This window comes from Larus michahellis, chromosome 14, assembly GCF_964199755.1.
Source record: "Larus michahellis chromosome 14, bLarMic1.1, whole genome shotgun sequence".
Classification (NCBI taxonomy): domain Eukaryota; kingdom Metazoa; phylum Chordata; class Aves; order Charadriiformes; family Laridae; genus Larus; species Larus michahellis.
Window position 1 is genome coordinate 6,108,234 of NC_133909.1, and position 60,524 is coordinate 6,168,757.

The 60,524-nt window shown below is 45.2% G+C and overlaps 4 protein-coding genes across 17 annotated transcripts; 2 read left to right on the plus strand and 2 right to left on the minus strand.

Annotated features, from left to right (window-relative positions):
• Positions 1-11,412: 11,412 nt before the first annotated feature.
• MFSD11 (major facilitator superfamily domain containing 11) lies at positions 11,413-36,588 on the minus strand. Of its 4 annotated transcripts, XM_074607849.1 has the most exons (16): positions 36,406-36,567; positions 34,439-36,132; positions 33,922-34,081; positions 33,519-33,689; positions 31,968-32,023; positions 30,872-30,979; positions 30,364-30,443; positions 30,169-30,265; positions 28,229-28,287; positions 26,085-26,226; positions 24,990-25,030; positions 23,752-23,817; positions 20,169-20,294; positions 18,973-19,147; positions 17,829-17,964; positions 11,413-16,460 (listed from the first exon to the last, which is right to left on the minus strand). In XM_074607849.1, the coding sequence occupies exons 4-16, from the start codon at positions 33,612-33,614 to the stop codon at positions 16,293-16,295; spliced, it is 1,350 nt and encodes a 449-aa protein (XP_074463950.1). In that variant the 5' UTR covers positions 33,615-33,689; positions 33,922-34,081; positions 34,439-36,132; positions 36,406-36,567; the 3' UTR covers positions 11,413-16,292. The 4 variants fall into 4 exon arrangements, with proteins under 4 accessions (XP_074463950.1, XP_074463952.1, XP_074463954.1 ...); XM_074607851.1 differs by lacking the exon at positions 34,439-36,132 and having other exon boundaries at positions 36,406-36,588; XM_074607853.1 differs by having other exon boundaries at positions 33,519-34,081.
• A 64-nt stretch (positions 36,589-36,652) lies between these two features.
• SRSF2 (serine and arginine rich splicing factor 2) lies at positions 36,653-40,240 on the plus strand. 7 transcript variants are annotated; one of them, XR_012589951.1, is made up of 6 exons: positions 36,655-36,802; positions 36,982-37,390; positions 37,773-38,083; positions 38,431-38,534; positions 39,189-39,300; positions 39,806-40,240. XR_012589951.1 is itself a non-coding variant. In XM_074607857.1 (4 exons), exons 2-3 carry the CDS (start codon positions 37,029-37,031, stop codon positions 38,074-38,076), a joined length of 666 nt encoding a protein of 221 aa, XP_074463958.1. In that variant the 5' UTR covers positions 36,654-36,802; positions 36,982-37,028; the 3' UTR covers positions 38,077-38,083; positions 39,189-40,240. The 7 variants fall into 7 exon arrangements, 2 of the variants coding, with proteins under 2 accessions (XP_074463958.1, XP_074463957.1); XR_012589949.1 differs by having other exon boundaries at positions 36,653-36,802; positions 37,773-38,538; positions 38,731-39,300; XR_012589950.1 differs by lacking the exon at positions 38,431-38,534 and having other exon boundaries at positions 36,654-36,802.
• Positions 40,241-41,064: 824 nt separating this feature from the next.
• On the minus strand, positions 41,065-43,202 carry METTL23 (methyltransferase 23, arginine). Its single transcript, XM_074607855.1, has 5 exons — positions 42,797-43,202; positions 42,518-42,622; positions 42,184-42,421; positions 41,757-41,841; positions 41,065-41,409 (listed from the first exon to the last, which is right to left on the minus strand). Exons 1-5 carry the CDS (start codon positions 42,881-42,883, stop codon positions 41,241-41,243), a joined length of 684 nt encoding a protein of 227 aa, XP_074463956.1. The 5' UTR covers positions 42,884-43,202; the 3' UTR covers positions 41,065-41,240.
• Positions 43,203-43,323: 121 nt separating this feature from the next.
• JMJD6 (jumonji domain containing 6, arginine demethylase and lysine hydroxylase) lies at positions 43,324-59,040 on the plus strand. Of its 5 annotated transcripts, none has more exons than XR_012589944.1 (8): positions 43,359-43,632; positions 44,471-44,859; positions 48,528-48,814; positions 50,140-50,275; positions 50,398-50,536; positions 51,209-51,336; positions 53,045-54,341; positions 58,475-59,040. XR_012589944.1 is itself a non-coding variant. In XM_074607854.1 (7 exons), exons 1-7 carry the CDS (start codon positions 43,504-43,506, stop codon positions 53,079-53,081), a joined length of 1,245 nt encoding a protein of 414 aa, XP_074463955.1. In that variant the 5' UTR covers positions 43,324-43,503; the 3' UTR covers positions 53,082-56,976. The 5 variants fall into 5 exon arrangements, 1 of the variants encoding a protein (XP_074463955.1); XR_012589943.1 differs by lacking the exon at positions 58,475-59,040 and adding an exon at positions 57,568-57,586; XR_012589945.1 differs by lacking the exon at positions 58,475-59,040 and having other exon boundaries at positions 53,045-53,668; positions 54,196-56,976.
• Positions 59,041-60,524: the final 1,484 nt, after the last annotated feature.

Genomic DNA, 60,524 nt, shown 5'->3' on the forward strand with positions numbered 1-60,524 from the left:
GAAAAAAGTAATTGTGATACTTCTAGCAAATCCCAGGTTTTTAAAGAAATAATTACTTTATAGAAAATCTGTTACTAAATTAAACCATTCTTTACCCACTGTTATTTTCGCTCTTTTGCTCATTTTGTGCAGCAAGCTGAATGCTGAAATTACCTGGGACAGATTTTTATTCTAAATAATGAATATTTCAAAGGAAATAAGAATAGAGAAAGAAGAAAAGTAGGAACCGTTAGTGGGTCCCCAAACCTTAATATGTGGCCGGTGGGAAAAGCGTGATGTGGTTGGAAGAGAGCGAAACGTGGCCGTGTGGCTGTAAGACTTGGTGCACTGGTGACAGATCTCCAGCAAACCGTCCCACTACTGCTCCATCACTATCACCGAGACAAACGAGGGCCACCAAGGGAGGCAAAGCCTCCGCAGCTTGGGCACAAAGGCTGGGACAGCCCTCCGAGCAAGACTGCCATGCTGTTCACAGAGTCAGCCGTAGACTACGCTGATCACCTGAGGATGAGAGGTGGTGGAGGCTCCATCCTCGGAGATATCCGAAAGCCAACTGGCCATAGTCCTGGGCAAGCTGCTGTGGGTGGCCCTGCTTGGGCAGGGGGTTGGACCAGGTCAACCTCTGGTTGACCTCCAGAGGTCCCTGCCGGCCTCAGGCAGTCTGGGATTCTGTGATGACCAACCCGAGGAGGATGAGGGCAGGAAGACAGTCTCATAGGAAAGGCGCTGCTGCACACTACGGCCCTGTCTGCAAATCTCAGCTCTGCGCTCAGACGCCATCGAGGTGTCATGTAATATCCTTGTGCCCTGCCTGAAAAACAGGGTCCTCAGCTTAGACCACGAATTCCTCCGAGGCAGGACCGTCCCCTTGGTGAGCATCCACAGAGACCCCACCTGCTGCAGCCGCACACCCCAGGGCCGCCCAGGCATTGCAGCCCAGCGGTGCTCCCCCCGAACGGGTCTGAGCTCAAACAGGGCAGGAGGGGGAAAGGAAACCAAGCACTCCCTCCCTTGTAATTAATAAATACCCATAATAAGAGTTTCTCTCCATCTCCTCCTTCTGCACGCTCTCAAAAGTGATCCTGGCCAAGGGAGGGCTCTTGTTTCTATACCCGAGCACACAGCACTAAATTGAACATGGCTCTATAAACCACCCGGCGCTTGTTTTTCCAGCCAAGGTGCGTGTGCTTGCTTCAGCCCGGCAGCTCTCCCTGGCTCTTTCTGAGAGGAGGCACAGGCTTTGAAGACAAGCCCACTAATCTAAGGTGACACCAGGCTGAATCCAGGGACGGCGCGGCGGTGACCAAGCATCTGTGCAGGCAGGCGGAGGATGGCGGGCTCCCAGTTGTCGGGTTGCAGGGGCCTTTGATGGCAGATGGAGAGTCTGATTGCATTTGCTGATAACGGATTAGGAGGCTTATCTTTGATCTCGACTTTCTCCTGGTTAGCCAGCTTCTTGAGGGGCTCTGCGGGGAGGTGTTACAAGAGATTTATTAACAAGATGAACTGCAATGCCAGGAAAAGCTACTTCTGCAAAAATGCACTTTCCCTCTCGCACATGCACAGGCTTAAACCCACCCCGTTTGAACGGACTCAGCATCTTCCATCCCCAGCGGACTCGGGCAGGTCTGCACCTTCCCTCGCGGTGGGCTGGCAGAGGTTCATCCATGCCACGGGAAGCTGCTGCAGTCCTTGCTTACCCACCCAACAGCCTCCAAAATATCCTTACTCGCCAACAACAGCAAATGTAAGCACCTTAAAAATTAGGCACCCAGGGCAGAAGAAACTGTAGGTAGAGGCGGCTCATCCCCAATGTCCCCAGCACCACCACAGCCTTTCCCCAGGGACGAAATCATCTCAGTTGCTCTTGAAATGGGGTGCGGGAACCCAGATCTTCCCCAGGGCCAGGGAATAGGCAGCAACTCCAGAGATGTCCCAATAAGGTAAAGGACTGGTTTTAATGCCCGCAGGTTTTCGGGAGCTGGGTCTGACTGGCAGGCCAGCCTCGTGGCTCAGCTTCTGCAGGGAAGGTGGATGCTCCCCGATTACCCTATGCAGCCCCCCAAAATAACCGAGCACTTCCAGCAGCATCACCTGCTCCTGGCGGCCCCTCGAGCTGCAGGGAAAATAGCAGACACAGAGTCCCATCCTGGGTGCAAGGCAGCTTATTTGGGCTGCCTGAAGGTGGGCATCATATCTGGAAGCCCTGCCAGCCCCCCCAGAAGCCCTGCCAGCCCCCAGTGTGTCCAACTGCAGTCACGAAGCAGGGCTACTCCTGCCGGGATTGCTCCCAGCCCAGGGAAGAGCTAGCTACTGAAGCTGCACTTTGCTGGCCAGCAAGTCTGAATAACTCATTTTCAAATGTTTTTCCTCAAACCTGGTCTACCAAGCCTGCCTCACGCTGCCCTAGAAGTGGGCTATTTTAGCAACGGTCCCATGCTGCAGGTGAGGAAGCCAAGACCTGCTCCAAGGCACCTGTCTAAGGCCAGCAAAGGAGCCAGGATTAGAAATTCAGAGCTCAAAGCTCATCTTGCTAGACTGCTTCATCTGTACCGTACATGGACATGGCCCAAGGTGACACTGCTGAACCTTTGAGACAGATGTGACCACAGCTACCTACAACGCAGTAGCTACAGGGGAAGGAAAGAGCAAGGAAAAAAAGAGATAAAGTGATGGGGGAGGCAGGTGAGAAGCAGGGAGAATAAAGGAGAGGGAGGAAAGCAGGGAGGTAACCCATACAGTCATCACCCCCAGTCTCCCACGGGAGTTTTTCCTTGTTTTCTCTAGAGACACAAGTCTTTACTGTGGCTTTCTGCTGCCGGGGAACAGGGCTGCCCTGTCGTACTGGTGCTGTGCTCAAACAGAGCGACGCAGCCACGCACGACCCGTGCTGCCAGCCGGGCTGGAGTCTGACCTCGGCATGGACCGTGCACAGCATTTCAGAGGGTATTTGGCTTTAGGGAGGGGGGAAAAAAAAAAAAAAAAAAAAAAAAAGCAGCAGACCAAAATCAGCCCTACCCTTTCTCTCAGACTTGGGGACCTCGCAGAGCATCTCCTGGAGCAGTGAGGAAAGGGGGAGGTAGCACTGGTCACGCATCTGCTCCACCACCTCCTGAGCTGCCTGCTCCCGCCCAGGGTGTCCCATTCTGGATGGCATGGTTTACCCCTGCTCCCTTCCAAAGCAAACACAAGGGGTGAAAACACAGCAGACATCCCACCTGGCTGGATTCAGGATTTTCCTTGCCAGCAATTCTCATCAGCTGCGGTTTCTCCCTGCTTTTGGACCTTGCTGCTGATCTACAAACCCTTGGCTCGTGAGAGCGCAGAACTCCCCCTTCCACTAAAGGGCACATTCATTTCCCCCCAAAAAACCCACCCACTGATCCACAGCACAGCTCCGCACAACAGGACACGCCACTGCACATTAACGTAATTATTTGTATTGCAGCAGTGTTTGGAGAGCCTGGGCCCAGGTTGTACAGACACCGCTCCGAATAACCGGCAATTTGACTGAACAGTCATTTATTCTGCTCTCTCTGGTGCTCAGGCGATACATCTGCGCCGCACAGCAGCCGCCAGCCCGAGAGGAGGTTTTCACCCCAATCGCAGTGGAAAAGATTCGGCCAGAACCCATATTCCTACAGAAGGATGCAATAAGCACCTGTTCCCAGCACAGGGGAACCGGAGTCTCCCTTAAACAACAAGCAGCCTGATGCGTGTTTAATCTTACGCTTCACTAAATAAATTGGTTCTTCCTCTGAAACAATTGCCACGGCGCACGCTGTCACTGTGCCTGGGAGCCCGACAGCATCTCAGAGCCCACGTCCAGGGTGAGCTGTTGAGATTAACCAAACTCCAGGTCAGACCAGAGCCGTTGTGCTGCCCTTTAGCAGCCCGCTTGCTCTCCAAGAATTAACCCCTTATCTTGTAACCTCACCTGCCCGGGGAGAGGCGTTGGACTGTCTCATCCCCGAATGCCATTGCAAAAGCCAAGCACCCCCCAGGGATGCAGACCAACACCCCTTATTCTTTCTTTTCTTATCCACGTCGCACATAGGATATTTTGCAATAGATGAGGCCCCAGGCAGAGGAGGAGCGCAGTAAATGCGTAGCTCCGATTGCACAGGAGCCATTCCCCTGTCTGCCTTCAGAGCCAAGGATGAAAAATGAATTCAGCAACCGAGCCACAATTTATCTCGGCTGGCAAGGGTTTGCCTTTGCAGCCCGGATCCGAGCACAGACACCACTTAGCCCGGCCAATTTCCTGTGCTGATGCTTCACCCAAGACCCTGGCAGGAGAGACTCATTAATTAGAGAGGCTGGAATTGCCTCTCCACTAGATGAGGGGGAAGCCAAATGCAGGTCAGCAGCTGTATGTGCCCCACAGAGCAATAAACTCTGCCAGCGAGTGCTGCTACAACCCAGCCCTCGCAGGGGATGACACGAGTGCTGGTGCTCAGCTAACCCTGGCCACGGGCTGCCCCGGCTACGGGTCTGGCTCAATGGGTGGAAAAATGATGCCTTGGGGAGGAGAGATGCTGCCACGTTCCAGCTGTAGCCAGCTGGAAAAGGCTTCCTCCACCACCCTCAGGCGCTTCACACCCGCTTGTTTCCACCCACTCGTCTGCAGGTGCTTCGCAGAGGAGGTCAGGAGGTCTGCGCAGGCACCATGCCCTGAGGTCAGCCAGCAGCCACAGGGACATGGCTGGTGTCACAGCTGTGCCACATCCCCACTCCAAAGCAGGGCAAGTAGGTGGGACGTCACCTCCCACATCCGCAGCCCAGCACGGACCCTGCACCTTCATTGCTCCGAGCCTGGCTGCCTGCGCGGTCACACTGGGAGGGGGAAGGTTGCCCAGAGAAGCTGCGGCTGCCCCATCCCTGGAGGGGTTCAAGGCCAGGCTGGACGGGGCTTGGAGCAACCTGGGCTGGTGGGAGGTGTCCCTGCCCAGGGCAGGGGGTGGCACTGGGTGGGCTTTAGGGTCCCTTCCAACCCGAACCATTCCGTGATTTTATGATCGAGGTCACACACAAACCGCCTACCCCAGCCAGGCTCCTGCTGAATCACACTAAATGCAAAAATATCGCAAAGTGCCTCCCCTTCCACACAATATCCTCAGAAGATAATGCTTGGAGGCTCTTAATCACCTTCCTGAACAAACAGGATGAAGCTGCCACCCTGCAAAGAGCAGGGGAAGTTCCTGGGATCAACCTCATTGCCAAATGCACATCCAGACCGGCACCCTGTCTACCAGTCCCTTACCAGCTGGACATGAATTTCACACCAATACCCCACCACCACCCTATCCCTTCCTGTGTCCCTCTTGCCTCTCCAAACCTCGCTCCTCCTCAGCGAGGAGGATTTGCTCCAAAATCCAGTCCTTCCCAGTGAGGAGGAGGAGGTCAGCCCCACATCTCTCCCAGTTCCTCCTTCAGTTTCCCACCTGAGCTGAACCCAAGCCCAGGACCTGCAGCCACTCGAGCAGGAACAGCAGCTCCTGCTGACTCTTAGCTGGAGTTACCCTTACAACCGGCTGCTGTTGGAACTGAACTTGCCAGTTTGCTTGTCACAGGGGGCCCAGCTCCTCTCCCACCCCACCAGTGGTTCCTGGTTTATGCCCTGTGACAACAGGGGAACGGGGCTGCTCGTGTTTAGTGCCTCAAAGCAAACAACATCACTTGATATCCTTCCTTTTGCTCCATACAACATACGCTACAGAGGCCTCCATTATAAAAATAATTAAAAAAACCCAAACATCTTTTCTCTCTACTGTATAGCACCGAGCACCTTATTAACAGAGAGCAATTATGATTAGTAACTCAGAGGTGAAGGCAGAAACACAACCAGAAGGGCTCATATTTGGGAGCAGATGCATCCCACATCCTGAACCGCAGAGCACCATGTTCTGGCTGCTTCTGGAGGATGCAAGAAACCCTTTGCAAACACATGGGACGCCCTGCCCTCAACTCAAGCCTGTTCCTGAATTATAGGACTTAGAAATTGGCTTCCATCTCCCAGCACAAGGTCTACGAGCCCTTCTGCTATTTCTGTGGTCATTAATTATGACAACTGGGTGGTCGTACCTGTGCTGCAGGTACAACAGCTAAGTAGCGTTGCGCACACCCTCTCACCTCTCAGCACCCACAGCCTCCCATCCGAGCCACAGCCCTGCAGAAAACGTTGCTACAGAGAAGGACGGAGGAGGAAGAAAAATGAAAAAAAAAATTATCTTGGCTCCCAGCCCAAGCCTTTCTCTCTTTAAGATGCATTTTAACAATCTGCTGGCTGGTAACCTCCGCCAGTTACAAGGGAGGCTGCTTGTCAAGAGCTGACCTGAGCTGGGTTTAATTGAAAGCCAGTTGCTGGCGGTGGGAGAGAGATGGGAAAGGGCACCTTGGGGAGGCTCGGCACAGGGCAGCGAGGGTGAAGAGCAGCCGGGAGCCGGGCGAGCAGAGAGCACCCTCTGCAGCTACGCCGAGGAGAACCAGAGCCTGGGTTTGGAGAGCTGCTTCCCTTGGCTCCTGCCAGTTAAACGGGATCCAGCCCATTTGCTTTGCTCTCTGCATGCACCGAGCCTTCGGCAGGGTTCGTCCCAGGGCAACACACCGCTCGCACACAGACCCGGCACCGAGAACACCCGTGTCAAGGCAGCAAGACTTGAAGGTCTGTCTCACAGCGTCTGGACACAGAAGCCCATTTCAAGGTGTTTCTCTGCAGAGGTTTTCCCGCAGCACTGCCAAGCGCAGAGCAGATACAGCGCGTTTCTCTCCGCTCTCCCGAGCCGCACAGCTCCCTCCGCTCAGGCCGAATGCTCACCCTTCCCATGGGCCAGCAAACCTGCGGATGAAAACCAGTCAGGGACAGGCCAGTGTCTCCCTGAAGCTCTGCTGCTGCCGGTGCTCCAACAGCTTCACACACCACCGAGTCCCTCGGGCACTCGCAACCTGCCTCTGATTAGCATCCCATAAAGGTGTAACGCACAACCCTCGGGCAGGAAGGCTGGTGTTAAGTTTTTGGAAAGTATTTTACATCCCAGAGGAGGACGAGCTGTTGACAGGTACAGGCAGCTCCCAGGACGGCAGCGCTGCCCGGGGATTTGCAAACTGGATTAGCTGGGAGCAACCAACTGCTAATCCCAGCCCCACTGCTGAGGGTGCCTGTCTCCTTGGGCACGGCACTTCACTTTCCATTGCAAATTCCTCCTGTTTTGCAATATTTATCTCCTGCATGGAGTTTTTTTTTTTGGAGAGGAGTTTATTAGCAGAGGAAAAACAAATGAAGAATTTCATAGCAGTATTTTGCAGTAGAAAATATCGAGCAGTCTCCACATCTCTTATCGATATCCTAAGCCTTTAATTCCACCAGAGGCAAAACAAGTTCATTTGAGGGTTTCAGTGAGTGACCCAGCAACATTATCATTCCTGCTAAATATAGCCTCTCATGAAAGTATTGACCATCAAACTGTGTCTTCAGCTGCTTAGAATTTACCAGGATATTCCCACTCCTTTTCCCTGCAGCCTAAGCCCCCCTATCTTAACGCTTCATTACCATCTGCAACAAAGTTTAATTTTTAATGGTGAAACATGACCCTTCATTCCTGTCAAAATAAAACAACACACGTAGGTACCACACAGAGTGAAAGCAGACCACAGCACGGCACACTGCCAGTTGAAGAGCCGGGGAAGAGAGATGCGGAGAGCTTGTTCTGTGCTTTGGACAAGCCCGGCTCACGGGTTCATCTTCACGGACAACCAGACAATCAGCTTTGCTGATCCCTTGTTATTGCTATCTATCAACACATCATCATCCCATAACTCTCGGTTGCCTAAATATGAAAAATAATCCCCTTGTTTTCCTTCTACCTATTTAAGCACTTACCTCTGCGTCTCAGCTGGCTTGTTACTGACCTCGCTGGGCCACAGGTAGCCACAGCCTTTGGGTTTCACAGACCGAAGCCTGCTTTGATCCTGCAGTGAATTCAGACCCACAGTGAGGGTGAGATGGTGTTGGGAAGCAGAATGAGACCTGTATTTTTTTTCCCAGAGTTCAGATTAGGGTGTATAAAACTGCCCAAGAATCACCAGTTTATGCCCTGGAAACCCTTTCCCCAGCTCAGTCATGAATGCCAAGCAATACTTCACTTGCCTGATGAAAAACACACCACCACTCCTGGTGGGTAAGAAACAAGGTTTGATTGTCCCTAGTCTTGTGACAGCCCCAGGAATACATCCATCAAGTCAGAGCTCCGTCCCCAAGAGACCCACAGGGTTACCCAGGGAATGATCAAGGTTGAGCTGCCCAACACCCGGGAGCAGCAGAAGGTACGGCTCTGCAAGGCAAACCAAGAGCGTGCCACCACCAGCCAGGGCACAGCCCCACAGCACCTGAACGAGGACCAGTGGTGGTAGCTGGGGCTAGCCACAGCCAGCCAGCGCTAGACAAGGCAGGGCCAAGGTTAAGTGAGCAGGTCACATCAGCAAGACATGGTCAGGATCAACGTGGTAAAAGGCCATGCATGGACACACACCTCCTTTGTGGCTCAACCAAGGACCAACAGCAAGGACCTGAGCTCAAACAGGGCCTCCAGAGGGGAGCAGGGGGTTAGAGCAGGGGGCCAGGCAGGCCATGAAGTTTTATGGTCAATATTTTCATGAGGGGCTATATTTAGCAAGAACGATAACGATCCTGGGTCAAACTGAAACTCCCAAATGAACTTGTTTTGTCCCTGGTGGAATGAAAGGCTCAGGATATCAATAACAGACGTGGAGATTGCTGGAGTGAGGGAAATGGCCATGTGCAAACGTGCTCACAGCCAGCCCGCAGGGGAAAAGTCCCTGTGAACATCTCGGGGCTGTCTACAGCCACCAGCCCTTCCCCGTTGGAGTCCGACCGGCACTTTCCTTAGCTAAGAGCATTACAAAACATGCCTGGATCTCCCTCAGGACAGAAGTGCCTTGTCCGGGAAGTGTCTCTCGAACATGAAGCTTCCACTGTTGCAGCATTTCCAGTCATCCTCCCCTCCCACTTCCCTGGGACCGGTGGTTTATTTGTTTGCTGCAGAACATCCTAAATATTTTGACCAGCTAGCAAACTTAAATCCCATTCCTTTCTGCATGAAATGAGACCCAGTGTGCATAATACCTTTCCTTCCCCTACGGTCATTTTTTATGTGTACATCAAATCACGGCAGCGCCGGCAGGAAAGCAGGAAGCGTAGGCAAGAGCCGTTCCAGGCTGATCCCGATGAGCACCCGCAGGGGCAGCGAGCACTGTCCCCTGCCATCAGCTGCGAAAGGGCAGCACTTTGTGTCTTACCCACACATCTGAGAATTTGCAGAATTAAGCTCTCACGAAGTATAATTATTATAATTATTCATAGATGTCATTGCGATCTGCCTGTGATTGCTGCTCTATCTCACTCTGCAACGAGGTAAGGATGGCATATGAATGGGAACGCTGGAACACTCATTTTCCAGACTCACTGGTAGCGCATTTTCTCCAAAACTTCCAATTACAGCCCAAGTGCTCGTTGTACTGGGGAGTTTAGCACTGCCCAGTGTCTACCCTCACACACCAAGGGAGAGCATCGGCCTCACACCCCCACCATTCGCCTGCTGCCTCGGGAGGCAGAGGAGGAATCCCATGCCCCGTGGGGAGGAAGAGCAGCCGCTTCCATCGAGCTGCGAGGCTGGGCCAGAAAAGACACCAACAGGGAAGCACCAGCTGAGGAACATGTTGGTTTCACCCTGTGTCAGGCTGAGCACAGGAATACACAACCGGTCATTTATCTCCTATATAGATATTTTATAGAAATACGTATAATGGGAAGAAAGTTTAGAAATTTAGTTTGTAAGTTTTAGACAGAGAAATTCCAGCAAGGGAAAAAGCCAAGCACTCACCGCTATCCTCCAGCTGCGCTTTCCTCCATCAATCACACCGTCCGATGAGGACGGAGGCACTCTGGCAGCTTGTGATTCTTTCCACTGCTCCTGCTTTTGGCACCACGCACTCGGTCCCACGGCGGAGAAGCGCAGCCCTGAGCATCCTCCGCTGTTTTACTGCTACAGAGAAAATACTTTACTCCCTTAGCACAATCACTCAGCACCCGAGCTCCTAAACAACTGCTCACACAGTTATACTTTTGTGAGCACAAAACAAATAATGATGTATGGTGGTGAGGCTCTTTTAAACAGGTTATTATCCATGTAATTGGTTTGGTGTTTTGTTTTTGGTTTTTTTTTTTTTTTTTTTTACAACGATTAATCATCGTAACAAACTCTGCAGGTCAGGTATTACCACAAGACGAGTGACTCTGCCAATAAGTAGTCACCAATGCATTCAGTAAGGATGCTTAATTGAAGCTAATTTCACTAAGTGACCTTAAAAAAAATAGTAATTTCTCTTTAACATGACAGAATTAATTTTTTTTTTTCATTTAAGACACAAACCTTCTATTCTCCCTGCCCCCCCACCCCCCGCCCTTTATGACCTAACTTTGAAGTGCAAACTCCTAAATGTCCTTGTATCCGAAGATCCAAAGGGCTGTGCAAGGCAAAGGCCAACTCGCATAAAGCATGTTACAGTCAGCCATTGAATACAGATTCTTTCTCTCAGAAATCAGAATACCAAGGCCATCCAAAGATCACACTAGTGGAACCACAGTGAATTTTGAAGAATCCACAAATTACTGAATCTCAAGGGAAAAACACCGCAGGGGAAGTTTCTCGCTACTGGCCTCCTTGCATGAGGCACTTGTTACCTTCCCTCAGCATCCTCATCTCTGCAATCACATCCTTTCCCGCACAATCCCACCAAACAACGGCCAAAACTTCCCCGCTGCTCCCTCTGTGCCCTTTAACCACCGCTTGAAGCCAGGACCGAATCTGCCCGTTAGCCACAGAGTTTCCGACTGGACAAAAGCCTTCCACATCTACATTTAATTTTAGATAAACAGGACCCCAAAACCTCTACAATTGTGATGAATTTTGTGGAGTCTTTCAGACGTACAACACTTGAGTTCAGAGAAAAATATCTAAAGTTGTGGGAAAGGATACTGGAAGAGGAAGCCATAAAAGACCACTTTAGAAACACTGTCCTTTCAACAACGGGGTCAGTTTTCAGAGGATGGATTCTCAAACAGGACAGGGAAAGCAAACGGGCTAGGACTGAAGCAGTCCCCCAGATTTCCCTCAGACGTTACCACGAGTGGAATTAAGTGGTTCAAAAGGGCTGCTTAGCAGAAACCAAATGTTTTCATTCTCCTGCGCGGGCTCTTACAGATGCCACCAAGCACTTCTGAGATCCGTCAGTTCAGACTGTGCCTGCCTTTTCCAAAGCCCCTGGCATGGCTGTTTAAAACAGTGACAAAAGCAATTCCGACAACTTAAAAAAGCATACTACGAAGAAAAAACATTGTCTGTGATTCACTTTTATTTGCATGGCTGCGACCATGAAAAGAAATATGGTAAACAGTCGGTACACTCACTTGAAATCAGCATTTTCATTAGAACAATCATTATGTCAGCCTGTTCTAAATTATCTCTATTTCTAACCCAAAGACACCTTTTATTAAAGTAAAACCAGTTTCAATCACTTAAAGTAGACTTCTGCACATTGTCAAAATATAAACAAAAGCGAAAGGATAGCTTGCAGGACATGTCAACAGCTGAAATAACCAACATAGAAAATACGAAACAAACAGAAACTTGAGTTAATGCCAGCAGCAGCCAAATGCCCAAACTCAACTGAACACAGCAGCCCCTTCAGGTGCCTGCTGAGAATTATTCTCAGGTCCAGATTTACCCTCTATTGCACTTTTAAGGATGTTTTTTTCCAGTCTCTCATCAGTGCTTCTCTGCGGTACTAACACAACCTCTGAAGATAAACTTAGCAAAGCATCATTCTGAATTTATTCCTGAAAAATAACACAGAGTCTCAACCTTGCTTCTGAACCAGCAGGGTCATAGCCCAATGGCGAGTATCTTGTTAAAGCAGGTAACTTCAACTTCATCTCCATCTTTAAATTCTCCCATTTTTTAATATTTCTGCCAGCATATTAGAAGACCCACCTGGGAACAAGGACAACATCGTACGAACTACTGCTTCCATTCAATTTGCATAAGTGGGGCTACAAGACTTCCAAGGAAAATAGTGGTGTGGATAAAGCTTTGAAAACACATTTCCCTAGGAAAAAATCAATGGTCATGATTGTAAAATTCTATCTTAACTAAGATACTTGCACAATTCCAGTCAAGGTTGAGTATTGTATCTACTGGCACAGTGTTAAACGTAGCAGTTCCTATTTGTACTGACAGCAAACAATTAATCATTGCTCTCAAAAACAATCTTTGAGGTTCTTTTCATACACGCCTACTCTGCAAGCAGCGGCACACTGCTAGGCAACCTCTGTGCCATTAATTACTGGCGCTTAGACAGGTTGGTGTCCAGGGAACTGCGTTCTCCAGACGATGTAAACTTGCCGAATTCAAAGAAAGTCAAGTCTGGCTAACTGACGCACAGTCCTGAATTTATGTTTTTCTACACTTAAACTATTTTTCCATAAAGTTACACCAGAAAACTCCACCAGGAAGTTCTCTTTCGCATACAGTTTAAAATGGCCACAAAAATTGAAATAATACCCCTGCAGAAGACTTCTTGTTTTTAACAACTGTACCACAGGAGGGGTTCTGCTAAGACAGGGACCTCAGTAAAGGTTATGGGGGTTTCGGGTTGGGTTGGTTTTGGTTGTGGGTTTTTTTTGTTTGTTTGTTTGAATATATCTTTTTGAGTTTAGCTGTATCTGCAGAAGTGTATATATTAGAATTACTTATAAAGAACACTTCATACATGGTTCTCTTCCGTATTTCAGCTTGCTGACATAGATTGTACCTAATGAAATTAACACAACAGAAGTAAAAGCACATCCCATAATTATGCACAAGGGCTACAGCTGTAGAAATTTTCTCTTTCCATACATTCATGTATCAAAATGAAAACTGACTGGCAAGACAGAAATATAGATATGCTTATATGATATGCATTAAAGACTAATTTGTAGCAGCTTCTTTGGCACTCAAATGTCAAGAATATCAGTTTTCTTTTCCTCTTTAGTATTTCTTTGAAAAACTTGGGGATGCAGTATATGAAGATATTAAAACTTAGCAACAACACAGAAGGGAAAAAAAAATGAAAGAAAGACTTCTTTTCAATAAACGCAAGCAACTCAATGTGTCATTTCCCTTAGAAAGATAAAATCCCTAATATAAAACAAAGCCACAGTACCGCAAATACAGCAAAAGCCTTTTCAAATCCCACTTAATTTAACACTAAGCACCCAATTCAGATTAATGTGAAATTGTTCAAAGGCCAAGGAGGTGAAATGAATGGGGTGCAGTCTCGGGGCTGGTAAATATTGATAAAGAGATTGAGATGGAATCATGAACGGATGTCAGCATTACTATACTTTATATTGCTATAGTCAAAATTTTGACTGATCTAACAATTGTGTACAGCTGGGTAGATTTTTCACCTGAAAAAAATCAAAGAAATACGAGTAAGTGAAAAGCAATCATGTGTTATCATCAGCGTGAATAACTGAGAACTGTCTCTTCAGATCAAATGTCAAAAGCGATACTTGTATGGTTAACAGTGAAAAAAAAATTGGCTATCCATGATGCAGTTTTGGGAATTTCACGATTTCTTGTAAAGCTTGCCACACCGCAATAATACTTCACTTTAATGACCCAATAAATGGTTCTGAACAGACTTCTAACACTATCTGATATTGAGTCAGACCAAGCAGAACAGAGGAAAAAGAAAAAAAGTAAAGCGGGTACACAGAGGTACTGAAGTCTACAAGTCCTAGTTCATTAGTATCCCTGAAAGTCAGTCTCAAAATGCTTTTCGAAACGACATAAACTTAGCAATTTTCTTTAATTTCTAATAAAATAGTTGATATAAATCTTGTGTGGCAGATGAACACCACAGAAGTTCATCATTAAAAGAGATCAATTTAAACAGCAGCCTCATAAGACCCGTAACCTAGCTACAATTAAATGGCATTGCTTTAAAGGCGTTTATAGTTACTCATCACCACAAGACCCGAGAATCATTTTCTCTCCCCCATGTACCGAAGATAAAATTGTTCCTCGTGAACTTTCAAGTCTTTCTTCTCTCATTGATATGCAGGGGAAAACAGGTCCCAGGAAGGTTTTGGAGAAAAAAGTCTGTAATTCCCTATCTTAAAAAAAAAAAAAAAAAAAAAAAAAGAGCTCTTCATCCCTTTTGGTACTTGGGAGAAAATAAATGTGTAGCAACAAGAGAATTCTAATCACTGGCAGCATCTTATCGTCTATACGTTTTAGGGTGCTCAGTATATAAAAATAATATCTTTCAAATTACAGGATAACAGGAGTGGATAAGAGACAGGCATTAGAGTGCTGCTAGTCACATTAATCATACATATTGATTGAATACTGAATGCTTTTTCAGTTTGTCTGACACATTGGAATGGCTTCGGTAACCCCTCGCTCAAATGCGTGTTCTGTCTCATTCTCTTTTACATCACTCATTAAACCTCCCGGGAATACACAAAGGCTTTCTCTCCTGGCTGTCCTCGCAGATTCCTTTGCTTGCCAAGTCTTCAGGTGCCCTCTCATTCTCCCATTAACACCTTACTGATCTCACAGCAAAAACCTGCAGTGAATTTAAAAATCCTTTTCTATATGCCTGTAAAAATCGCCCCTCTCTGCTGTTTTAGTGTGCTTGAAGAGGGCTGCGCTTCATGGGAGTTGTGTGTTACATGCCCTTTGAGAGCAAAAGTGACAGCAAATGTCACAGGAGACGCCGCACTCCCTCACCAAGTTTAACCTTGGGTACACCTACGTAGTTATGACACGCAGGAGCTACTGACACGGTATGCTCAGTCGACTTTTTTTAACTTGTCTTTAAAGATAAGGCATTAACATTCTGACTGTGCATAAAAAAAAAAGGTTGGTGAACGGTACTTTTCTAAAAATACCTACATGGAGTGTCTAAAAACACTTTCTCAGTGTTCCATACCTGCTCTCGGTTGCATCTTGTTTGCCCGCTAGACAGAAACAACTGCGAGTATTACGGAGTCATGTAGACAGATAAAATCAAGGTGAGTTGCATTCCCTGCCTGTATTATATCATCCGTAACAGTTTTGCATTAAAACTTAGTTACTATGCTAGTAGTATCCTTGTTTTCGCATTTGGCAGAATAATATTACAGTACAATACTTCCCAAAACATGCTGAATGAAACAACTTACATCAAGCGTTTCAGGTATTTTTAGACTATGCAGTAGAATAAACACTGCAAAGTTATTCTTGGAGTTCACATTCTGAGTCTCTTTGTACTTTAAAAAGTTACCTCAGACAACGCTCCCACCACAGATTATGATGAAAATTTTGCTGAACTTAAAAGAACTATTTGAGAGGCTGGAAGGGAAGCCATGTCTTATGGTCCTTCATATAGCATTACCCTGAGAAAGTTTCAGCAGCTCTGCCGACACAGTCCAACTCTGAGATGCTGCACCAAGAGATTGCTTCCAATTATCAATGCTTCACAGATTGCAGGAGCACGTCCTTAAGACAACTAAGGGTAATTTCTTCAAATTCTTGTAAAAATCTTTTGTGTCACACTACTGATTCTCTTTCTTTAAAAAAGCACATTAAATAGATTAATAAGCAAATGGTTGGGGGGGAAAAAGGAACTGGGCAATACAGAATAAGGCAACATTTCCCACAGAAATACTCCCCACATCTAATTGCTGAAAAAGTCAGTGACATAAATTGTTTTCCCAGTTGTGCAGACGCATTCTGCGACACAATGTACCTTAAAAAGCCATCAGTCATTCAACACAAGAATTCAAGTGTCTGCAGAACTGGAATATAGGAAAAATAATTTAGGGGGGAAGAAATGAAACTGTAGTTCTGTAGTGCACGGTAGAGTGAAATTATGCAATTACATTCTGAAAGGTACATCTCAGAACAGAATTGTTCAATACATAGATCTCTACATTTCCTTCCATTTCTAATATCGGATTTTTAAGAACATGCATACCACGCTCAGGTGATTAAAGCGAGAAAAAAGCCTTTCAAGTTTGGCATTTTTTCCTCCCACGTTACACATTCAGTTAGCCGATGGTGATTTAGGAGTAGCTTGCTCCATCTTAACCCCTGCAGCCACTGGATCTTTTCACCTTCTCGCATCACTTCACAATAAATGTGCCTGTTTTCCCTTATGTTGGGCTAGACGTGGTAGCTAGATCAAATGCTGCTGTAGTCCGAGCCACGGGCAGCAAGAGCTGCTGCTGCTTCCCACTCCACGGTAAAGAAGGTAATTGTTCCAAAGAAGCCCACAACCACCATGATCAGGAGTTGCCACTGCAGAAGGAAGTAGTTGCTGTAGAAATATGCAACTGCAGCACAGATGGACTGAGAGGAACAAAAAAAAAAAAACAAAAAACACAAACCACAACGTAAAAAGATTTTCAGTGGAGATATCCAGGCTGGTATTACTATACAAGGATTATCAAATTGACATACACACAGTTTAATACGCAACTCTCAGTGGTATGCGTCTGTAGAAGACATATAATCTTAAAACTTCATTATACCCCAACATATGCCTTGATACTATATACAACAGATTTCGTTTTTACTTGTTATTTAAATAGTGTTCACTGCAAGAAGTGAACACAACTCAAAAGCGTTTGTAGCATTGCAAGCGCAGTTCTCTGGAACTTGAAAACAGTTTGTCTACAAATGATACTGCCAATGCTCTAAGACAAAATGCAGAAAACTATTTCCAGTTTTACAGCATCACAAGCTATTCTGTATCAAAATAGCTCGAGGCTTTGACAAGCAGTGCTGCTTACTTGCAATGTATCCTTCAAGGGTAAAATTTTCCTTCGAGCTCATATAAAGAATCTTTATATTCCACATCTATCTCAAATTCTTACCTATGACAGAGAATGATATAAAAATGCAGCAGTGCACAAAGAAAAAAAAAAATCTTTCTGAAGCAAGCAGCTGTCATCTTTTGAAACTAGACACGCTCTGACCTCTGCTCCCAGCACTAGCTCGCTACCGGTGTGACCATGCGTGAACAGTTTCAACGCTTTGCACTGCTGTTTTTCTGCCGCTACCTCTGATCAACACAGATCTTGACCTGGAAAGTTCAGTATCAAACAAGATAAATGCCTGTGAGTGAAGTGATCTATCCAAAATACAGCAGTTGCGTTCATACTGTACAAAGACTTTTCGAGTCTCCAGCTAGCGGAGATGCATTTATTTTGGCATTCGGACAACTTAAGACCAGATAAACAACGTAACAATTCTTCTTTTGTCTGTGTACCCACCTGATACCCACCAGTGACATGGTACATCATCCACAAACCCTTCAACTACTATTTAAACAACTTGTTTCCTTTTAACCCCCTCTGTCAAAGACTTCTCTGAGTAAATAAATTCAGTAAATGATTATTTAAATAAAAACCAAGTCTGGTTAACTGTACTAGCCTTTTGACTTTAAACTACAATTCCCAACACTTCTAACTTCCCTCAAAACTTGTAAGTAATAGCAGTTTGATTATATACTCAAACCAAGCTATATAACCACCCCAAGCTACACAATCAAGCTACTTCTACCTAAAAAACTTTTTTCTCTCCTGTGGAAGATAAAAAAAAATAGGATGAAATCCTTTGCAGAAACATCATTTTTTCAGCTCATTAAAAAACCCAGCCCAGTATTTCCATAATATTCCAACAGTCGTACTTTCAAAAGGCTGTGCCATGTAATACCTGAACAAACTTAAAGATGGCAAAGGCAGGAGCACTGTCTTCTGAATACAGGAATCCTAAAATACTGAGGAGCTGGGTGTTAAAGCAGCTGTCCCCCAGGCCCAACAGAAAGCTGCAGAATATGGCCACCTCTTTGCTGAAGGAAAAAGTGAAATCAAATTTAAAAACCATTCATTGAAACAGCTTACACGTCTATAAATTATTTTTGGCAGACTTATTTGGAAACTGAGAATGGAAGAAAGTTATCAGACTTTAAATTTCACTGGAAAAGAACTGGGAACGCTTGGCTTGGCAAAAAGAATAGTTTTATCAGATTTTAATTTCTTGAATGCTAAGACTTCTGATACCTGAAGTCAATTCTGCACTGAACTAGAACTGCTAAAAGAACTCATTTTGGTGCCTGGAGCCACAAAGCCCACGAGGCAGCGATTAAAAGCTGAGACACACATGGTGAGTTCATAAAAACTGCAGTAATATTAGAGAAATACTATTTCATTTTGCAGAAAAATACTCCAGTGAAGTAACGAATAGTCACCTGCACAGGCACAAATGCTTGTAATTGCAAGTTAGTAGCTGCATTTGCACAAACTGACAACACTGTTTTCACACAAATTTTCAAAAATACAGCCCAAAAGAAGGTTGCAATGATGAGATAAAAAAACTCCCTATGTTCTTCTCCTAACACTGGGTGGTATAAGAGACAGGCATAGCATGGCTCCAGTTAGACCAAGCAGACTTTGACAATGAGCATTCAAAGACTTAGGAAACCAACAAAACGGTACAAGGTCAGTGCTCCAGGCTGTAGTAAAACCAAGCCCAACACTGTTTTAAAACAAACAATTCCTGACACCTAGTACAATAGACGCTGGTCTCACTATTGTACTACGTGTCAGAAATGTCAGCTCTCAAGTGGCAGAATTGCTACCAAACATCCTCATGCTTTTTATTCTTATGCCATTTAAGTTCCTAAATTGAGTGCACACTGGTAGAATATCTACCTTTAATAAAAACAGAATTCCTGAAAGCTTTCTCTGATGGAGTTAGTCACTACACAGAAAAGCAGCTTCAAGGAATTTTCTATTAGAGAAACATGCCATTTATATACATCTTGAGTCATACCAGCCAAAGGAAAAAGTTTACATACCTTGGAATCATATAAGCAACATCATCTGTTCCTCTCATAGGAGCAATAGGGGCATCATTTGGCATGTTGAAAAAAATTAAGTAAAAGGCAATGAAATGGACAACCATGCCTAGCATCACAACGGGGTTCCTGCCGAAGCGGTTATTCTTGCTCAGTAAACCAAAGAGTCCTCCACCTGTACGAGTGAAAAAAGATTGGATAACTAAATCACAACTGAAGATGTAGAGAACAGAACCAAGCTTAAAATACCGCAAAAAGAAAAAAAAAGCAGTTGAAAACTGAGATTATGAACTTCCCCATATTGGATAACCAGAAGATCGACAGACATGAGAATAGTCCCAAGGAGTCCGCCAGGTCTGCCAGCCCCATTTGCAAGACGGCAGAACCTTCCGGTTCTAGAGTTGTCTGGGAAATGCAGGCAGGAGATTTATCAGGTGATGCTGATGGAGACACTTAGACTTTCTGCAAGTATTTTCCCAGCAGCCACTGTTTCCTCCAGTACTGCAACAGTACTAAGGGAAGACGGATGGCCTTGTGCTTAGCTCTTTTAATTATAAAAACATGCATCTCTATGGATCCAAGGTGCTAGTAAACAGTGTTTGGTCTTTGGTTGCTTGGGTGTTTTGTTTGTTTGTTTTTTAAAAAAAACAAACACTGCAGTACTTAAGTTTATGTAAAAAAAAATTAGGTAGTCAACATTACCTGTATTCAAATATGAGATCTCATTTAACACAAGCTAGCTTTTTTAAAGACAGAAATCTTTAGTGTAGTACTTTTTAATAAATTTAAAATAGTTACAACATCACTTATATAATAAAAATGTCAAGAGAAAACTATTTAAAAACAGAACATCAAAATGCTGAAAATTCCCCACTAACATTGTAGCCTAGTGCTTCCCTCATTCTAAGTCTTACGTATTCCTTTGCACTAACCCAGAAAGAATGCAAAACCTTGGGATTCATAGTCCTCTATTTCACATCCTAGTCTGCATTCACTTCACATCGTGTAATGTATAATTCAGTCTAACAAGGAACGACGCTGACAATTTTATTTCTAATATTTCATTTTTTGTTTACATAATCATTGCTGGAAGCTTGAAAGACACTATTCAGTTAAATAAAAAAAAAACCCATGTTTTGAGTAACTACATCATCTTAATCCTTTTTTTTTCTGGAAGGTAGTAAGTTTAGACTCACCTAAAATTTCTCCAACACCAATAAAAATACCAGAGAGGCCAATAAGGCTCTTCTCTTCACTGCCAAATCTATTCACAGCACCAATACATGTTCCATATACTCCAGAAAAGAACGTTAATTCCAAACCTTTGAAAGAAACAAAACAAAAAAAAAATAATGAACTATTACAAAAGTTATTTAAAAATTCTTTATGTCTGAAGGCTGTTTTTCCCTAAAGTACCTTTCAATTACGTATATTTAAATGGGGTATGTGTAGCAGAAGCAATTAGGGAATTTTAAACCATGTAATTATGATATTCTTCTATGCCACTTGACAAAACCTGCATTAGAAAAAACGGTGTCACTAATTCCTGTCACACGCACTTGTGTCAGTACTGTTTCTGCTGACACAAGCTCTACACATAGTCTAGATTTCTGCTTTTCAAGAACTTTGGAATTTCATGTGTAAGGTTCCACCTCCCCCTCCCCCAAGCTGTGGCATTCCTAGGAAAGACTCCCTGCACCTCCAAATACCAAACGAGCCAACATTCCTAAAATGGACTCTTACTTTTCTATACATACTGAACTAAAACTGAAAAAGAACCACCGCTATTTGTTTAAAACTCTTCTTTCTTTCTACTGCCACTACTGTGAGGAAAGGTAACACAGTTGGGTCCAACTAGTATGAGTGTAAGTGTTGAGAGATATTAGTTGTTTAGCTTAAATTTAAGTTTTAATTGGAATAAATTACCCAGGGTTATAATATGGTGTGGTTTATGCTGTTTGCCTAGCTTTACTTGGCCTGAGTGGCTAGATTTGCTGAAGCATTTAGGTGGCAACTAATTTTCTCAGTAATTTTCCTAGTGGCTGGTACAGTGCTGTGTTTAGTCCTTTAGTATGAAGAAAATGTCGGTAACACGCTGATGTTTTGGACGTGTTTTTCCCTAAGTCTGGGACTTTTCAGTTCCCTGTGTTCTGCCAGCGAGCGCAGGTGCACAAGAAGCATAAACCAGAAGATAAGGAGGCGACAGCCATCAGCAGAGACTGCAAATCAACGGGATAAGAGCAGTCAACGGCCGGCCTGGACACAGAGAGAGAATCCAAGGTGTTAGAAGACCCCAGACCAAAAATCACCATTGGACTAAAAGACGCACGAACAGCGTGTGACAGGCGCGTCTAGAGATCGCAAGGGCATCATTGCCCAGGGATTTTTTTGTTCAACGTCCCTCTCTGGAGGCACCCAGCCCCAGCTGACCCTGCTGCTGGACCTCTCAATTAAGTTATTTATTTTTATAAAATCTGATGGCTGATATTCTGCTGTGGGAAACCCAGGGTCGAGCCTGGAGAAGGAGGGAGCGCACCCGAGAGTAAGTGTGTGTGTGTGAGGAGTCAAAAGGGGCACCTGTCGGCCCACTGGGGTCACCCACTGCAAAGGGACTGTGGTCCGAGCAGGGACAGACTCAGGTGCTGTGTGTGCGACTCCTTGGAGGGCGTGTGAACGCTCAGGCAGCGGCCTCTCCCTTAACGATAAGCAATCATCAGTGTAAAAATAGCAGTGTCTTAATAGAAAGTATATTTAAAATAATGCAAATTGTTATGTCTAAACAAAGCAAAACAGTTCAAAAATAGAACTGTTTCTAATTTACCTCCTTTGCCTTTTGCTACTGCAAAAATAAGGTACACCATGCTCTGGTCTACATGTAGCAGGCCACCTAACATGGTATATGACCTGCATAGCCTCTAAAAGGGGTGAACTTTGGGCAGTCTTAATAATGTGACATCACTCTGAAATAAAAGCTTTTGTTGGCCTTAAGGGATTGTGTATTTTCCTACATAAAGTGGCAATATTGACCACGAGCCACCAGATGGCAGCAGCTATTTTTTTTCCAAGCTGGACTGATTATTTTTCTGCTACCTGTAAAACCAAATTTCAGATTCATCAGGCAAAAGCTGAATTACCCCCTTCCCTTGTTATCTTGCTTCACATTCCCATTGCACTAAACGTCTAGGAGGAATTAAACTTAGGTAATTTGGGTTAACACAACATTGGAGATGCTGTGAAGTAACTTTAGCTCAGATTAGGGGCTGGTGCAAACTGACTTCATAGCTACTACTGCTATTTCTCTACCAGAAGCTTCGGCAGATGTTACAGCACTGTTTATAGTTTGCTTGCATCTAAGTTTTTCTTTTCACCTACGAGCGCTAATAACAATTTTTCATAATGGTGACTCAGAGCTGAGGTTCTGAAGATGCATCTATTCTTCCTAAAACTTAATTTGATCCAAACAGAACTACACCTGAAGCCAAATAAGGAGCAAGAAACCCGTCCCCCCCAAATCCGTTAAAGGATCCCAGTAACATTTTGTAGCACTTTTGTGGAAGAATCACTTTAGTATACGGCAAAAAAAAATGTGTTTTTATTGTACAACTCAAACCTTGGTCTAAAAATATCAGACCAGGTTTAACTAAAGCTGCTAAAAAGAAAGAGAGCTCTTTGCACAGCAATACTAGTGACAAAAATAGTTGAAAATGGCTAAACCTTTGCCCAATAGAATCAAGACTAAAATGAAGACTTAGTAATTTAACATGACTCAATGGAGGGGACACTGAAAGTGTATTCCGCAAAAATATTTTTAATTCAAATGCAATGCAATTGCATTAAACAATCTACAACCTATTGATAGGGTAATGCCAAATCCCATAAAAACTAGTTACGTAAATTTTGCCTAACCCTCAGTTTGGGTGTCACAGAACTGCACTGAACCAAGCATTACTACATCTGTCAGTATTCACAGAGTTAGGTGCACCCCTCCTGCCATACAGCAATGCTTTCCAGAACACAGGAACGTCCTGAGTAACTCATTCAAAGTTAATTTCATAGAATTTCATAGAATCATAGGGTTGGCAGGGACCTCTGGAGATCATCCCGTCCAACCCCCTGCCAGAGCAGGGTCACCCAGAGCAGGTGGCACAGGAACGCCTCCGGGCGGGTTTGGGATATCTCCAGAGACGGAGACTCCACCACCTCTCTGGGCAGCCTGTGCCAGGGCTCTGCCACCCTCACAGCAAAGAAGTTCCTCCTCGTGTTTACGTGGAACTTCCTATGGTCAAGTTTGTTCCCGTTACCTCTTGTCCTGTCCCCGGGCACCACTGAAAAGAGCCTGGCCCCATCCTCCTGACACCCGCCCTTTCAGTATTGATAAGCGTTGATAAGATCCCCCCTCAGGCGTCTTTTTTCCAGACTGAAGAGACCCAAATCCCTCAGTCATAAGAGAGGTGTTCCAGTCCCCTCATCATCTTGGTAGCCCTTTGCTGTCCCCTCTCCAGCAGTTCCCTGTCCTCCTTGAACCGGGGAGCCCAGCACTGGACCCAGCACTCCAGGTGCGGCCTCCCCAGGGCAGAGCAGAGGGGGAGGATGACCCCCCTCCACCTGCTGGCCACGCTCTTCTTGATGCCCCCCAGGATGCCATTGGCCTTTTTGGCCACAAGAAAATATTCAAGTAACATTTGCAGCAATAGGGAGTTATGACCCTGCTCTGGAGTTAAAGTTCCAAAACAATGCCCTGACACTGCTATGTGATTACACACTCTGCTTACTTCATACCTGTGTAGGCTGTTGTAACGCTGAGAAGCATAATCTCTTTGGTGAAGCTCAGCTTTATAGATTTCTCTGTAAAGACATAATAATGGAAATTAATACAAACTTCTGGTAACACTATTTAGAGAATCTAAACTTTCTTTTGCTCTTTGCTTTAAGCAGAAATAGGTTAAAATTATGCAAACTGTAACTTTATTACAGTAAACAGAGTGCTAAACAAACCAACCCTCACCTGCCCTTTAAAAGAAATGCTGTGATCTGAAATCCTTTTTTGGCAAAAAATGCCAAGGGGGAAATATTAAAGAGGGGATACACAGTTTTCGATTAGCAGACAATTTTCTGCTCATTATATTCTTTTACTCTCTCTCAGTTCGTGGCAACTGTCTCCTAAAAAAGTAAATAGATTCTCATTGAAGATCCCCATGTTCTCAAAACAAATTTAACACTCAGAGGCAGACCACATTAAACTTCAATGGAAACTGCAGATGCTCCAGGTAAAATTTTTTGGTTTTAAGTGGTATCATTTGGTGACAAAATAAAACAACATGTAACTTCTCTTTTACCTTGTTATGTTAGTGGTTGGTTTTTTTTATTTAAAAAAAAAAAAAAGCACACAAAACCTTCATGCAGTAGCTTTCCCAAGTGCTGGCCTGTTCTTCTGGAGCTCATCTACAGAAGGAAGCTGTTGTGAAACAGCTTGGATCTGAAACTAGATCAAGGAAATACTCCTGGACTATACTAGTATGTAATTGAAGTGAAGTCTGTTTCACTTTCTTGGCTTCCAGTCCAGCTTTGTATGATACAGCCACCTGAAAGGAGCACTTCTGAAGCACAGCCAGCCAGCTCACACCAATCACACACCAACAGTCATTTGCCCACACGTTAGTTCAGTGGTTCCCAAGACTTTCCAGTTGCAAGCCCCATTTTGCCCAGGCTCCAAATCACAAATACTCACATGGACAACTGAATTCCTATCAGGCTCAAAACTCATCAGTCCTGTGTCCCTATATGAACTGTCATCTCTGCTCTGAAAACCATTGCCATCTGGCTGTCATTTTTCCAAGCAGGCCATCCCTGAAGGTCTATATTTGAAGTGAAATAACTGAAATGCATTCTTAAAGCCTTACTTGTTCACAAATTTTTGTTCTAAGTGATTTATACGTGATCACATGTATAAATCATGGAGATCTGGAAAAGGTACGTCAGTATTTTTTGAAACAACTCTTACGTGAAACACTACTTACTGAAGGCAGCCACTGCTCTCGTCATTTTGCTTTCTGCAGACCTGGATAAACAAATGACTGAGTCAAAACGGAAAAAGAATAACCCTGTTGCATCACTATGCTGGAAGCCAGCTTAATTTTTTAAAATCTTCTGTACATTCTCTAGCCCAGCATTATATACTGGAATACACTAAAATATTATTAAAAGATTCCGAGACTCTAAACTACTAACTACAAAATTTATTTGCTTTCTGGGCTAGTGAACGCCATTAAAAAAAATAACCCGCTTAACAGAGTCTTTCTTCTGAGCATTTTTAGCTTTGAACATTTTTTCACTGGCGTACTTACTGATGTTTTTCTAACGTTTTCATTGTTCTTTAAATAAAGTAAAAATATTTAAACTGATCGTTAGGAAGAAGTTCTTCACCATGAGGGTGGTGAGACACCGGAACAGGCTGCCCAGAGAGGTGGTGGAAGCCCCATCCCTGGAAGTCTTTAAGGCCAGGCCGGACGGGGCTCGGAGCAACCTGATCTAGTGGGAGGTGTCCCTGCCCAGGGCAGGGGGGTCGGAACTAGATCATCTTTAAGGTCCCTTCCAACCCGAACCATTCTATGATTCTATGATGCCTCAGGCAAAACTGTACTGAATCTATCTATGTACCTATGCACTTGTAATGTATTTATTAGGGTGGCATATTTAGAGAAGATATGAAAAATATGTTTCAGTATGTAAAAGATAATCTATAAAAAGGCAGTAAATCCTGTTCATTTCAGCCTTTAAACTGGGCTCATGAGGGCAAGACAGACTATGAAAGGCAGATACATGTTTAATAATCAGTGGAGAAGAGAGGTAAATGGTATCTTTCCAAAGGCACTTACTCGTTAATGGAAAAACTTAACGTGCAGTTCTACACTCCACCCTTGAGAATATGTCATATAAAGAACATTAATTCTCGCTTAAGGTACAGACACTTTTCTATTAAAATCTGTACATTCTACAGGTTGTTCATAACATTTATGTTTCCAGATCAGAGGGCAAGTGAATGCAACGTTCCATTGAGGAGTAGGAGCACGAACAAGTATATGTGACAACATGTTACTGCCATAAGCACTTACGAGCTGTCCCCCAGGATTTCATTAGTAGAATCCTCCTCCCCTGGAGCTTTTGTGTCCTCTCGTTTCCTAATCAGAAAGAACAGAACTGTGCCCACAAGACTGATAACAGTCAGAGCAATGAAGACAGTTCTGCGATCGCTCTCTGTGGAAAAACAAACAAGAGTCATAACCAGATGTGCAAAAGCAATTCAAACCAATTCAACTACCTGCCAAGAACTAACACAGAAATACTACGTAACAGCGTTTAAAACGCATACTAATTTTCTAACTTACCTTTCACGTGGAGCAAAAGGTACCCAGCTGCTGGCAAATTCGTGTCTCAGTTTTATGATGCCAACAAAATATCGGCATAATTATGAATGTCACTCTCGCATTTTCTGCCATGCAAAGGCTATGACCAAGGAGGAGCCAATTAACAAAATAAATTATTAGCAGAGGAAAGTACATCTCTTATGACTCATGTAATTCAGAGTGGACATAGCAAACTACGCCAAAATCCTTCAAAATTCTAAAAAATAGCTCTTTACCAGCATTAGAAATATTAGTGCTGTAACGTTATAAACTGGTAGGCTTGTGAACTACAAAGGCCTTAAAACCACTGAAACCTCACTCAACTGACACAACGTGCACTGTGCAGCTGGAGGAAGGGAATTGTTGCCCCATGCACCAGCTCTGCTGCACTAACCAACTTGTTTGGCACGGGCAAGCCTGTAATACAGAAGTCACCCTCATTTAAAATTTTAAGCAGGAGAAAAAAAGCCAAGAAACAGCTAATGGTCGTGATTGAACTAGCGTACGACTCTGCAGATACTGCCTACGCTTGTATTTACTTCCCCTTTAGCTTAAAGGTAAACATAAAATTGTTCTACATCAATTAAGAAGAACCTCTGTATGATTACAGATCAAGAAGAATATGTGCTTCACCTTGAAATACCTGTAATATTTTTATATGGGTAGTAAAAGGAAGGAGGAATTAGTTTTTAAGGGCTGTTAAATTTTCTGATATCAACATTTTCTTTATTAAAGAGGAGTCTCAAGAAATTTGAAGATCAAGGAAAACGTAACAGCAGAACTTCCTTACAGTTAATTGCTCTATTCTGTGGTTAGCAAGAGCAATGAAATTTAGAATGCACAGAATTTCAGGCACACCAGGTTCAAAGTGTCTCCGACACTTTAAATAACACCCTATTTATTTACAAAATGTTGGTTTTCCAGCAATACTCATTTTTTATAATTAAAATCTTACTTTTTGCTCTATTTTCACCATTGCCATTTCATTATCTGATACCCCCACCCACCTTGCCCTGCTTACTTAAAACAGTTGCCAGAAATCTCTGTTTTAAAACCAGAGTCTCAACCACTATTCAGCTTCTTAAGAACATTCAGAAGTCAACTGTTCTCTAATTCCTGCTCTGTACCAGTCTAGCATGATGTCAAACAAAAAAAACCTATAGTACTAATTACAATCCCATTAGGAAGTTAGTCTTCATAAACTATGCCAAGAAAGGAAGAGTGAGTTCTTTACACACTGCTCCAGGAACGCTGCCAGTTTACGCAGCAGCAGCCCGCTCTCAGTCCAGCTGCACATCTCCATCTCTGTCTTCCTACACAGCTGGGTGCCAGCACAACCATTAGTGCAGCCATGGAGTGAACTGGCATGGTTTTCCTTTCTTTTCCTTTATTTCACAGGTTAATCAGTCTCCAATCTGATTTAGAAGGATGGTCTACACCAGGAACGGGACAGCATGTATATTAAACATACAGCCATTCCGGAATACCTTTCCCTCAAACCACGCATATTTTGGCACAAGCGTGTCTCCACAGGTCAAAAACCCAGAGTAGCTATGATGGAAAACTTTATTCTAAACTAGCATACTGAGGAATTTCACAGACAACATCCTAAAAGAGAGTACTCAAAGTGCACTGAGTGCAGGAAAACGACATACGTAATACAAGGGCCATGAGTACCATGGAACACTGAATCAAAAACATATTCCAAAAATAGTCTATCTAACAATAAATTGGAAAAAAAATTGTCTACTACTGTATAAGTTTCTTGCCATTTTCCAGTTCGTTGTTTCATCTGTTTATTCATGCTACCATACTTTAAAGGATGGCCTCCCATATAAGCAATCAATACCCACCTGATATGTGAGTTTTTCCTTGCCAAGCGAAGTATATATAGAGGTTTCCAAAAAACAAGCTGTAAACCAAAAGGAAAACAAAGGTAAGAGCACTTTTTGTGGCAAGATTAAGGTTGTAGCATCATAGGAATACTATACTAAGCAAAAAACAGTACTGTACAATTGTGAAAGAAATGAAGACACTAGTCACTCTCTATGCAAACCGCTTACTCTATATAAAACTTCCAACACCGTAAAGGATTCTTTCGCGTAATGCTGGCTATTCATTTTCAAGAATAAAAATGCAAGGTGGTAACAAAAATGAGGAAATCTGCATCGAAGCTGTCTCACTCTCTAATTTTGGAAGGGTATAGGTTAGAAAGCTGACACATTTGCGGAGATGATTTTGTAATACTTCCTTAGAAGAGTCATGTGTCTTGCCTGAAGTATTGCCCCAGCAATGCTCACTTGGTTGTTAACAGCTCCAGGGAAATTCTGTGTTCCTACCTACAGTTTCCTGAAATACAGTAATTCTGAATGAATAGTGATTCAAAACAGGCTTAGAGTCAAGTTTCCTCATATAAAGCCATGCATTTTACTCACTGTAAAACACACGATTAATTGGGTTTGTGGAAATTGCTACTCTGATGACATACTGATATGTTAATTCCTGAACCTGAAACTTAAGAAACACAAGAAGTATGCCGTTGGTTCAGACTGATACTCCACTAATCCAGTATTCTGTCCCCGCAACAGCTTCAGCAATGCCATTTAATGCAGGCTCACCAGCCTAAGCACTTTCTGCCATTCATTTCCCTCATTGTCTCCCAATATTCAGAATTGCTGTATTAGAGGTGGTAAAAGGTACCCCTCTTCAGGAACCACTTGTGGACCTTCTCCAAAGTGGAGTCACAGCCTTTTTAGTCTCTTTTCAAGTCAGCAGCTCTATCTTCCTGTGCATTTTTATTGTATTTCGCTGTATCATATATGCTCTCCCAAGAGGCATAAACCGTTATCTACACAAGACACTCAATTGTAGCAACGCAGTAACCACGACCTTGTTCTCACTACCTGTCTTGATGCCGAGCCTGTTGTTGACTTTTTTGGTTGATGCAGCACTTGAAGCTTAACATCAGAGAACTACTGACAACAAGATCTCTTTTCTGACTGCCAGGTCCAACTTTAGTATCTTCACTTCAACTTGTCAGCAAGGTCCAGCTGCTCCCTCAGGGAAGGAGGGCTAAGCTAGGAGTCAAGGAGCATAACGCATCCAACAGAGAAGGTGCCTCATCAGCTAAAGCCCAGCCCAGCAGTACACGAGCAAAGCAAGCAGGGCAGACCCAAAGATTGTAGACAGGGTCAAATAAGAGTCCTGACCATCGTATAATTTTACGTTGATGAGACAGGTCTGAGGTCAAGCCAAGGAGGTGAGTCCACAGGCCAGAGTTAGGTTCAGCGATCACCACACAGGTCCGTGGTGACGAGGCAGAACAAAGCCAAGACGGGAAGCCAGTCTAGATCAACAAGAGCCCGAGCCCAGTACTCCTCCAACACAGCTCTAGCAAAACTGAAAGCCCAGGGCTGAGTTTAAATGGGGCTGCTGGGCCCATGGGCAGATGGGAAGGGTGTGGTGGAGGTACCAGGTGAGGCTGTTCATGGCCATTAGGGCTTATTAGTGCACTTATATCTTGGCACAAATTAGCACAGCCCTTCACAATCAACCAGATTTCTGTTACATATGTCAAATGTGCCCCTAACAGCATGTCGAGAGCAGAGGCTTGCAATATGTAACATTCATTGCTCTATAATGCACAACAGCAATGTTGCTTCCAGCCTTCCCTCCCACTTCTCTGACTGCAGAGGACCAGTGGAGTATTTTTGGATGCAGTCTCCCACTTATCAAAAAACGTAAAAAGTAGAACGTGCACACAACCAAAAAAACATTAACAAATAAAGCTTACCTGGACTGTAAGAGTGCCCAAAACACTCCACTGTTCCTTCCAATGGTGTTTTCATCAGAATTTACAGTCAAGCAATTTCCCTGTGCCGTCCAGAGTACTAAAATATACCAAATGTATTGCTCAGGAAATAACAATAATGTAGAGGTATATTCAAATGCAGCAAAGAACAGTAAACAGGCTAAGAACAATGCTTACCTGCAGCTGCAATGCCAATAAAAACAGAAGCAGTGTAGAAAGCCCATGTAGCAGGCTGGATAAAAACTGCAATATATAGGCTAGAACAGAACAGATCAGTTTATTGAATATAGACTTAAAGTGGACAATGCTCTTTAACAATCAGATACCTCACTTAGCTTCTTCTAAATCAGCTACTCTCTCTCAAGTGACATTGGAAAATAGTTCAGGCCATATGCGAAAAAAGGTAATATTTTTACTCCACTAAGCGTGTCAAGTTTTTTTTTTTACATAGTCATTAATCTGAGACACAACCTGAACTCCAGTGACAGCAAAGTCTAGAAATGCTGTGGAAAAAATACACTCTGTTCCAGTAGGCTGAACTGCTTTGCAGTCACACATCTACTGACACAGGCAGTTGCCTTTCTTAGCCAGTACAATTTCATGTATAGTATGATAGCCTTAGGCATGAAAAAATGAAAGAAAGATTTCAAAGGAAGCAGAAAAAAAATTCAAAATTAATACTTACCTATAAAATATGCCACTAACAACCATGGAAAATTGAGGTCCTACTATCGCAACCACTGAAGGTGATACAAGATTTGATGCAGAGAATACTCCATAAATAATGGACATGCTACATAAATAAACACCAAAGATGATTAAGTACTTAAAACAAAATATAGGATGTAAGTGCAACTGATTTAAGAATATTCAGTCAATTCCAAAGTTATCAAGTTAAGTACACACATAACTTAAGCAACTGCGTAACTTTCATGGTCAAACGTTTCCTTCCTTTCTTCTGTTGCCTTCACCCATAGCATTCTATGTGGGAATACCGGAGCGTACAGTGTTTCTTGAATTGCTGAATAGAGTCCCAAACTATTGCAGGCAAGCACATCTTGTCATTTACAACACCCATTTGTCAAACTGCGCCTCAACAGTAGTTACTGCATTTTGTGCCCAGTACTTCTAGAGGAGAAAGTTCCAGAGCCTCATTCGTCTATCAGTGAGGTTTTCATTTTCTGCCAAACACAGCACAGAAATTGTATAGATATATTTTGTGCCAGTTGTAGATTTAGTTTAAATTAAGCCAGGAAACCTTCAAGGCAGCAACCAGGTTTTCCTACGTGACAGCTTAATTTGGCATACAGAAGGTCCCTGAGCATGCTTGGCGAGTTTGGCTATGCCAGTGCAATAAACAAACAGAATGGCTTTTCGTGGCTTTGCTTCTCATCTTTCTGACTGCTCCTTTCGCATTTATGTTGCGGGATTTCCTGGAAGCTGATCCACACCACCTGTCCTACATAAACACACAGAGGTGTACAAGGACGGACAAACAACCAAGGCCTTAGTTAGCAGTTTTATTTAACTTCCACGTTCTGCATCTCCTAAGATAAAATGCTGAGAATGTGATGACCGTATGGCGTTTTTGCTGCCTACAAAGACAAAATGCAAGACAGATATGTAGTTCAACTAGAACTAGAGCGAATGTTTAAGTATGCTATTAAATGGTGAAGTCAGCAGAACACTACAATCTCCCAAAAGTATATCTCTACCAGATGGAATTATAACCAGCCTCGCCCTGCAAGAACCACAGTAATAAGAAGATCTGTGTAAATTACCTTGTGTAGCCACTGCCATGAAAATCCGTGTTGTTTAAATTTGTGATAACGGTTTGCTGTGAGGAGAAAATCATATGTTAGAAGGTATCTTGTAATCTGAGAACACTTGCATCAGTTTGAAGTCAGTATTAAATGTTAAAATTAATCATTAATAGACCCTACAAGGCACTTAAAGTATTACAATTCACAACACCTTCACAATGAAGGTGAAGGAGATATTTGGCAGGGAAGCATCTATGTTGGAAGCAGTAATTAGTACTTAAGGATTATATCATGACCTTAAAATATTTCACAAAACACCTCTCAGGTAGATAGGTATGACTATCTTAATTTAAAAAGTGGGGGGGAACGGAGAAGTTTCAAAATACTCTTAATTTGACCTAACTAAGAGCTTCTGATAAGAGTTTCCGTTCTTTTCAGTTTCCCTTTATTTCCCTGTTCCTTTTTTTTTTCCCCTTGAATCAGCTTTGGTGATCATGAGACCATGTAATTAGTTGGACTGGCAGGCAGATATGATTGCAAGTCACTTGTAATGACTTTAATGACAGTAAATTGCACTAGGTCCAATTCAGCGCTGTGAATTCATTGCAGAACTTCTAAGACCACCGGGCTGTACTTATGTACTCACGTACAGTTATCATGCTGCACTTAGGATGGTTTACAAAGGCCATCCTAAGTAGTTATTTCTATAGCACAGTGAAGGACATTTATAGGTCTGAACCCAGAAAGGATTCTTCTTGCATGCAAGAAAAGAGAAGCTGTAAGACCTGTAGGCTCAAGAGGAATGTTGAAATCTAACTGTCCTTCAGGCATATAATTAATATTGAAAGCAACGCCAACAACTCAGGTAGACGATCTGGGCTAAGTATGTCAGCAAGAGGATTCTAAAAATCTAAGTAGTAAGAATACAATCTGCTTTTAATAATAAATTTGGATTATGTCATGCCCAATTTTGCTTCAGCATGCAGAGATACACGATACTAAAGCAGTAAATTACTTAATCTGATGGAAGGTGACTTGGCAGTTCTAGTAACTGTGGAAGTCTGACTACTTGTCAGATGTTATCCTCGTACTCCCCCTCAATGTCTAATTTGTTAGAACGGAAAAATACGTTAGATTAGGGAAAACATTCTAAGAAAAACCAGGGGCATGGTTAATAATACAGCTTCGGCAAATATTTTGAAAGCGACTGTATACAATAATCTGAAATACAGAAGGTCCAGTCTAATTCAATTGATAAATATTGCGCCAAAACAGACACTATTTTCAAAATTCAAACATTTGATAGGATTCATTAATTTTCTACTTTCTAAGCAGACAGACACACTTACATATGTAGCTACGCTATCTTAAAGAAATAAACTGCTTAATTATACGGTTAACCAACTTAATCTAGTTAACACTAAGCCAAAAGAAAGGAGAAAAAATGTCAAGGTGTCTTGCATATTAAAAAATCCCAAGTAAAGGAACTCTTACATTAGAGCGCACCCAAGACAAGAAAGGATTAATAAGTGTCATAGAAATGTGGCGTGTTTTGAAATCCATACCTACCGCAATATTTCCACATGTCTGGAAAGCAGTGAATATAAACATAAATGAGACTCCCAAGATAATGATGTTGAAAAGTTTTTTTGATGCAGGAGACATTTTGTATTTTCTTGCCAAGTCCTCAGCTTGCGATGGGAAAAACTCTATTTTCTTTTAAAAGTTTCCTCTTAACCTCTGTTAAAAACAAGCAAGCAAAAAGAATAAAACATAAAAGAAAGCTTCAAAAATGAGGATTTCTCAGAGCTACTTATTAGCTGATAGAATATAACCATCAACTAATCAAGAAATCTGGTGATTCCCTTAAATAATGTACAGCAAAATCAGTAACTCAAAAAAAAAAACCAAAACCCAAAAGAGACCCCAAACCACCCAAAGATAAAGGTCTGGTACAAAAGCTTCTCTCTACCTTTTCCCATGAAGTTAGCAGAGCAGACTGCAGTATATTACTTCTTCATGACATCTCTCTCCCCCAAACGAAGCGGTTTTCCAGATACCGAGCTAGTTAATCAGCTCAGTTTCTTGCCATTGTTCTAAATGAGAATTCTGGTCCAAAGCCTGTAAATCACCTGACGAAGGAAAGATGAGACACTCGTACACAGCAGTCATTTCCATGCATGTTGGACAGGAAATAAGAAATATTTCACAATCTAGATCAGCTGACCCAGCCTAGAAAGCCCTTGTGCACTCTGGGAAATGCAGTTTTATGAGCATACACTTTTTCTACTTCAAAGGGCGGAAAACTCCTAGTCCTTAGAACAAAAAGATTTATACTAGTTTTTAAGAATTATAATCTCCATCCTCTAAATAATATTAAATAAATAATAAATAAAAGATTTTTAAAAGTCTTAGAAAATCATGTAAGAAAGCTGCCTAGCTGAATTCAAACACACAAATAGTCATTCCAAAGGGAAAATGATTCCCACCTGGGAAAAACCAAGTATCGCAGTGCCACCAACACACACGCTCTCCTCAGCGCTTCTGCCTTTCGTTGTCTCAGTGACTCAGGAAAGTCTTCATAATCTTTCACTGCTTCGTCTCAAGGAATAACTTCCATTTTTAGTAATTACACACCCTTACTATTTTACTTCACAGTATTTCTAAATAATGAATTTAAGATCAATTGATCTTTTAAGTTTTGAAGGTCTCTGTTAAAGCATCAGCAAAACCAAAAGAGGATCACCCATCTTGTATCGACTGAATGGCTGCCTTTTACTGGTCCTCTCCTGTGTCTGCCCTGTTGTCAGGATGGGAGCATTCAGCTAAATCAGCTGCACTTAACTGATGGCCAAAGAGGAAAGGAAGGAAATACAGAATTGATTGCAGTAAATCATCAAATTTTACCTTTGCTATCTACAGTAAAGGACTTAAATAAAACCCATAGCCCAGCTATTGTTCCATATTTAACTGTTTTTTAATTCCTGACCTGTATTTTCTAAAAATGTAGATTGATCTATTTTTCACTTGTGGAAGAAAGTCAGTACGATTAGTCAGAGGCTGCTTTACAAAGATCCAATTAGATTACCAAGGTGGGTTTTTGTAACACAAGCAAAGCTCTCTTCTTGCTTTTCTATATTATGAATTCATAGTAACAGATTTTTAAGATCCTCTAGGCGCTGTGTCCCACTCACACCTTCTTCCCCTTGGGCCGGCATAAGCATTCATCCAGCTGCACAGCAAACTGGGCTGGTGTGCTGGACCAATTCTTTTAGCAGCAGCTTGTATTGAAGTGACTGTGAAACAAGTGAATAAAGGGCACAGGAAACCCCCTCCATCATTTTAGGGAAATCATTGTAAAGTTAAACTTCAAATTTCTCCTTTGAGAAGAGGTTTCAGTAGATGAATAAGAAAAGCTTTAATCAAAATTCTCCTGGAAAAAATAATGAACAACATAGCACGGAGCAATACAAAACGTGTAGTAATAGTTTATTTGATTTTTTAAGTCTTTTGTAGCAGGAAACAAACTGTTGCTTCTAGGTTTGTATTGATGTCATTGCTTATTTTGACATTTCTTCAGTGCAAAAAAAATATTAAACGTAACAGTAAGAATAAGGGTTTAAATTCTAATACTGAATTTACTTTCTCATATAGATACAGTCATTGCATTAAACAAATCGGTAGAGACTTTTTGCTTCTCTTCTTTTAACATGGTATTACAAAACAGATGAGCAGAAACATTTATCACTGTTGTAAGATGAGAACTAAGTATTACAGTTTGTACGCAGAGTTTGAACGTTTTACTCAGTGCCTGAAATGACATAGCAACAACTTCTGGGATGGGGGAGCAGCTTTCCCTGAATTCCCTAGAGAAAACTCCGGGAACCTGGTTGCCACCCTCACACAAGGGCTGTGCCAACCCTCACCCTTGTTCCTGTTTTACCACGCACGCTGCCAAAGCACCAACGCGCAGAGCTGGCGTGCGCAGAGGATTCCGGCCCACAGCTCCCTCGCAGGCACCGACACAGCCAGGCTAGAAGCCCTAGAAGCACCTACACCGCTCCTGCGTCCATCGCGGCGAGGACTGGGGAGGCTTCACCCGGCACCGCCGCCGGCAGGTGGTGAAGAGGAGCCCACGCCAGCCCACCATATCCCCTCACGACACACGGCACCGCAGAACCGGCTGTAGTGGGAACAAGGAGGGCACAGAGCTCCCACAACAACTGCCCCAAGAGAACCACCCTGACAGCTTCCCCAGACAAGGGCCCGCGCCCGCCTCCCCTCACAGCGCTCTCCCCTCCGCGGCCGCCATTTTAAACCGTAACCTCCCGCCCGCGAGGGAGGTGCTCCCCTTCGTTAACGCTGCTTTTTCCCCCCCCCGCCCCCATTCGGTGGGGGCTTCCTGCCCCTCCTTCCCCCAGCGAAGGCAGGCCTCGCCTTATTTCCGTTTTTTTACCGTTTTCGGCGCACATTGTTCAAAATTTCCCCGCCTCCGCCGAGTCCTTCCGGGTCACGGCGGAGCCACCTTAACTGTCACTTTCAACGGCAGGCAAGTTATTAATTTAGAAGACGGTTTTCCGCGCCCCCTCCGAGACCACCTCTACCACCCACGATCGGTGAGGAAAAAAAAAAAGGAGAGAAAGACGAAGCCGGGGGCGGGGCGGGCGGGGTAGCGCGCGCGCGCGGCTGGCGGCGTTTTCCCTTCCGGGTCGCCGTCGGCCATTTTGTGGCGTTAAGTAGGCGCGCGCGGGCGGCGCCCTGCTCATTTCCTCGCGGCAGCGGGCAGGGGTGGCCGTTCACCGGCGCTTCGTCTCCGCTCCGGCCTTAGGCCGCCTTGTCCCCGGACCCCAGAGGTGGGTGCCTGCTCTTCCCTCCCTGCTGAGGACCCCGCGGCCTTCCCCTATGCCCTCCAGCTCCCCGCCTTTCAGGACTCTGCTGGGCCGCCGCTCTGGTGCTCCCCCTCCGGTGTGAGGCGCTTCCCCACTTAGGGCCGCGCCGCCTCCTGACTCGCCCTCCCCTACCCTTCCCTCAGGTTTCTTCTCCTCAGCCGCCGCCGCCCCTCGGGGGCTGTTGCCCGCCATGAGCTACGGGCGCCCTCCGCCGGACGTGGAGGGCATGACGTCCCTCAAGGTGGACAACCTGACCTACCGTACGTCCCCGGACACGCTCCGGAGGGTCTTCGAGAAATACGGTCGAGTGGGCGACGTCTACATCCCCCGGGACCGCTACACCAAGGAGAGCCGTGGCTTCGCCTTCGTCCGTTTCCACGACAAACGCGACGCCGAGGACGCGATGGACGCCATGGACGGGGCCGTGCTGGATGGCCGGGAGCTCCGCGTCCAGATGGCCCGCTACGGCCGCCCCCCCGACTCGCACCACAGCCGGCGGGGCCCGCCGCCCCGCCGCTACGGGAGCAGTGGCTATGGCCGCCGCAGCCGCAGGTGAGCGCCTGGAGGGAAGCAGGGAGGCAGCGGAGTTTCAGTAATTAAGCGGGGAGACGGGACTTAGCCATGTGCCAATGCGGCGGCGGCTGCTCGCTTTTTGTTTCCTTTTCCCAGGGAATTTGGCGGAGGGGTTGGGAGCGGGGAGCAGGGGTTTAATAGCAAAAGCACGTGGAGTTCCCTCGGTGCGCAAGGGTTTCGCCCCGTAGTAGTTTTAGCCCCCGGGCCACTCACTCTGAACAATGGCGCCCTCTTAACGCTCATTTCTTGCCCACGTGGGTCGCGTTCCGCCCTCCCTGTCCCGAAGTAGTTGCTGAAGTCTGTTGCGCCGCCCGTGTTCAACTTTTAACGCGCTTTTTTTCCCCCTCCCGATATGTTTTAGCCCTAGAAGACGTCGTCGCAGCCGATCTAGAAGCAGGAGCCGTTCTAGATCTCGCAGTCGGTCCCGTTACAGTCGATCCAAATCCCGGTCTCGTACACGCTCTCGGTCTCGTTCCACATCGAAGTCCAGGTCTGCCAGGAGATCCAAGTCAAAGTCCTCGTCTGTCTCCAGATCCCGGTCCAGGTCAAGATCCCGGTCCAGATCTAGAAGCCCTCCCCCTGCCTCGAAGAGGGAATCCAACTCTAGATCCAGGTCTAAGAGCCCTCCCAAGTCTCCGGAAGAAGAAGGAGCTGTATCCTCCTAGGAACATGGTAATGTACCTCGGGATCAGCACATGTTGCATGTTACTTTATTATAGCACTTAGGTGGGGCGTTGGGTAGTTCTTAGTGTATTAATAGCCTGAACCAAGCGAATCCTAAGGGGGCACATTGTTAGTTGTTTTGGTTTTGTTTTTTTCTTGAGCAGTGCTTTTGGTTATTGGTTTAGGGAAATTAATACCAAAGGGCTTTTTACGGAGAATTTTTTTTTTACAGAGGAAATGTTTTATTGAGAGATTAATGGCTTGGTTTTTATAAATTATTGTATGAGACGCAACCTATGATGAAAATGACTATTTCTTACTGTATTTATCCAACATCTGCATTTTCCCCTTTAAAGCTGCGGTCTCCTGTTTGCTAAAAGAATATTGGCCAGTATTGCAGATTTTAACTGATTTGGCTGATCCTCCAGGGACCAGTTTCTGTGGGCGTGTATTGGAGCAGGTTTGTCTTTAAATGTTAAAGATACACTATCCTTTTATAATGGAAGATCGGTTCAGTGGCCGTTATACTGACTGGAGGTAACTGTTCTAGAAAAGTGGCAAATTCCTTGCAACGAGAAAACCATGGAAACTGGTTTTTCCTCAAGTTGACATCTTGGAAGAGGCATCTAAGGATACACCGGGTGGGGAAAGGATAGTGTGTCTTTAACCCTTCAAACTGTTTGGTCCTATTTTTAAAAGGAAAGGGCCTAAGGTAGCTCTGAAGTTAGATAATTGTAGCAAAATTAGTCACACTTTCTGTTTTGAATGCTAATTAGAGTTTAGTTAAGTCTTTATGAAGAAGTATTAGTTTTATAACTTTTATATAACTTTGAATAATTTATTGTTGAACAGGCTGAATTGAAGTTAATGGTGGCTTGATCTACAGCCTGATGCTTATTCTTCTTTGTAACTAAATACTTTGACATAACCTTACATTTGGCCTCTGAAGTAAAGCAACACATGGGGGGGAGGTGGAACACTATGGAAATTCCTAAAACTTAATTAAATTAGGCAAAGCCAGTTGAAACACAACTAGAAGTATACCTGAAGTCATCCACACAACCAAAAGAGACAAGGTAGAAACCTGGCTGAACTTATCTTTCTTCAAACCTAGATGCATCAGATAAATGAGAACCTACATAAAGGACGCCTTTGGGGGGAAAAGATCGCTTGAGTCTTCAGTCCATTGGAGAGACCCCTGGCATGAGCAACCAGCTGTTGAAAAGGTTATTTTGTAACATTTTGTCTAACTTTTTACTTGTTTAAGTTGCGCCTCAAGTGGCAGATTTTACATTTTATGTGCCATTTTGTTGCTGTTATTCAAATTTCTTGTAATTTAGTGAAGTGAACGACTACCGATTTCATTATTGGCTTGGATATTTGAGGTAAAACTTCATTTTTGTTTATATAGTGCTGACTTTTATTTGAAATTAAAACTGATGGTAACTTGCTGCCTCCAGTTTCATACTGAGGAAGTGTGCAGCTGTTATATGCTGAGTAGTTAACTCTGTCAAAAAGTATTCTCAATTTTGTCTTCATTCCTTAAATAAAATTCTGCAAAACATCAATTTGAAACTTACTGTAAATGCTTTTTTTTTTTAAACTTTGAATTTAAATAGTATCTTCAAATTCAAATTGGTAGAAATCTTTTCAGGTAACAGTTGATATTTGAAAGGATTGTTTTATCAGACTCAATTCTAATCTCTTCTCTTATGTATTTTTGTGCACTAGGCGCAGTTGTGTAGCAGTTGAGTAATGCTGGTTAGCTGTTAAGGTGGCGTGTTGCAGTGCAGAGTGCTTGGCTGTTTCCTGTTTTCTCCTGATTGCTCCTGTGTAACGATGCCTTGTCGTGCAGAAACAAATGGCTGTCCAGTTAATTAAAATGCCTGACAACTGCACTTCCAGTCACCCGGGCCTTGCGTATAAATAATGGAGCATACAGTGAGCACATCTAGCTGATGATATACACACCTTATTTTTTCCAGAATGGTAAAACTTACCAACCTACATACATGAACTTACATATGAGAAATGTAATGTTAAGAAAAGAAATGGTTCATTCCTTTGTAAGTACTGATTGGTGTATCTTTTGCTTAAGACATTCTGTACTATACCCACTGTCTCTGTAGTTAATATTAAACATTTTTCTGTGTTAACTTTTCTCAACTTAATGTCTGAGTCAGCTTATTTTTAGCTTGAAAAGATTTCTGCAATTATACTGTCGATGTTTAACTTCTATATAGTAACTGAATGCATTCTACTGCTTATAAATTTTATCCACTGGGGTTGCTTTTAAATTACTATGGGCAAACTTAACTAGTATTGTGACTAACCCAAATGTTGTATGGCAAGTATTGCACACCAGATTATAAACATGGAATCAGACATTGTTACAGAAGATACACACTGAGCAGTACTAATTGCATTTGCTGTGTGCTTGCCCTGACTCAACAGGCTGCTGCTTGTTGGTAGCTAATCTTAACAGTGATGATTTTTTTTTTCTTCTTGATTTGGGTACCAAATGAATTGTAACTTCAACCATCACCTGTCAAGGGTTATTGTAATGCCTTGTTAACTTTATGCATGTATGTTAAATGGGAATGGAAACATCTGAATACTTGCAATCTGGCTTGATTTGAGGATTAAAAGTACTTTTCTACAAACTTGAGGAGTTTGTATGTTGTGGGACTGCATGGCTAGCAGCAGTCTGCACAGTTTCATTTAAAAACAAAGGGGCTGGCTTTTATATATGAATCTTTGGGAAAGAGTCTTTGGTCCTGGTAAACAGATCTTCTTGGGGATATTTTTTTATCTTGAAAGCGCAGTTAACTTCTCTTCATAGCTGAAGTTGTGAATTTAAGTTTGATCTTGTGGATTGTCAGGTTGTTCAGCTCTGTTTGTGTAGTGGCTTACAAAACGGAATTGAGTCTTTGAACTATTATGTGGTCTTTGGAGAGGAGCACAAATTTCTAAAAACCATAAAAACCATGAACAATCAAACAGCTTTATTTTTACAATGCATGTTTTAAGAATTAACTGCTGAAGGGATCTGCTTCCCAAAAACATATGCATGAGGTTTGCTGTAAACAGACTGTTTTCTGCAGATCCATGCTACAGTCAACAGTTAAGTGTCATCTTGTATTGGAACCAAAAAGTGGAATAAAAATTAAGTACCATCTGATTGTGCTAGTGAGATGATCATCATTTCAATTGTATGTCTTCCTGGTAGAGAAGAGCTGGCCAAGTGCTCTTTGTCTGCACTGAAGGAGTGCAAGGGAATGAGGATGCTCTTCAGCTTCCACTTGCAGAGCAAAGCTTCGATAGACCAGTCAGCACTGGGGGAAGGAAATACCACTGTGTGAAAATGTAATCCAAGTTGGTAACTTCTGCAGTAATTATAGGAGATTGTCACCAAACTTTTAGATTCAACAGTTCACAAAACGGAGTTCGTAACAGTTTTCTAGTCAACAGTAAATTTGCAGTTCTTGGATTACTTTCTGTTTTGGCTGCTTTTGTCTGCTACCCCTAGAATTTACTTGGCTAATACCAGCCTGATTCACAGTCTGCGCGGAGCTTTTCTGGAATTGGTGTCGTGGTGCCTCTGGGAAGTTAACATTCTTTAATAGCTCAAACAGGGAGACAGGAATTAAGATTTGAGTCTTAAATATGCGAAAGAGTTTACCTTCGGACTTGGTAAGTAGTCCAGAATTGAGCATGTGGATTCTTTTCCAGCAAGAAGTAAATTGTAATTAAAATATCTTCAAAGTCTGTGTAGTTTGGGGAGATTAAGCAGTCTGGGTTAGTCTCTGGCTTCTAGGAACAGTTAAATATGCCTGGTTATATGAAATGATAATTAAAAATCAATACAAGACTAACTGCATCTGTATGAGAGACCCGAGAAGCATGGCCTTAAGCAGTTAATTACTGTGTTTTCTGTTCACCCACCCTCTAGTGGTATTTGATTGCCTAATACTAGAATTTCCCCAAGAATGAGGAGTTCATTAGCACAGTGTCACCACAGTGGCTGTCACCTCCTCTCTTGACAGTGTTCCCAGCCCTCTTTGGACATGAAGTCCTTAAATCAAAGATACGCCAGAGTATTAACATACCTTTCGGGTCAAAAAAGACATCCGAGCCTAAAATAATGTCTACAGGAGGAAGAGCAAGCAGCTCTGGAGACACCCGTCCCCAGGTGAGCCCGAGCACAGGGATGTGGGGCAGCCGGTTGGCCAGGCAGCTCCTGCGGCAGCTCTGCAGGCAGCGGGGCAGCTCCTCGCCGTCGGACAGGACCACCTCGGCACCGCACTTGGCAGCCACCACGCCGGGCAGGCTCACCCCGGCACCCACCTGGAACCACAAGGCCATCACGGAGCAGGGGAACCCCTCCCCGGCAGCCAGAGAGTGGGAGGGGGGAGTGTTGGGGAGGGGGCCATGTCACGATACCTCCAGCACCCGCTTGCCGGGGAGGTTCCTCCGGTGCACCCAGAGGTACTGGGCCAGCACCACGGCGCAGGGCCACACGTACGTCCCGTAGTGCGAGTCCAGCTCCTGAAACACACCGGGCGCAGCGATGGGAAGGCGGGCCCCGCTCCGCCCCGTATCCCCCCGGGGAGGTACTTCCCGTGTGCCCCCGTCAGGTACTGCGAGGACGCGCGGTGCCGGGAAGCCGGGCCCCGCTCCGCCGCCCCACCCCATGTGTGTCCCCCCGGCCCCGGGAGGTACCTCGGGGATGCGCAGCGCTAGTGCCGCCGGCCCCTCGGTGAAGCGGTACCGCCTCACGCCACCCCGCCGCCGCCCCGGCTCCTCCATGGCTGCCCCGCGCCGCCGGTCACGTGCACCGCTCCAACCAATCGGCGGCTTCTCCGGGGGTGGCGTCACGCGCAGCGCCGTGGCGGTAGGCCCGGCCCCGGTGTCGCCGTTAAACCGGGCTGCACCCCCCGCCCCCCTCCCCGTGAGGAGGCACCGCGCAGTCCTGCCCGAGCGGCCGGCTCGCTACTGCCAGGGGAGCAGCGGGCGCGGAGCCGGAGGAAGGGGAGAGGCGGCGGGCGATGCCCGGCGCGGCCCCGCCGGCGGGCGGGCGCGGGGCGAGGGGCGCCCGTAACACCTGCCTTCCCAACATGGCGGCCCGGCCGCGCCGCTTCCCCGCCTGGGCCAATCAGCGGCGGAGGGCGGGTGAGACGTGGCGGAAGAGGGCGGTGCAGCGAGCCAATGGGAGAGCGGTGGGGGCGGGGCCGTGGCGACAGCGGCGGCAAGGGGGTGAAATTTCTGGAAGGTGCGGCGGGCCGGGCCGGGCCGGGCCGGGGCCGGGACCGAGACCGGGCGGGCGGGAAGTGGGGTCGGGCCGGGCGTGGAGCGGGGCGTGCGCCACGCTGCGGGTGGTTGACGACTGACCAGCGCTGCACGCTAACGCCGCCGCTGCTGCCGTCGCCATGAATCACAAGAGCAAGAAGCGGATCCGTGAGGCGAAGCGCAGTGCTCGGCCCGAGCTGAAGGACTCGCTGGACTGGACCCGCCACAACTACTGCGAGACCTTCCCCCTTAACCCTGCCGCCTGCAAGGTGCGTCCCGGCCCCGCCTCGTCCGAGGGGAATGGGGGGGAGCTGAAGGGAACGGGGTGGGGAATGGGGAGGCTGAGGGGAAAGGGGGGTTGGGGGGGGCGAAATGGGGGCCTGAGGGGAGTAGGGAGGCTCTGAGGGGAGTTGGGAGGCCCTGGGGGGAATGGGGGGGCAAGTGGGGACCTAAGGGGAACGGGGGAGGCTGAGGGCAATCGCGGGGAGGAAACAGGGTCCTGAGGGGAATGGGCGGGGGACGGGGACGGCGGGGCACGACACGACACAACGACTTGAGGGGGTTCTGAAGGGATAGGGGAGGACTGAGGCCTTTCTTGAGGCCGGAGTTGCCTCGGAGGTGGCGGAGCTCCTCGGGGGTGCTGGGGCGGGGAGCGGGAGGCTCAGCAGCACCCGCGTTTGTTCCTCCCTCCATGTGGCGAGGGGGGTTCAGGGCCCCCTGGGGGTGGGCTGGGCTGGGCATCCTTGGTGCTGGGGAGCCCACGTAGTTCCCAGGCGCCTTCCCCGGGGTCCCAGGGGGGTGAAATGCAGCAGGGGATGTGCCAGCCGAAAGGGCTGGGGGGGCCTCCCTGCCTGGGGAGTCACCTCGGTGAGTAGGAGTCCAAACGACTTCAGGCTGCTGGTGGTACTGGTGTGTGCAAGGAGCGGGGCACGAGAAATAGGACTGCGGCCTCAAGGAGCTTAAAATAACACGTAGGCAGCTTGACAACCTCGTGGTGGAGGGAGCAAAGCATGAGTGTGAAGCTCCTCCACACCGACTGAAAAAGCATGGTTTTAGGATATTAATCTGTCCTAATATCTGTTCTGTATTCCTCTCTTGGTTTTACAGGATAATGTAGAGAGGGCAGATGCACTCCAGTTAACAGTGGAGGAATTTGTTGAGCGTTATGAAAAACCTTACAAGCCTGTAGTCTTGCTGAATGCTCAGGTGGGCTGGTCTGCTCAAGAGAAGTGGACTCTGGAACGACTGAAACGCAAGTATAGGAACCAGAAGTTCAAATGTGGAGAGGACAATGACGGTTATTCTGTGAAGATGAAGATGAAATACTACATAGAGTATATGGAAACCACACGTGATGACAGTCCACTCTACATCTTTGACAGCAGTTACGGAGAGCACCCCAAGCGCAGGAAACTCCTGGAGGACTACAAAGTACCCAAATTCTTCACTGATGATCTGTTTCAATATGCAGGGGAGAAACGAAGGCCACCTTACAGGTATAGTACAGTGACAGCAAGATAAAAATCAGTATTTTCCATCTCATTAGCTATTCCTAAAGAGGTGTGATTGTCTTGTATAAAACAAAGCGATAGCTTTACGTCTGCTGTTTTGAAATGAGCATACATCTGTAACCCGGAGGGAAGGAAGGGCAGATTTGTGTGTCACAATTTCTGGTTCTGCCACCAGTAAGAGTTTATGGGTTTTTATTTTTTTTTAAAGTCAGTTTACCTCACTTAAACTTTAAAAAAATTTACATAGTTACTGAAAGTTATAAAGATTAATTTCTTGCTATGTGTGCCTTCTGGCTTCCAAATTTAAGTATCTCAGGACTGGCTCCTGGGTTTTGCACCAGTGGCTTCTGTACATAGTGGGATTTTGTTTAATTATGAGTCAGTCCTTTTAAGGTAAAGATCTTAAGCTAGATTAGTATGAAGTGTGGAGACTAGTTCTTAGCTCCCCCTCAGATGATCTTGAGGGAGAACAATATTTCACAACTGGATAATCTTTTCAACTTTTTTTTTATGCGTCTGATTGAAAAAAGATCGAAATGATACTTTGTTCCCGAAATCAAATGCAATAACCATGTATTTGGGCTGTTAGATACAAAAGGGATTTCTATGTACATTAATATAACACTTCATAGCAGTATGAGTATAAGCTGAACACTCCCTGCTAATTAAAGTCTTTACAGCCACATTATAATTGTCAGAGAATGCCTTGCCCTTTCAGTGACATGAGGCTCTGATGTGGGTTTTTTATTGTTTCTTTTTTTTTTTTTTGATAAAGTAGAACAAGGATTGAATAATGGTACTCTCTTCTGCAATCTTTCACGTGTCTATAGTCCAGTTGTGCTTTTGCAGGAGTGAAGCATGAAACTAATTCTATTTAAGATCACTGAAGTAGGTGTTTTTACAGTGTAGTAACAGACCGTTTTTATAATTCTCTTTTAAGAACATACAATGCTGGGATCAGATGCAAAAGCACACCAGGTGTAGTCTCTTGTAAAAACTGAATACGCTTACAGAATTGGGAATCATTTATCCGAGTTATAGGTAAACTAGATAATTTGGTTGTGACTGACTCACATTGATATCTGTTTCCCCCACACCCTCCCCACCTTACAGGCACATACTGAGTTCCTTGCTTGTGATCTTGGTATTCACAGTTCTTGTACTTTGTTCTGGAAAATGTGGGTTTGTTTGAGGCTGTTATCGTTTTTTGAGAGGTGAGTGATGCAAGAGAGCACACTAATGCCTCCTGGAGTTAGGGGTTTCATCTCGGTACAGAAACAGATGAAGAGAATCCAGTAGTTCAAGAGTGTAATTGAAAGGAAAGCAGGAAGTTGTGCTTCCTAATCATACAATCAGGATATGCGCAGTACAGATTGACCTCTGAATTGAGAGGTGTGATAGTGTATAGATCTTAAAGTAAGAACTCGTGCCGTTTAGAGCATCTTTATTGGAGTTGTTTCTTTTCAAAATAAGGGCAGTAATTTTTGGAAGCCATTTACTGAAGCAGCTATTTTTGTTTGGAGGGGGTGGGTTTTCTTGCTTTTAAATTGAAGTTACAGGATGTGAAGTTCTTAACCGTAAATCTGATGTCTTGTGGCAAACTAGTTCATGTTCATTGTAAGTTAAACACCTGGAGCAAAATGCTGGTAAGGAAAATGCTGATAAATGATAGTGTCGCTAAATAAGGGTTTTAAAAACTTCTGCATGTGTAGATCCAGACAATACTCAGAAAAATGGTATTGAACAGTGTGTCTGTCTGTGTGCCAGACAGATCTTTGTGTTGAATTTATTCTCACTTCTTAGTAAAAGCTTTGACTGCTCTGTTTGTGGTTTAATTAGCTTTCCAAGGCTAATATGAATCTAAAGAGTGAATTGACAATAGAAGTGACAAACACCTGCTTGCTTATGCACATTTTTGTGGTTCCTTTGTGAAGTAGGAAGAAGCACAGCTTGATAACCAAACATACAGTCCTATCATCAGTGCTGCCTGATGATACTGGGAAGCCACCTTAATTTACACCTGCATTGGAAAGGGGAGGTAGAGAGCTTGCTGACAGTATGGAATCATCACGGAATCATAGAATGGTTAGAGTTGGAAGGTACCTTAAAGATCATCTAGTTCCACCCCCTGCCCTGGGCAGGGACACCTCCCACCAGCCCAGGTTGCTCCAAGCCCCGTCCAGCCTGGCCTTGAACCCCTCCAGGGATGGGGCAGCCACAGCTTCTCTGGGCAACCTGGGCCAGGGGCTCACCACCCTCACAGGAGAGAATTTCTTCTAATGTCTAACCTAAATCTCCCCTCTTTCAGTTTAAAACCGTAACCCTTGTTTTATTGCTCCCCTCCCTGATAAAGAGTCCCTCTCCATCTTTCCTGTAGCCCCTTTAGGAACTGGAAGGGGCTCTGTCGCCCCGGAGCCTTCTCTTCTCCAGGCTGAACACCCCAACTCTCTCAGCCTCTCCTTACAACAGAGAGGCTCCAGCCCCCGATCATCTTTGTGGCCTCCTCTGGACTTGCTCCAGCAGATCCATGTCCTTCTTACGTTGGAGCTTCAGAGCTGGACGCAGTACTCCAGGTGGGGTCTCACCAGAGTGGCGCAGAGGAGCAGAATCGCCCTGCTGGCCACACTGCTGGGGATGCAGCCCAGGATATGGTTGGTTTTCTGGGCTGCGACTGCACATTGCTAGCTCATGTTGAGCTTCTCATCGACCAACACCCCCAAGTTGTTCTCCTCAGGACTTCCGATATTTTTCCAAACCTTTGAACTCCTTCCTGGGTGTCACCTGCCTGTCAGCCACGTGATGGAGGGGTCTTTCTGGTCCTTTAGTTTCTACACTCTGTGCTGCCCATTAAACAATTACTGACGTTTTTTCCTTCTTGACACCTGATATTAAGTCACCTCACTTAACACTGCTTTATCTGGTATGGTAGATCTTGCCGTTCTTTTACAGGGGAAGTGAGCAATTGAAGGTGCTGTTGCTGTTAAACATGTATAGCAGATAAAGTTCTCCATAGGGAGAAATAAACCTTGCAAACGGGCAATGAGAATATACGCACCAAATCCTGAATGGTTACTGGAGAATAAGCTCCATGTGGTTAAATGTTAGAATGAAAAGCCTGTTGTGAACGAACAGAAAGCATAGAGGGAGGCCAGGGTTGCGTAACTTTGCTCTGTTTCTTACTTGTATTGCCTTTTGTTTGTGCCTCATTCTGCAGTTCTGGATCCACTTATAAGTAGAGAATTTTAGAAAAACATAGGATTAGGAGAATCCCCCTGGATAGTAAGAATCCTAATGCAGGCTGTTATGACTTAATCACATTCATAAACGTTGAAATAAGTATGTTTTTTTATTGAAGAACTGTTTATATTGCACAGCTGTATTTTGTTTCAAAAAGCTGTCTTTGCTTTCTTGTCCCAGAGTCATTCCTGTCCCAATTCGTATTGGTTTTTAGGTTAAACCCATGTCGTATGTTTTGCTGTAGTGTGAGCCTAACAATCTCAAGAAGGTAAATGAAGGAACTGTAACCTTGTACCTTGACTTGTAACTGTATGTGAAATTAACAGCCATAATTTTCTGTCTAATATGAAGAAAACAGAAGGTACCTACTTGCTTGCTCTATGACTAAAGGATTATTTTTTTTTCCTCCCATGCAGATGGTTTGTGATGGGCCCACCTCGTTCTGGAACAGGAATTCACATCGATCCCTTGGGAACTAGTGCGTGGAATGCCTTAGTCCAGGGACATAAGCGTTGGTGTCTGTTCCCTACCAGCACTCCCAGAGAGCTGATCAAAGTGACACGAGAAGAGGGAGGGAACCAGCAGGATGAGGCTATCACTTGGTTCAATGTCATCTATCCTAGGACGCAGCTCCCCACCTGGCCCCCTGAATTCAAACCCCTGGAAATCTTACAGAAACCAGGCGAGACAGTCTTTGTGCCAGGTACGTACAAATCTCTCCAGTAAGGAAATCTGGGAGAGAGAAGCGTATTTTTAATTTGTGTGTAGTAGACACGAAGAGAATATTTCAGCTCTCTTATATGTCCCATCTCTTACAAAATAAACTATTTTGAGCTGTTTCAAAAGGGATGTATGTTGCGAGGCACATTTTAAGACTATTCAGTTATTTTCTGAATGTCCTGAAACATATATGGCCTGTAGCACAGGATTGCATGTGGGACAGATGACAAAACAAATGGGACCTGAGTTGCAGCATCACAGGAATGTGGTCCTGAACTAAACTTGCGGTAATAGTAAACTGTCAAGGCATAAAATAATAGAGGTGTTTGAGTACTAGTGACTCTTAAACAAAAATGTTTGACTAGCAAATTCATGACTGAATTTTGTAGCCTGGGTAGTCTGACTGCATATGAATTTTTCTTAGCTGTGGGAAAAGAACTACTTAACGGTACTGACACTTTCCACCCACTTATCTGCGGTTATGCTTCGTCTTGTATTTGAAATCAAAAGCTAAAGAAAGATGTGATAAAGATGCCATTCTTTTCAAGTGGCTGCACCCTGTGTGCCCCATTATAGCTGGGAGGTGGGGTGGCTAGTGGATAAAGCGTGTGAGTTCAGTGGAAATTCTAACTTGTAAATCTTACATCATTTTTGTGCAGCGTGGCCTATAGCTTCTGTCCACATCTCTTGTCTCTAACATACCGCTGACTTCGTGTTTGAAGAGTGCCTTGTGATTGTCTTGGCACGTATGAGTGACTCCTCAGTGTACCTTCTGTTAAGATTTTGTAACTGTCGGGTTCCATTAAACTGTTTCCTTAGTCTTTTTATGAGGTTTTAAGTGGGTTGTAAGAATGCTACTGTCTATTTTTGTCCCTGTGTGGGGAAACAATTTTGCGTCTATTTTTAAATGAAAGGTTATTCTGTAGTCATAAGAACCTTACTAAATCAGCACGGAAAGCGCTCTCCAGCTTAACAGAGAGGGTCTCTATGTGGTCTGGGTTACAATGCCTCTTGCTATTAAATAAGCCGTCAGTAGCCAGTGTGTTGCTGTCAAGGCAGATCTTCAGTACTGTTCATGAGCTGGATAATTTGGTCAGAGCATTGAGCAGCCTTCTGTAACAAGAATCTGTAAAGCATTGGAGTGAACGGTGAAATAAGGCCGAGGAAAGATTATGTGGTGGCAAACTTACCTGGGTTTGGGAGATAAGGTCCAGTTTCCACCTGTGCTACGGAAAAAGTGTTCATGGCTGGTCTTGAACTTGCTTTCTGCTATTTAGCCAGAAATGGTCATTGGTGTTGTATTTATAGGTGGCTGGTGGCACGTAGTTCTCAATCTTGATACAACTATTGCCATCACGCAAAACTTTGCCAGCTGTACCAACTTCCCTGTGGTGTGGCACAAGACAGTAAGAGGGAGACCCAAATTGTCACGGAAATGGTACAGGTAAGAGATTTAGTCCCTTTCTTTTCGTATTCTCTGTTTAAAACAAAACCCCAAAATATTCTGTTCATTCACGTGCAGTGTTACTGTTCAAAGGCTAACCCTGATGTTTCAACTGTATTCAGGATCCTAAAGCAGGAACATCCTGACCTGGCAGCCTTGGCTGATTCAGTTGACCTGCAGGAATCTACTGGTATTGCTTCCGATAGTTCTAGCGATTCTTCCAGTTCCTCAAGTTCCAGCTCCTCAGACTCTGATTCAGAGGTAATGCTTTTTACTACAGTAGGTGATCCGTGTCCTGCAATTGTATTGTTTTTTCCATACCTGATCCTGAGGCCTCATCCTAATATTCGTGTCTTATGGAAGAAATTCATAGAAAGCAACTAAGCAAATCTGCATGGTGGAGGTAGTGGTCTGCATGTGGTCTTAGCAGGTTCTGTTTGTTGAAGCCTCTCTTTGTATTGCTAAATGAATTTGGTTTGTTTGATCTATGTTTATATTGTATATAAATCTGTCACTCATTTAGCTAAGCCACGCTTTTGTAAAATGGCTGCAAAATGGATGTTTTAAAAATGAGGAGGGGGAACAAGATCCAAAACTGAGACTGTCAGTTATGCAGGGGACTTCTCTAGGCACTTAAATGCTTCAGAAAGCAGAGTCTGCTCTTGGAAAATTAGGTCCCTCTAGGAGCCGAAACGAGTGCATCAGTTATCTTGCACCAAGCCAGCTTAGTCAGTGATGAAATCTAAGAACATACCTGTTCCTGTTTTTTAAAAACTTAATTTAAAATTTATTTCATGTGTCTAATCTAAAATAGCATGTTCTTTGAATATAGTGATTATTTGGGGCTGCTGAGGTAGCGCTTGCGGTGAATTCCACAGGACAAACAGTTTACTGGGTTTCTCTGAATTCCGGTTTCATCTCTTCATGCTTCAGTGTGACTCTGGCTCTGAGACAGAGGGGATGATGCACCGGAGGAAAAAGCGGAGAACGTGCAGCATGATGGGTAACGGTGATACAACTTCCCAGGACGACTGTGTGAGCAAAGAGCGCAGCTCCTCCAGGTGACCTGATGGCAACTGTTGGTTTTTAAACAAGCAAAAGACAATACAAAGCAGAGCTGGCAGAGTTAAGATAGGGGGATTCATCAGGACAGAGGGATGGAGAGCAAGGGGTCCCTTACAGAATGTAAACCAGTTGGCCACTGGTGATATCTTCCCTCCATGAATTATTTTAATTGCTTCAAACTGAAAACTGAGATTCTTCATACTTTTTAAAAAATGCGGTGTTTTACTTCATTTAATAAACAGTTTTTTTACTTTTCCTAGTTGCCTCTCTTAGTAGAGAAAGTATTTTATTTTATTTCTTGTAATGGAAGAGGTGGAATATTTTAACTGTGCTCTCCAGAGAGCACAAATGAATAGTAAACAGTTAAAGATGAGGAATGATCAGGTAAGACTGAGATTTCAATGCCTTATTGTCCAAACGGAAAACCTTCAAGTAGTTGTACAGTTTCTCTTATTGTTGCCTGGATTAATTCAATTTGGTCCATTCTTTTATATGTTAGAGGCAAAATTCATCCCAAATGTCTGTGTTTACCTATTACGAGGAAAAAAAAAAGGAAAAAAAGGCAAGTTTCTAGTCAGTCTTGGAGGGAGGGAACATTAATATTGCAGAACCAAGAACAGCTATTGCATAGGGTAAAGTTGCAGAGGAAGGAAGTTCTCTGGAACTTGCCAGGTTAAAAACAGTGAAACACTGGGAACCTGGGAGTCTACTGCAAGGAGGGACTTAGAAATGCTTTGCTAAATGAAGCATTTTTCTCACATAGCAGAGGTTTGCCAAAAACCTTAAGCAAACTCCCTGCAGTTTGGTTAACCGGTGCTGTTGTATTAGCTGCCTACCTGCATTAGGGTGCTGTTGGACGCTCCAGGTTTGGCCTGGATGCAAGTGCTGTGGTGACTTACCGTGTGGCCTGGGAAGGAAGGTGTGCAATAGTAATTTATCTGAGGAAGTCTGCATTCCCAGTATCATGCCCGACTTCCCGGTATAGGATACTGCCTATAGACCTGTTTGCTCCTGCACGTGTTGCCATTTATCGTGCTGTGACACACTGCTCTCCTGTTTTGAGGAGTTGCTCATAACCGAATGCAATTGAATTACAAGTACAGAACATTGTTAAACAGTTGGAGAGAACTGTACTGGCTGCTCATTTTGCCCTGGAGGTTTTAACAATTTGTTATGACGTTGTCAAATCCCATTTCAGCAGCCAGTTGTGACTTAGGTAGGGAATGAGCAGCAGGAGATAACAAACCTTAATGCATACTGTGGTTGGTTTTTCTTTTGGTTTTTTTGTTTGTTTTTTTTTTAAATAGAGCGCTAACAATGCAAAGCACACGTGCAGATCTGTTCTTCTGAAAATCTTGTGCATATTTAAGTTATTTGCACTTCAAATTTTGAAATTAATACCGTAAATATCCTTAAATATTAAAAATTAGCATACTGCCTAGAACACCTGCTTTCCAGGTTTCACTGTTCTTCCTCCTGTATATTGATTGTTTCACTCTGTGAGGATGGGTGGGCTTTCTGCTCCAGCTGTGTGATGGATTAGTTGATAGAAACAGTTCCAAACATAAAATCTTACCTAGCCTGTACAACTCTGTAGGAAGAATAAGCATACAGTTAACCTGCATGCTGTGATCTTTTGTCCTGATAGGAGGGAAGATGCTGTAGTTGTTGACAGGCAGTTGTACTTTTTTTTTTTTTTGACAGGATTAGGGAATCTTGTGGAGGCCGCAGCTATCCCTGAGAGATAACAACACCCGCCTAGAGGCAGCTGCCGATCGAAGCTCCGTTAGCAGCCAGCCAGCTCTGTTCTACCCCCTTCTGCTTCTGTTTCTCACAGTCCTTAAGTTCTTGTCACTCTTCCTCGACCCAGACATCCGTCTCCATTATGTGCTGTCGAAGGTTGGCTCCTTAATAACTTCTAGGGGAATGCCCCGACTCTACATGATAGTGCAATGCTTTGTCCCCTCTGCGCCCCAAGTGAGTGCACTAATAACCCAGCTTTGGGTAAGGACATGCCAAGTATTTAATGGTTCACGTAACTGGTAAGGAAGACGACGGTCAGTTTTTAAAGGACTCTTTTTAAAACCAGCAGGTAAATCTAAAAACCTGCTTTGCTTTGACACTGTCATATGTTTACATGTTGTCCTGTACACTTGAGGAAAGGAACACCAGCCCTTTTTGGCCTATCCGAATGTCCGGCGGATCTCGCACCAGAATTTCAGGAAGGGAAGGTGGTATGAATGCTCCAAGCACTGAAGCAACTTCAGTGGAGGTGACCACCGACCTGAAGCATCTTTCGTGGTCTTAATCTACGTGCATACATCTGAGGTGCAATACCTTAACCAGCAACAGTCCATTTACGTTTGCTCTGTGTCTGTTGTGATGAGTGGTAACAAAGATGCACTAGCACCTTGCGATAGTAAGCTTGATGAAGCAGGAGAATCCTGGAGTTTCTTGCACAGCAAAAACTGTGGGGGAAAAAGTCAGCATTTGCTAGTAATTACAATCCTTTAGGTGCAGGTGTGATGTTTAGCACTAGGCAACAATTGACAAAAGTCTCACTCTTACATGATAACAACAGTTGCTGGGCTTTAAATACCAAGCAGTCACAGGGCCGTGGGCTCGTTCAGGCCAGTGCAGTTCACATACCTAAATGGCTTTTCTTTGAGGTTATGGGTTCAGATGTTTCCGGAACTTGCAGTGCCAATTTTAAAGGACTGGGAGGGGGACATATTGTTGTTTTATGCTTTTTAAAAATGCAGTGTGTTAAGCTTAAGTCTGTGTAGATGCATTTGTATTATGCTGGGTAAAGCTCTCATCCCCAAGGGATCTGTTGGAGCTGCTGTATTTTTTAGCAGGGGCTTGTGCTGGTGGTGTCAGCGAAGAATTCTGTCTGGCTGAAGGTGTCGCAAGGAAATGATCCTCCTTCTCTGTCTGAACAGCACAGCCAGAGCTAGCTGGGTTGTGATGCTTCCTTGGGTGCTCTCCTGAGACCTAGGAGGTGAGTATTAGATCTCGCTTCAGCTGTTCTTCTTTGGGAGAGGAAACTTGAAGGCAGAAGTTGTATGCCTGTAGTAAACATGCAATAATGCCCAGGCACTGGTAGCGGAATTAAAAAGAGATTGGCAGCCTTAACTGTGACTTTCTTACACATTTTGGATTTGATGGAACCCAGAACGTTGCTTGTTTGGGTTTTCTGGTCTTTTTTTAAACCTTGTCTCTTCCTATTTAAACACGCTCTCCCTAGTTGGAGACCGGGCCATATCCTGTTGTACAAGGGAATCCTAAATAAGTTTGTCAGGATCTGTGTTTCTGAATCTTCTGTGCCAGCCATTCTGTGTAGGAGCAGTACGGTGGTGAAAAAATGGAGAGTGGGAAGGCTTATTGGTACACTCCTTAGCTGTCCAGACTCCTGAATTTCCTGTGATAGCCAGGCATAAGTGAGCACTGCTTGCTCTCTAGACTGCTGCAGATTTTTCCACAAGATGACTCCATTTTAAAAAAAACTTCTCAAACTCCTAGCATTTCTGGACAAGGTTGCCTTTTTTCCTGCCTGGTTGAACAGCCTGGGAGCCTGCGCAATCTCTGTCTTCTCAGACAGAGCGGGCTGCAGTGCTGCCTTTTGGAAGAATGTGGGGGCCTGGAGAGGTGAAGGCTCAGAAGTCTCAGCTCTGTCACCGTGAGGGGAGCCCTTAGAGAACTGCCCACTGCCCTCTTTGGTGGCTTGACTATTAGTACGTACAGTAAGCTGGCTTATCCTGTAGCTTGCAGTTGCTGCATTTGGCATGCACGGTTCAGTTTTGCAGTCTTAAAACCTTACATCTCCGTGAAAGCCTGATTGCTGTGCTGGGAAAGCCACAAGAAGCACAATTAGAAGATCTAGAGTGCAGAGTATTCTTCCGTGCCTATGAACTCTTCCATGGTGTGAAATAAAACCAATTTCAGATTGAAGCCTGTGTTCGTTTGACATCCCTCGCAGAAACGCAGCATGTTTGAAATGGACTGCAGGCATCGTGATACCAGCAATGCTATACTGACTTCTCCATGAGGCACTTTCTGATGTGAAACAAAGGTGTATCTGTTTAGGCTACCTGGGAATCGAGACTCCTGGGATCTCTGGATCTCTGGTTCTTACGCTTACAGGCTCTTGCCTCAGCCAAATTCGTGAGCTTCTGTCTTTGTTTTAGTCGATGAGGAAAATACCTACCTCACAGGGGTGTTGTGAGGCTGAGATGTATTTACTGTGTAAGATGCTTTGAATTCGTCCTCCCACAAAACGTGTTCCAGACATTCTAAGCAACCTGAGACTTCCTAACCTGGCGTTAGCTTTTTTGGAGCAGAAAACATTGGGGATGTTGTTCAGCATTCTTGGCCACGTGGTGTTCTGCGGTGGCCCTTCCAGAATTGCTGTGTGGTACATAAATTGTAGCAGAACAAGGCTTTTTGTTTTCACCGGAGTTTTAACTGTTGGCATTTCACGGCCTACTTTAAACAGGAGGTCCTGCTAGATTGGGATTTTTTTTTAAATAGGATTAGAATAATATCTCTCATCAGGGAATCAGCTTCACTGGCCTTACAGGCAGGAGCGGGGAGCTGGTGCTTCCCAGACCCTCGTTCCAGGCCAGATGGATGGGGAATAAAGTTAAAAACTGTGCTCCCCTTGTGCCTAGCTTGTGGGAGCCTGACTGGGGAGAGTGGGTTTTGTGCTCTCGCTTCTCCAGGCTTGTGCTTCTTGGGGCATCCGTGTCTCTCTTCCAACCCCACTGCTTTTGTGTACTGTAGAGCCCCTGATGTAGCAGGCTGCTGTGGTCCAGCACCCAGACCCGGCGGGCCCCTCCTTTCCTTGAGCCCCAAAGCAGCAGCGCTGCTCTGCCTCAGCCCCTGCCGGCGCTTTGTCAGCCCCGTGATACTTTGTGGGCTGCCCTGTGCCCCAGGGCCAGCGTAGAGAGCCCCATGCTGGGTTTGGACTGTGGTCTTCCCGATCGTACTGTGCGTATCGGTGGCATTGTCCTGCCTGCTCTGGCGAAAGGTAAAGGGATTTGCGAGCTCTGGCCGCACATTTGGGTCTGGTAACCAATACAGGCTTGTCTGCTGTGACAGTTCAGGAGTAAACGAATAAATACCCTGCCAGAACTGTGGATGTGGACAAGAGGTGTGCCAATCTCGGCATCTGTTCTCTGCACAAGTGCCGTGGGAGCAGGTGACACCGAGGAAGCACTGGCAAACCTTCCTCCCCTTTCCAGCTCGGGTACGCTGGCTCCAGTTTGTCTTCTCAGTTACATTAAGCCTCTCCAAATGCTTAGAAGAAAGACAGCAACCTCTTTCATAATTAACATAGACCCTTTTCCTCCCTGTATCCCCAGCCGTTGTGGGGCAGGAAGCAAGACTGTTGACTGAATCAAATCTGAAATGCCGGTGTGGGCTAATTGTAATGGGAGGGTTTTGGCAGCCCCCTTGCAAAGGGGGAAGGAAAGAGCTTACTGATTTGTTTGACGGTCACACTGTCAGCTCCAAGCCCCGCCACTGCCGTTAGCTGCTTTTATCACCCCATCCAGCAGAGCTGGAATATTCTTAATTGTCTTGTTTGGATGATTGTGGTTTTGCTTTTTATTTTAAATAAAATCAATTATTTTGCATTATCCTGTCGGCTAGTCACTTTTTTTCATATCCTGATCTGAAAAAAAAAGCTACAGATGTACACCTCTGTTTCCCAAAGCACCGCTGTGTGCTAAATGGTGTTCACGTTAACAGCTGCGGGGTGCTTTGGGGACTTCAGCTCTTTCTTGCGCGTGATTAATATGTCTGTACGGTGGGGTGTGTTGTGGAAGCTGCTGGGGCTGCGGTGGCTTTGGGAGAAGGCTTGTGTCAGTAGGTTTGTCGCCAGACTGCGATGTGTGCTTTTTCCCTCTCCTCCTTAATGAATTTGGCTGTGTAGTGGAACAAGGATTGTGAAAGTAGAAAAAAAACTTGTATATTTTGTTATTGAGCTCTGTTGAAACCAATAACTGTAGGTGAGTAAGCTGAAGGAGAGCCTGGAGGCTTTTGAAATATTTATATCAATATATTGAAGAATGAAACACCGGGAAGAGTAAATGGTTTTGTGGCAGCAGACAGCAAGTTTGCTGATTTCTGCATAGACTTCTGTCCTTCCCTTCCCAACGCTGATGTAAATGCTTTCCTTGATTACCGTCACCTATAAAGCCAAACATTTTTTTTCTCCTTTCCAGTTGCTCATCAGAAGGTCTCTCCCGGTGCCCTGTTCACATCCTTTGCTGGATGCTGGCTGGCTCCATGCAGCCAGGCAGCCACAATTAGCAAACGAGCCCCTGCTCCCCGCGTGGGTGCTCTGGGCGCGTCGGTGCTTGGCATTTAACAAGACCCAGTTCCAGAAAACGGTATGAGCTGCGGTGGCTGAAAGCAATGTAGACCCATTGTAGAAATGCTTTTATAACATATTTCCTTCTGCTTTTTATTCCCGAGAGAGGGGATTTTGTGTGCTCCCATTATTCTTCCTGACTTGCAGGTGCTGCTGGTACCTCCTTCAGTGCCACTGTGGCCTTGCAATCTGGACTTGATTTATTTTTATTCTTCTGATTTATCTACCTGTCTTCCCTTTTGTGACAATTGCAACCTAATACCTCGTTTCAAGAGGGAGGATTTTTTTTCGATAGCTAGCGGGAGCCAACGGGACAATGTCACCCGAGTGGGAACGTGCCGGTTGGATTGTCTGTGCTGCACCCTTGCTGATGTTCTTGCGCCTTTCCTCCAGTTTGATGTAAAAGCAAATAACTACTGGTATTTCTTTTGTGGCAGTTAGAAAGCAAGTCACAAAGGGAACAGGGCTGCATTCCTACTCAAGTGTTAGCCATGGCACGAAGTAGCTACGTGTTTTAAAACTGGTTTGGGATTAAACTAATATGCTTGCAGATTCTCAGCTTTTTTTCACGGCATGTAAAGATTCTTCTGTGGGGCTGCACCTCCCCTGTTTGTGGAGAAGCGTAAATTGAGGCAGGTAGAGCTGACTGGAAACGCATTCAAAAGGAAATGATCGTTCCGTGTCCCTTCTGGTGTGAGAGGTGGTGGCTCCCCCCTGTACGTGATGCTGTAACCATTGTGTGTCCTCTCCTTCAACAGCAGGGCCTGAAAGAGGGGCTGCCACCGCGGCGGGCGGCTGTGCAGCCTGACGGAGAAGGAGAGGGAAGGCAGCTGGAGGAGCAGCAGCTGGCCCAGCCGTGTCCCGGCTGTGCTGGCAGGGAAGGCGCACCGGGGCTGGAGGAGAATTTCGGGATTGCTTTCCTGCTGCAGCGCTGCTTTGTTTAGACGCAAGGCTGCATCTTTTCTCAGCTGTTCTCCAGTCAGGAGTGGACTGGCTGCCAGTATCCGTGAGCTTTTGGTTCGCTGTTAGGACTGTCGGCTCCTATCTGTTTGCCTTGAAGGGCAAGGCCAATGGCACAGCTGGGTCAAAACTTTGAAGACCATCAACAACAACTGGGAGCCTGCCTGAGCTCAGGGATTAGACTGGAAAATGGGTTTTACCGTGATGGAAGAGCAGCTGTCCCGGGTGAGACCAGAGGCCTAGCTAGCAGAGGGGCTGGTAAAGGCAGCTGAGGGAGAAGGTACAGAAACAAGCACCCGCAAGAGAGCTCTTTGGTGGCATCATCCCTTTCAGTTGGAGCGAGGCACGGCCATCCCCACCCTCGCGCTGGCTCACACCTCCTGGTGAGCTGAACTCTTCTTGCGGTGGTTAGTCTGCCACTGTGAGCGGAACCTGCTCTGAGCATCGCTGCAGCATCAGAGCTGACACGCAGCCGGGTGTCAAACAGCAAATGAGGAACAGCAGCCAGATGAGGTTAGTGACCTCCGGGCCTATCTCAGCTGAAGAACAGGGTAAGTACGGTGACACTTCCTGAGGTAGCTTCTCATTTCTGGCATCAAAGCAGAGAGGACGTTGCTGTTCTTGGCAAGGAAAAAGCGTTATCGGTGACTGGGAGCGTGACTGGAGCTTGCAGAGATGATCTGAGTTCGGACCAGTCGTAGGACTGGCCTGTGCTCAAGCTTTATTTGAGGGGAAATGGGTTCTTGGAGAACCTGGAAACATAATTGTCTGGAACAGGCGCTGACTGAAGTCACTAGGGTCTGTGCAAACCAGCAGCTGCTGCTTTCCCTACTAGAACCTGCTCCCCTCGCTTCACGGGCTCTTGCTGGCCCCTGCTCGGGTTCCAGCTGTGGAGGAGAGCTGGGTGCTGAAACTGGGCTTGCTTCAGCCCTTTGGGTGGGAGGGATGCGTCTGTGTAAGCAGAGGACCTCAGTACAGTCGCTGCCTGCACTGTTCGCGTGCTGGGGAGAGAGTAAGAGCGTGCAGCCTGGTAAATGGGGTCTTTTTGTGCCTCCAGAAGACTCTCCGGGACGTCCAGCACTTTACACTGGGGAGATTGGGAGCAGCGCCGGGCTGCATGGAGCCAACCCAGCTAAATCCCTCTTGCGGGCAGATTTGCAGCACAGCATTTTCCGTGGCGGGGGCTGCTTCCCGGAGCAGTTGTCACCGCAGCTCCCCTGAATCCCCCCTTTGTTGGTAGAGCTCTCCAGCTGTCACCCAGCCCCTGCGCTCCGCCTGGAGCTGGCAGCCCCTGCACAAGCAGCTTTTGTGCGGGGAAGGGGAGCTGCTTCCCAGCCGGACCCTTCCTTCCCCGGCCGCAGCTGGTGCAGAGCCCTTCTCCTCCCGGGAGAGGGCAGCCCAGGGCAAGGCTGGCACCCCGGGGGGGTGGGATTGCCCTCCCCGAGCCCCCCCCCCTTGCCAGGGGTCTCTGTGCAGGGTCTGCCCCCCTTGCCCGGAGTCTCTGTGCAGGGGCTGTGACAGCTTCTCTCCGCCGGAGCAGGCGGGCAGGAGCGGGGCAGAGATCCCCGGCTGGGAGCGTGGGAATCCATCCCCTCCTGTCCCCGAGCGTGCGGGAGCCAGGGGCTTTCATCTTGCCTTCTAAATTGCTGGGGGAAACCATGCAGATACCCTCTGTCCCTCCCGCTGGGAGCCTTGCTGCGTCAGGGCAACTTTATTCCATCCAGTTGCCTCTGGAGAGCCACGGAGGGGGCAAGAGGACATCCCACTGGGCTTGTTTCTGCCTGGGGGATCATCCCCACCAGGTCATGCCCTGCAGGAGAGTCTAGCTCTCACCCCTGGCCTGGACAT

Coding starts and splice junctions, on each gene's coding strand:
- MFSD11 (XM_074607851.1), bottom strand. CDS start 33,614: ATGTCTCCTGCATCAAAAAAACTTTTCAACATCATTATCTTGGGAGTC. Junction 30,980..31,967: donor CATGGCAGTGGCTACACAAG/GTAATTTACACA, acceptor TTATTTATGTAG/CATGTCCATTATTTATGGAG. Junction 20,295..23,751: donor CGTTACAACAGCCTACACAG/GTATGAAGTAAG, acceptor TTTCTTTCAAAG/GTTTGGAATTAACGTTCTTT.
- SRSF2 (XM_074607857.1), top strand. CDS start 37,029: ATGAGCTACGGGCGCCCTCCGCCGGACGTGGAGGGCATGACGTCCCTC. Junction 37,391..37,772: donor TATGGCCGCCGCAGCCGCAG/GTGAGCGCCTGG, acceptor GATATGTTTTAG/CCCTAGAAGACGTCGTCGCA.
- METTL23 (XM_074607855.1), bottom strand. CDS start 42,883: ATGGAGGAGCCGGGGCGGCGGCGGGGTGGCGTGAGGCGGTACCGCTTC. Junction 42,422..42,517: donor CCGGCAAGCGGGTGCTGGAG/GTATCGTGACAT, acceptor TTGTGGTTCCAG/GTGGGTGCCGGGGTGAGCCT. Junction 41,410..41,756: donor ACTACTTACCAAGTCCGAAG/GTAAACTCTTTC, acceptor TCCTTCCCCCAG/TGCTGACTGGTCTATCGAAG.
- JMJD6 (XM_074607854.1), top strand. CDS start 43,504: ATGAATCACAAGAGCAAGAAGCGGATCCGTGAGGCGAAGCGCAGTGCT. Junction 44,860..48,527: donor AAACGAAGGCCACCTTACAG/GTATAGTACAGT, acceptor CCTCCCATGCAG/ATGGTTTGTGATGGGCCCAC. Junction 48,815..50,139: donor CGAGACAGTCTTTGTGCCAG/GTACGTACAAAT, acceptor TTGTATTTATAG/GTGGCTGGTGGCACGTAGTT.